This window comes from Peromyscus eremicus, chromosome 10 (genome assembly GCF_949786415.1).
Source record: "Peromyscus eremicus chromosome 10, PerEre_H2_v1, whole genome shotgun sequence".
NCBI lineage: Eukaryota > Metazoa > Chordata > Mammalia > Rodentia > Cricetidae > Peromyscus > Peromyscus eremicus.
Genome location: NC_081426.1, coordinates 71,806,871 through 71,878,959, shown reverse-complemented (window position 1 = coordinate 71,878,959; position 72,089 = coordinate 71,806,871). Strand labels below are relative to the sequence as shown.

Genomic DNA, 72,089 nt, shown 5'->3' with positions numbered 1-72,089 from the left:
GACTTTATGCCATGACTTCACTCTGAGCCCCAGTGTTCTTATCTGTAAAAAAATGTAAGGAAGTTATTTATACATTTCTTCATGTATTACTATCAGTGCTAAGCCAGTCAATAACTTATAGAACACATAGTTTCTAAAGATACTTATTTATTAAAAAGATTTGTTCAAAACCAGAAACACGAAAGATGAATTAGTGTAATTTATTTTTTAATGGTGCTTTGTCCTATAAATGAATTCCTCTTTCATTTGCTTCATGTTATGTGGTCCAACATGTACTGCTGAGTAGGGAGGAAATCTTTTATAGCTGCATTAACATCATATGGCAAGTAAGGGTTATTTTGTTCACCCTGGAGTCATAATTTATTACTCTGGATTTTTTATTAGTTTGAAGGAGTCAATGCTAACATTCCCTGTGCACTAATATGGTCAGACTTATTGCTGGGAAACTGCTATGGAGTTCTCAGTGAATTATATTCTATAAACATAATATGATGATGTTTTAATAGCAGAGGGTAGATAATAACTGTGCTTTCCAGTGTGCTGAGGAGTAAAGCTCCTTTAATGCTTTGTGCTATTGAGGTCTTAACTCTGCAAGATGACTCCAGCTAAGTCTCTAGCAGAAAGTTACCATCAGGTATTTAACTTTATCCTCCATGTTTGTGCGTGTGCGAAACTTCCTAAGAACGAGCGTTGTGTCTTATTTCTAGTTGCTGCATGGGTGACACTACCTAATTACAAGCTTTATCAGGAATCAAGACCACAACAACTGCAATAGACACAGTGCAGTGTGCAATTTCCAACAGCTTTCTACCTGCCTTTAAAACAGAATCCATCTAAAAATTACATTGGAATGAATTCATTGATCTTTCATTTCTTTAATGAGCAAAGGAAAGATGTCCAATATGACTACTTTAAAATATCATATTGTATTTTTTAAATTTATCTAAATACTTTTTCTGTTTACCTTAATACTACCTTCCCTTTGCTTATTCTCTAGCATTATAGAATAATATTATGAACCCAAGATGGTAGTAAACTCACATTTTAGCATTAGTTAGTGTGGTAAGTTGTCTGACACAAATTTGAAAATGAATGGAAAAACACATTAAGTTTTAATAGACTCATATTAATTATTGAAGCATTTTATAAGGCAAATTTGGAATATTTGAACCAAGGTAAATTTCCATGACTCTAGGAAATAATGTAGTATTCTTAAGATAAGATGTTGTTATTTCTCCTTGTCCATTTTAAAATGATGGGGGAAAGTTTAATCACACATTTTTATATGATTATATGTATCATATGTACATATAACTACATACATCATATACACATACACATATACATATACATACATATATATGGCTTTTACTAAGGATGGGTCCTAAGGCCTTTTGGATGTTACACAAGCACTCTGCAACCAAGATGCATGCCTACATGCCTAAATTTATTTTTGGTTGCCTCACGAAATAAAAAAAAAAGTAGCTTACCAAATTACTTTGTTCTGTAAAAATTAGATCTCACATTCTTATTCCCAATGAATTGTATGTTTTCTTATATTGCTTACTGAAGAAATTAGAAGTTCATACTTTTCTACATTAAGTTTTATTTAAATATAATGAAAACCTGGAAGATAATACAAATATAGTAAGTGAGAGAAATCTTAGCCTGTATTCTTGAAATTAGCAAGCACTAGATTGTATTCATGTCATATTTAGGCTTCTAGAATAATCTTTATTTTTAAATTAATATTATTTACTTACTTTACATCCCAACCTCAGTTGCCAAACCCTCCTCACTTCCCATTCCCTGCCCCATACCTCCCCTCCAATTTCCCCAATCTATTCCTTCTCTGTTTCTGTTAAAAAAAAAAAGGCAGGCTTCCCATGGGTATTAAAAAATCATGGCATATCAATTTGAGTTAGAACCAAGCATCTCATCTTGGATTAAGGCTGAGTAAGGCAGTCCAGTATGAGGGATAGGTTCTTAAAAGTCAGTCAAGGCATTTGGGGCAGACCCTACTCCCACTCTCAGGAGTCCCACAAGTAGACCCAGCTACATAGCTATTACATATATACATATATAGAGGGTGTAGGTCAATCCCATGTAGGGTCCCCAGTTGTTGGCTCAGACTCTTTGAGTTCCTATGAGCCAGGTTAGTTGTTTCTGTGGGTTTTCTTGTGATGTCCTTGATCCCTCTGGCTCCTACAATCCTTCCTCTCTCTCTTCAACAGAATTCTCCAAGTTCAGGCTAATGTTTGACTGTGAGTCTCTGCATCTGTTTCTATCAATTACTGTATGAAGGCTCTCTAATAACAATTGGGGCAGTCATCAATTTGATTACAGGAGATGGACAGCTCAGGTTATGTATCCACTATTGTTAGGAGTCTTAGCTGGAGTCATCCTTGTAGATTTCTGGGAGTTCATATTTTACCAGGTTTCTAGCTGATTCTGAAATGCCTCCCCTTCCAGTCACCTCTTTCAGTACTCTCCCCATCCATCTACCCCTGAACTCAATCCCTCATGTAAATATCCCCGCATGGCTATGGTCTACCCATGAGATCTCTTCTACTCATGAGATCTCTTCTTGTTCCCTTACCTAGGGAGATAGTGCTGGCATAACTGTTAAGTTAGCATGCAGAAGAATTCAAATAGATCCTTACCTATCACCATATCTAGGACAAAACTCAAGTCTAAGTGAATCAAAGACCTCAACATAAATCCAGTTACGCTGAACATGACAGAAAAGAAAGTGGGAAATAGCCTTGAAAATATTGGCACAGGAGATAACTTCCTGAATTGTACACCAGTAGCACAGATGCTAACATTGATAATTAATAAATGGGACCTCATGAAACTGAAGAGCTTCTATAATACAACCTAGATACTAACATACCCACAGTATCTTCTTATAAAATGGTATATTCAATAAACCTGGGTTCTTAAAAAATCCTCTATCAGTAACTTTTCTGTTTTTGTGATAAACACCACAAAAAAGAAGGCATTTTGAAGGAAAGTTTATTGAGGTTTACACTTCCAGATGGATAAAAGTCCACCATGATGGTAAGGCTTGGCATGGTGGCATGAGTATGAAGCTGAGAGTTCACATTCTCAACTGCAAGCAGTAAGCAGAATTTGAAAACAGGAAGTATATTGAAACTATAGAAATTCAAATATTACCCTTGTGTGATCCTTCCTCCAGCAAGGCCTAAACTTAATGTTCTCCAAACTCCCTAAAATAGCTCCACCAACAATGTGCAGATATCCCAGTCTATAGGAGACATTTCTCACTTAAATAACCATGAAGCCCTAGCATTTAAAATTTTGTTCCTATATCTGTATCTACACATATTTAATTAAGGTATTAATTAACTAATTAATTAACATACACCTGAGTAGTTTCATAAACATGCCTATTTATAATTTGTTTATGTTCTTGTTTTAATTCACCACACATTATCTATTTAATTCCTCATAATTTATTCTAGCAAATATTGTAAGAGGTTGAGAGACTGATGTATACAGAAGGTGTAAATATTCCATTTTTTGAAGGGAAAAATAAAAATAAATCTTTTACATTTTTTTTTAGCCAATAAATGAGTAATCATAGAAACACTCTTGGCAACGTCAGTGTTCTCATGTGGTATTTTGAATAGGAATGTCCCTCTTAGGCTCATAGTTTTAAATATTTGGTTCTCAGTTGGTGGAACTAGTTGGGAAGGATTGAAGGTGTGGCTTTATAGGAGGTGGGTGTGTCACTGGAAACAGGCTTTGAGGATGCAAAAGACAACACTTTCCCAGCTAGCTCTCTGCTTCGTGCTCGTAGATCAAGACATAAGCTCTCAGCTACTATTTGCTACGGCTAGTTTTCCCAGAACTTGACCTTAAGGTCTCCTAAAGATACTATGACCCCTCAGACAACAGGAAGTAATTTTAAGAACCTGACACATTGCCAAGAGTTGAAGTGGGTGGGTTTTGGTTATTTGGTGGGTTATGGATGTTTGTCATCATTTAGTGGGGGTTGGTTGCAAATTGTTATTGGTTAAGGGAAGAAACTAAGGAAGAGAGGTTATATTCAAAGATCTTTTCCTGAAAAGAAATAGGGGGCTATGGGAATGATAGGGATAAAAGGTAGATTACTGAGTCTACTTTAAACTAAAAATCAACTATTGATCTTAAATATTTTACATGGTTAGTTTTTTTATATTGATACAAATTTAAAGTTATCTTTGTTTACTATGTATATTTTTCTACTCTTGTTTGTGCTTCTGTACCTATGCAGCTCATTTAAAAATGTGGTGCGACGTTCTAGTCCTTGAAAATTGTTATTACAAACTATTTAGGATAATTAAGAAATGCAGGTTAGTAGTTAGTCATCTATAACACTCAAACTTGTACGATGCTATAAATGTTAAGTATGTTTTCAAGGTTAAACATATATTTTAGATAGATAGATGATCTTCAAATGCTTCAGAGACCTACAAAATATGGCACTCAAGATGTTTAATAACAAGGCTTTTCATGACAGTGAGACATGTTTGCTTCTGGTAGCACTAATACCCTTCAGAAAGGATGATGGGCATCAAAGAATCTCCATATGGAGTTTGCTTTCTTTGTGGCAAAGCTAGAAATTTGGGCAAGAAACTGTCCTTGTCTTGACTGCTGACACTATGCTGTGCAAACTGGACAAGCAGGACACACAGGAAAAAGACTACCAAACTTTGCCAAGACAAGGTGGGACAGTCCTTCAAAGTTCCTGCTTCATAGAAATGTCTGCTAGATATTCTTGGCCTGTATGCAGAAGACGGATGCCTCAATGATACAGAGGAATCTTGGGTGACTATCCAGGCAGCCTGATGTATCTATCAGTTTGAAAGTGGCTTGCACTGTGCTTCCTGTTTACACAGGTAATATTACATCCTTCTGGGGTCTTTGATGGAGTTGAAGACTAGCTAGTTATACTTAAAATTTTCCTTAGTTATGATAGAAGGTAATGAGGCATAAAACTTTGGACTCACCAAGATAGGATAGATAATAGAGTATTTTCTCAATACAATTGGATTGGATATTATAAACCTATTTTTACTTGATAATTGTTCTTATTGTATAGTCTTACTATGTTCAAGTTAAATTCTTTCTTTTTATTTAGATAAAAAGGGGAAAATGTTGAGGAATATTAATTTAACTATGTAAAGATGTGTAACCTCTGTTTATGTTGTGAAATATTACATTAACTATGTAAAGGTGTGTTACATTTGTTTATGCTGCATTTGTTTAACAATAAAAATGTGTTGCTTTGCCTGTCTAAGGCATCTGATTGGTCTAATAAAAAGTTGAATGGCCAATAGCTAGACAGTAGAGGGATAGGTGGGCTGGCAGGAAGAGAGAATAAGTAGGAGGAGGAATCAAGGCTCTAGAGAACGAAAGAGAATGAGAGAGAACAAAAGAGAGACACCTGGGGCCAGCCAGCCAGGTAGTAGCCAGCCAGACATGGAAGAAGCTGGAACAGTAGGACATACAGAATGAAAGAAAGGTAAAAGCCCCAAGGCAAAACATAGATGAAGAGAAACAGGTTAAATTAAGTTATAAGAGTTAGTGGGACAATCATAAGCTAAATGCCAAGCTTTCATATTTAATAAGTCTCCATGTCATGATTTGAGGGCTGGTGGTCCTAGAAAGCCTCCTATAACTATTCTAGAACCGTGTCTGCTTGCCTGCTGCCGTATTCCCCTTTATGATGGTCATTGACTCTAACCCTTTGGAATCACGAGCTCCAAATTAAATAATTTTGTTTTTGTTTTTGTTTTTGTTTTTGGAGACAGGGTTTGTCTGTGTAGCTTTGTGCCTTTCCTGGAACTCACTTTTGAGACCAGGCTGGCCTCGAATTCACAGAGATCCACCTGCCTCTGCCTCCTGAGTGCTGGGATTGAAGACATGTGCCACCACCGCCCAGCATTAAATAGATGGCTCAGCCATTAAAGGCTAGGCTCACAACCAAAAATATAAATGCTCTTTTTTAAAGGATACTCTCACCATGGTGTTTTGTCATGGTAATAGAAAAGTAGCTGAGACAGAAGTTATTAGCAGGGAGTTGGCTATTGCTGTGACAGGCTTGACCATGTCTTGTTTTGGGAGAATGTGGAAGACACTGGAAATTTAGATCAGGAAAGTAATTGAATGGTATGTATATGAATTAATGGACCACCTAAAAGGGACTTGGAAGTTTGTAGTGCTGATAGCAATGTGGACTATGGAAGCCTGGGTCCATAGGTTTCAGAGGGTTCACAAAATTAACAACTTGGCTAGAAAACATTCTTGTGATATTTTAGCAAATAATGTGGCTGTGCTGTGACTTTGTCCTAAGAATCTGCTTGTGCTATATTGAAAAGTTTTGGATTCATGCTTTTGGCAGATGAGACTTCAATATAGCCTAATACTGACTCTATTGTTTGGTTATTGGTAACCACTCTTATGTGTATCTACAGTGAAAAGAGGAAAGCAGGGAAAAATAAGAAATATAAAAATGTACCATTTGAGGAGAAAAAGAGTGCCAAGTAATTTAATGTTGGAGCCAAGGCTTGTGCTTAAAAAGATAAAAGGAGGCCAAATTTGCAATGAAATAAGAAGAGTGATGCCCTCTGGACAAGACTTAAACAGCAACTCTTTCAATTTGTGAAAGGAAAAGGCCCTAGGGATTTCTAGACCTAAAAAGGAATACCAAGTCCAACTATATGCAAATCCAAATGAAGGAGCATGCTAGGCTTCAACCCAAGACGGCAACCAACTCTAGCTGTGTTGGCAAATATTGTTCTGGTTTTAAAGTCATTAAGCATACACAGTAAAGGGTTTGTGGTATGTTCCTCTACAGTATAAGAGATCAGTTTAGGCTAGGCATGTGGCTTGGGTCGCTGCCTAGAGGCTTGGATATGTCATTGCATAAAGCTTTGAAAAAGAAGCCTGGATTACAATGGAGTCCCCAAGAATTTGAAGATGCCAGAGCCATGGTATACATGCCATGAGAACTTCACACCAACACTAAATGAATTTTGTTTCCGGATGTTGCCACAGGTCTATGGGGCCCAGGGAGTTGAATATGGATGTTTGAATGAGTATGACCTTAATAGCCTTGTTTGTGTGAATACTTTGTTTCAAGCTGGTGAAACTGAAAGGTGGAAAGATGAAGATGTATGGCCTTGTTGCATTAGGTATGTCCCTGAGAGTGAGTTGTCAGAATTCAAAAGCTTTAACTGTCAGTTAAAAGGACCGTGAAGTTAGTTGGAAATGGAGGTGGAGAAGATCTGTGGGAAACTAGGAGAAGAGAAAAATTGTGATCAAAATACATTGTATAGTTGTTTAAAATAAAACTTTTAAAAATGTAAGACAGTATTTTATATTTAAACAATAGCTCTTAAGCATTCTTATTTATAATTAAAATTATTTTGATTTTGCTCATATTATTAAATTGAATGGGAAATAATATTTTATATGCACTAAAATTAAAAAAAAATTCCACATAACAAACTTACAGTGAACATTCTGAATTCTCTGTGTGGGTTTTGGTTTGTGTGTTTTGTTTTTTGCCTTTTGTTTTTATGTGTATATGTGCATCTATTACCTTTTAAATTAGCTGTTTCTGTTAGTGAAAAAATACGCAGTTTCTAATATCGCATCATGTAACTATTTGCTTAAGCATTGTCCTTGCCTTCTTTTGTAAACTGAATATCTTAATTTCAGTAATTGTTAGAATGTACATCATTGATTTTTCACATCAGAAGCTATAGCACCGCCCTACATGTGATGTACACTCAGCAACATTAAGGAGATGAAGAAATAAATGGAAGGAAGGTGTAAATGAATGGAAGCTGGCAGTAAGCAAAGATGGAGCTCAGTTTCCTTTTAGTGTGAACTACATGGTGAAAAGTAACCAGATCTCTAAGCACAATTTTTAAGGAGCCTTAGAGGTGTCACATACATATTCAAGATGGAAGTGGAGAACCACCTAAAATCAGAAACTCCTAAAGTTAGGAGACCACTGAAGATGTAAGACAAAGTTAAATATTATTTCTATATTAAATAATTCTATATTAAATAAAATAATATTTCTATATTAAAATATAGAAAGCAAAGCAGATGTGTCAGCTGAGATCTTACCTGGAGCACAAGCTACGGGACACGTAATTTGTTACAAATATTTAAATCATAATTTTAATAAATACTTGTACTCTGAGTACAGAATAAAAAGGAGAAAGTAATACTGGAATACAAGTTTTAAAAGTGACTCTACTATTCATTCATTCATTTATTTATTTAGACAGAGAGTTTCACTGTGTAGCTCTGGCTGGCTTTGGAGCTCACTATGTAGAACAGGCTGGTCAGCGTTACACACAGATCCATTTGCCTCTGCCTCCCAGGGGCTGGGATTAATGCGAAACAACTAGCCTACTCTCCTCTTTTAGATTTTATGTCGAAGAACCTCATTACGTTCTTCAGATGATTAACCAAATAAAATATACCTTTGCTTTTGTCATGAGGAGAAGAAAATTAACCACTTGAAATATACCCAGAATTATAATAAATGATCATTCCTAACAGAAATGGCTTTATCTAAAATTGTATCCCTCTTTGTAGGACATATTCTTGTTGCAGGGTATTTGATCACACTGTGTACCTCAAGTTTGCATTTGTGTTAATTAAGTAAAATCAACCTTGATTTGGAGGCGGGGCTAGAAACTAGTCAGAAAGTAATTATGGTCAAGGGAAGTCTGGAAGAGGGATAAAAAGACACACAAGAAGAAGTAGAGAGGGACATTGAGTGTGGGCATCTTTTTTTGCTTTGGCAGAGAGGATGGATGCTTTCTTTCTGAGATACCCATGAAGAGGGAAGGTCAACTAGTTGCCCCTCAACCTCTCTAAGCTAGCAGATTTTCACCCCAGCCTCTGACCCCCCATGTCTTATTGATAAATAGAATGATAAAGATTTAGTTAAAAACTCTAATTGTTGACAGCCGGAGGAGGAGGCAGATGTGGTCCCACCCAGCTGCTGCCTGAGAAGTGGGCAAGTAGTTGGGGAGCCACAGTTACTGGCTGAAACAGTAGTAAATTCAAGTTCAACTGTCAGCACTACGTGCTAAATAGAGCTGCAAAAGGAGCCTGCAGACACAAAGAAGGGCTTTGCAACATTTTTGCAACATTTTCCCAGAGCCATGGCACACAGAAAGCCAGGTCTAGACCCACAAAACCTCCAAATAGATGGAGCATGCTTGAAAATCTTCTTAGATGCTGAAGAAAGAAAGAAAATAGGTATAGAAAGTCATAGAAAACAATGAGTGGTTTGAAAATAATAAAGTCTTTAAAGAGAAAGTAAAGGAACATAAAAAGAATAAGCCATGTAAGGATGGGAAATATAACATAGGCTGTTTGGACCCTGTATAGTACTTCATTAACTTTACTTTTTTATGTGCTATTGTACAAAAAAATGACAGCTTCTGAGAGACATTGGATTTTGGGGAAAAAACCTGTTATATTAAACCAGTCTATATATTTTAAAGATATCTTAATTTTAGAATGGAAGTCAGGAAATGTGTTGCATTGGGGAGAGGTTATACCTCTGTTTCCTGTAGAAAAAAAAAGCTATGGATTCCCTCAAAATTATTAAAGATCAGATTTCATCAGGGGAGATATCCTGAAAAATCTTGGCTGCTGACATGAAGGAATAAACAAGAAAAAATACAAGACAAGTGACTTACATGCTGATCCCTTGACAATGGAACAGCTTTGAGACTGGATGAGACATAATGTATCTTTTTGGCTACAAAGTCCATGTTACAGTTTGGTAATACAGTCTGAACAGACACATAAAGTTGACAAGATGCCTTCTACCTGTTCAAATATAGAACAGATAATTATCTTTATCTGATTTGTGCAAACTACACATTCCATACTTACGTTAGTGCAAATATGTATGCTACCTATAAAAGCTTGTGGGTTTTAAGAAAAAAAAAGATCTGACACCAACGAAGACAAGTAGTCCAGGTGATCCAGTCACTCAGAATACCTCCTTTACAGTATCCTCAGAAATCTGCATCCAGAACATCTTCAAAGCAGCTAGCTATGATGGTCCAGCCTCACAACTACTCCAACCAGGACTTCAGTTAAGCCCTAGACTTTCCTATCACACACAGAGACAACAAGCAACTTAGCTCTCCTAAGACTTGACCATTATCTTGATTTCTACAGGGTCCCCTAAAGATGCTATCACCCCCAGAAAATGGAATAATTTCAAGAACATGATGTCCACATTGCCAACAGGTAGGTGGATTTTTGTCTTTTGGTGGGTTATGGATGCTTGTCATTGTTTAAGGGGGGGTTAGTTGCAAGTTGTTATTGGTCATGGTCAGGGAGAAAACTAAACAAAGGAGGTTAGATTAAGGGATTTCTCTCTCTCTCTCTCTCTCTCTCTCTCTCTCTCTCTCTCTCTCTCTCTCTCTCCTACTTTCTTTTTATTTCCTTTGTCCTTTTTTCTTTCCTATTTAGTAAAAAAAAAAAACTGAGATATAGAAATGATAGGCTAAAGGGTAAATTATTGAATCTAATGTTAAACTAAAAAGCAACTACTAGTCTCAAATATTTTACATTGGTATGGATTTTAGTAAATTGATACAAATTTAAAGTTATGTTTGCTCTAACATACTTTATATATGTTTCTACTCTTGTTTAAGGTATTGTACTTATGCAGCTCATATAAGAATGTAATGTAAAGTTATAGTCCTTGAAAACTAATATTACAAACTGTTTAGGTTAATTAAGAAATGCTGGTTAGCAGTCACACATAAAAATCAAAGATGTGCTGGGCGGTGGTGGCGCACGCCTTTAATCCCAGCACTCGGGAGGCAAAGTCAGGCGGATCTCTGTGAGTTCGAGGCCAGCCTGGGCTACCAAGTGAGTTCCAGGAAAAGGCGCAAAGCTACACAGAGAAACCCTGTCTCGGAAAAAAAAAAATCAAAGATGTAACAAGGGTTTACATATAGATAGAAATAAGCTTTATTTAGTTTCATATATTTTAGGCGGGTAAGTTGTCTTCAAACACTTCTGGGATCTACATAACATGGCATTTAAGTTATTTTAATAATGTAAAGCTTTCCATGACTATGAGATACATCTGCAACTTGCAGCACCAATCTGCTAAAAAGATGATGGACATCAAAGACCTTCATACGGAGTTTACTTCAAATGTAACAAAGATAGCCACTGGGCAAGATACTGACTTTGCCTTGACTGCTGAAAGTATGCTGTCAAAATTGTATGAACAGAACCCAAAGGAAGTCGACTGCCAAAATTTGCCAGGAGAAGGTAGGCAGAATGTAGATTAATATAATCGGGTTAACTTAAGTTACAAGAGCAAGTTGGGAACAATCGTAATCTAAGACCAAGCTTTCATAATTAATAAAAAATTTCTGTGTTATTATTTGGGAAGTGGAAGACCAAAGAAAGTCCAACTACACATTCCTTTTACCTTGAATACTCTAGCCTTTTGTCTCATGAAAAGAAAGGTAAAAATAAAAAGCCAAATAGTTGGAATGATACCCGTGAAGCAGTACGCCCACTGAAGACCAAGATTTGATAATTAAGTGTAGAATGTTTTTGACTTATACCACCCAGCTATTGTACCAACCAAGGTCCTTGACAGCAACAACAGAGTACCCTTGAAGATGCAGATGTTATCTGAGGAAAATTACTTGAGCTTGGTCAGTGTTGAAAAAAGAAGTAAGGAAGGAAGGGAGAGAGGAGGGGGAGTAAGGAATGGAAGGAGAGAGGGAGGGTGACAAAAAGATGCAAAGCTGCAGACATCTTCATATGGAACAAATACTAATCACAGCACAAGTTTTAAGCATGTTCAATGGTTTTTGGTTCAAACTGTGTAATACAATGTTTCTGTCTTTCATCAAAGAAATAAACAGTGGATTCATATATAGATGGGGCATGGCCAGAGGAAGAATAACTGATAATACTTTTACACAAATAGAAACCTCATAATTTTATATATATATATATATATATATATATATATATATATGAAGAAAGATTTTCTTTCCCTTTACATACCAACCCATTGCCCCTCCCTCCTCTTCTCCTGTTCCCTCCACCTACACCCATCCCACCCCCATCCTCTCCTCATAGAGAGTAAGGCCTCCCTTGGGTAGTCCACACAGGCAACAGCCCCTCTCTTCCGCATCAAGGTGGAGACCATAGGGAATGTCGTCTAAAAAAAACCAGTTTGTGTACCAAGGGTAAGTCCTGGTCCCATTGCCAGGGGACCCACAAACACATCAAGCCATGCAACTTTCTTCCACATTCAGAGGGCCTAGTTCAGTCCCATGCTGGCTGCCCAGCTGTCAATCTAGAGTCCATGAACTACCACCAGCTGCGGTCAGCTATTTCTGTGGTTTTTCTCATCATGATTCTGACCCTCCTTGCTCTTATAATCCTTCCTCCCTCTCTTCAACTGAACTCCAGGATCTTGGCCAAGTGCTTGGCTGTGGGTCTCTGCATCTGAAATTTAAATGAAAAAGAAAAAAAAAGAAGTAAGAGTATTAATATAAATCAGAACATCAAAAAAAAGTCAGACTATTTGAAGAATTGTGACAGGGCAAAGCAGTGAAGAGGTTCTGCCATCTTGTATTCTTTGAGGCTACTTCTGGTTTAACTAGAATTTGATCTCCTTGATGGGAAATCCTCTGGAAAATTATCCAACTCTATATAGGAATCTGAGGTCAAAATGCCTCAGCTAACTTTTCTGAGCCTCCGTTAAACTCCCCGCTTGTACAGAACCTACTCTAGCTGACCAGTCATCTTAGCTTCTAGCAAGTCCCTTGCTTAAGCAAACCCTCAACACTCTCCCCGCCACACACACACACAGCTGCCTAGGGAGATGTAGGACATGATTTCTCCCTTTAAAATCCCTGTGGTCTGGCACTCAGTGCTGCTTAGGACCCTGATACCCCTGTGTAGTCCCAAGGGCTGAAACAAATACTTTCAATTGGCTAAAAGTTGTGACTGAGTTGTCTTATCTGGAGGGGTCCCTGCAGCAAAACTGTGACATATGACGTTGTTTATCAGAGACAGCCAAGAAAGAGGAGAAATAATTGCAGTAATAATGTCCAAAATTCTTCCGAAATAAACAACAGATGCAAAACAGACACGGGAAGCTCAGGCTGTATCAAGAAGGATAATAAGTGAAACAAAAATAAACAAAAAGGAAAAATAAAAAAATATGAAATATGTAGGTACACTAATTTTAATTTTCAAAAACAAGAGATTAGAGTAGCATATTACTAAGAGCTACATGTGTGTATTGGGAAATAACTCCTTATCTATGAGGAACAATTTCACTGAATGAAGAATTCTCTGTCGGTACGCTTTTGTTTTCAAAATGTTGAAATGCACTGGGCTGCTGTTGAGGGTTCCCATGGCCCTGGATAAGAAGTCTGCTGCATTGCTAATTCCTATTGTTTTCACCGTTTCCCAATGCACACAGTATCACATTCGATTTTTGTTGGTTTAACAATGTAGTGGATATTAGATTTACCTTTCATTCTTGGATTCTGTGATTAAGTTGCACTAGTCATTAAAAATCATTTAAAATATTGGCGAACATAATTAAAAATGTTTTCCTTAGAGGACACACATGTTTGGAAGTAAATTTAACTTACAGTTTTATTTTATAATTCACATCTGCTCTTGAAGCCAAAGTTTTTAAATACTTTGGAATTTCCTGTCGCAGTTATTTCAAAGTTTTCTATCCACGTGCTATCTATATGTGGAGTTACAAACCAAAACACATAGACATATACGTACACAAACACAGTTTCTTATTTTGTTCTATAACTAGCTCATTTTTAACCTTTTCTGAAAGTATAACTTTAAAAATACCTTTGTTTAAAAGCACACTGCATATAGAAACCAATTTCTATAAAATTGGCTAGTTTGTCTTAGATGACTATGGAATTTTTCCATGGCCGTATACATAATTCATTTATATATTTTTTAAATTTTAGGTTAGCATGTAAAATAATAGAGTTCAATGTGGTATTTTTATACATATGTGTTGATAACCTTTGTTTTCCTTTATTCACCCCTCCCCATTCACTTCTCCAGTTTTTCATGCTCAGGTGATTGCCTTCTCCCTCAGATAATCTCCCTAGGGGCCTTGTTTTAGCATATTTCAAAGAACATCTAAATAGATGCTTTCATTAACTATAACCATATCACCATGAATCTTTAACTGGGAACACTAATTCACTTTTCAATTTTCGTAAATTATCTTTTTTCCTTGATCTGATATTTATCAATTCTTCTCACATTTCTGCAGTTATTAAAAAAAAACAGAAGAGATATATGCTAAAATCTCTCGCTCCATATATTTTTTTATTTTTTATTTGTCATGTGCAGTTTCCAGTCAATGATATCATCTCAATCTCTTTAGCAGTTGATCTTAATCCTTAGCAATTGGATCATATAAATATAATTGTATCACTAAAGCCATTTATTAAAAGTTCTGATATTTAAATAACAACTTTTATTTTTATTTATTTACCCTATGCGTATACGGATTGCCTAACTGTAAGAGTTTGCACCTCATGCGAGAAGTGCCTCTGGAAGCTGGAAGAGGGTGTTGAATCAGCTGAAAGTTGAATGACAAGCAGTTGTGAACCACTGTATTGGTGCTGGAAACCAAAGGCGGGACCTGTGGAAATGCAGCAAGTAATCTTGACTGTTCATTCACTTCTTTAGACCTTTATCTCTTAAAAGACTCTAATTAAAAAAAAAGTCCTCTTTTTTTCCCTTCTAATTACTTATGGGAAGGTTTAAATTGAATGTGTGACTCGTATCACACACATGCAATTGCTATGCCTATGTATATCTGTAAAGTGGAATTTTTATAGTATGATAAGTTAATTTTTATTATTTGTGAATTTCACACATTCATATAATGTGTTTTGGTCAAATTCACCCTCAGCACCCAAACATCCCCAATTTCTCCCTTCTATCATCCCAACCACTTTTCCCTCCAAACTTCATGTATTCTGCTTTTAAAGCCATCATGTACAGTAAATGCTGTCTGAATGTGCAGGAGTAGCCTCTCAAGGGCTCCAAAGAAAATATACTCTTTCTTCCCCAGTAGCTATCAATTGCTCTTAGCTCTTCAGCTAGGGGTAAGACCTCAAGAGAGCCTCACCCATTCGTGCTAGGATTTTGGCTTCTTTGATCTTTGTACAGGTCTTGGTGATGCAGTCATGGTGTCTGTGAGTTCATGTGCGCAATAGCCCTCTGTCTCATCCTGAAAACAATGTTTCACTGTAGATAGCTACAACCTCTTACTCTTACAACCCCTCTTGCATGATAATCCTTGATCTTTCTAGGAAAAGTATATGATATAAAAGTTAATTAGTGTTCCCAGTTAAAGATACATACATATATATATATATATATATATATATATATATATATATATAAACATTTAGAGCTGAGTACTTCACAATTTCTTATTCTCTGCACATTTTCAGTTGTGAGTATCTATACTAACTTCCATCTACTGGAGAAAGAAGATTCTCTGATGAGATCTGAGGAATGCACCAATCTATGTGTGTAAAGATAAGGACAAAGAGGACAGCTTATTGCAATGTCCATTTCGCATAACAGTAGCATTAGGTTCTCCGCTAGTGCCTAGGGCCTAACCAGCCACATGTTCTTGCATAACAGCACACGGTTTAAGTTGTGTTTTCTAATCAGAAAGTGGATAATTACACCCAGATGACTAGAGCCATTATTGCTTCAGTGGAACTATCATGCTAGGCCAGTAGCCATTGCAGTTTACAGGGCTCTGAGATGTGCAGGGCTTGTGGATGAGTTTTCTCCTCCAGCAGCATACATAAACCCTCCCAGTGGCATGAAAGCTGGCTAAGAGGGACAGAGCTCCTAGTCCATATGAGCTTGATTTTTCTGTGGATTGAGATTCAATTTTGTGTTATCTTCAGCAATAGGGTTCATCAAGTTCTGGAATCAATCAAGAACAATGGCAATAATCTGTAATATTAGGGTGAGAGAGTATATGATGCCCCTCTGACCAACAACTCAATGAGAAATAATCTATACCTGACACCTGGATTTTTTAAACATATTTTTATTAGAAAAATTTTAAAATTCATTTTGATACCAAACATAGATCTGCTTCTCTTCCCTCCTCCAACTCCCAGCTTCCCTCGGCAACATACCCCCTATTCCTACCTCAGACAAGGTAAGGCCTCCCATGGGGAGTCAGCAGAGCCTGATACATTCAGTTTAGTCAGGTCCAATCCCCTCTCCCTGCATCAAGGCTGTACAAGGTGTTCTACCATAGGTAATGGGTTCCAAAAAGTCAGTTGATGCACCAGGGATGGATCCTGATCCTACTGCCTGGGGGCCCCTTAAGTAGATCAAACTATACAAGTGTCTTGCTTATATAGAGGGCCTAGTCTATAGGGCTAGAGCTCATACCTCTATAGCGGCTTCACAGCTCATGGTCTAACATCAACATGTAGAATATTGCAAGTAGATCCATATCTATCACCATGCACAAAACTCAAGTCCAAGTGGATCAAAGACCTCAACATAAATCCAGTTACTCTGAACCTGGTAGAAGAGAAAGTAGGAAGTAGTTTTGAATGCATTGGCACCAGAGATCACTTCCTAAATATAACACCAGTAGCACCGACACTGAGAGCAACAATTAATAAATAAATGGGACCTCCTGAAACTGAGAAGCTTTTGTAAGGCAAAGGACACTGTAAATAAGACAAAACAACAGCCTATAGAATGGGAAAAGTTCCTTAGCAACCCCACATCTAACAGAGGGTTGATATCCAAAGACATAAAGAATTCAAGAAACTAGATATCAAAATATTGAATAATCCAATTAAAAAAATGAGCTACAGAGCTAAACAGAGAATTTTCAACAGAAGAATCTCAAATGGTTGAAAGATATTTAGGGAATTTCTCAACTTCTTTAGTGATCAGGGAAATGCAAATCAAAACAACTCTGAGATACCATCTTACACCTGTCAAAATGGCTATGACCAAAAACACTGATGACAGCTTATGTTGGAGAGGATGCAGAGCAAGGGGAACACTCCTCTACTGTTTGTGGGAGTGCAAACTTGTACAGCCACTTTGGTATGGTGGTTTCTCAGAAATTTGAGAATCAATCTACCTCAAGACCCAATGGTATATGGGCATATACCAAAGGAATGCTCAATCATGTCATAAGTACACTTGCTCAACTGTGTTCATAGTACCGTTATGTGTAATAGCCAGAACCTGGAAACAACCTAGATGCCCCTCAACTGAAGAATGGATAAAGAAAATGTGGTACACATACACAATAGAGTACTACTCAGCAGTAAAAAACCAATGATATTGTGAAATTTACAGCCATATGGGTGGAACTAGAAAATATTATCTTGAGTGAGGTAACTCAGACTCAGAAAGACAAACACTCATGTATGTACTCATTCATAAGTGGACACTAAATGTAAAGCAAAGGATAACTAGACTACAACCCACACAGCTCCAGAGAAGCTAGCTAACAAGGAGGACCTTAAGAGGGATATATGGATTGCCCTGGGAAGGGGAAAGAGATGAGATCTCCATGAGTAAACTGGGCATGAGTTGGGGGTGGGTGAGCAATGGAGGGTAGAAAATGGGGGATTAGAAAATAAGGGAAGGGGATGGTCAAGCTGGAACAGGGACAGAGTGGGAGAGCAATGATTAGATACCATGATAAAGGGAGACCTGGTGCTAGGGAAGATTCCAGAAACCCACAAGGATGAACCCAGCTTAGACTACCAGCAATAGTGGAGAGGTTGCCTGAACTGGCTTACTCCAGTAATCAGATTGGTGAATACCCTAACTGTCATCATAGAGCCTTCATCCAGTACTGATGGAAGCAGATACAGAGATCCATAGCCAAGCATCAGGCCGAGCTTCAGGAGTCCAGCCAAAGAGAGAGAAGAGGGATTCTATGAACAAGGGACATTGAGATCATGACGGGGAAACCTACAGAGACAACCAAGCCAAATTAGTGAGAACTCATGAACTTTAGACTGACACTTGTTGTTTTATGTGATCACAGATGGTATCTGGAGAGGCATTGCTCCCTCATTATAAGGTAGCTTCATTTAAGCTTGAGATATATATATATATATATCTCAAGCTTCAATAATAGTAGGTTTAGATATTTTCAAAGCTCTTCAGCATTAGTTATTCCTCACTATCCTCCCCTGCTACTCTGCCCTTTAATCCCCATATCATTTAATCCTCCCAAAAATCCACATTATTTTTATCGTCTTAATTCCAATATGTATTTGAGAAAACATATAAGTATAAGAATAGTTTGTCAAGTATTTGCTAGCAAGAAGACCTAATGAACATAGTGATGGGTTATAATATATATATATATATATATATATATATATATTATGTTATGTGAACAATATTAAAATTGAAAAGTCAAATCATAATCTACACTGTTAAATATGTCCACTGTTAAATATTGTACAGAGAAACAAAATTTATTAAACTATTTTATGAAGGAAGCAACATTTGTTATTAACAACACACACACACATATATTATATATATATATATATATATATATATATATATATATACATGTTAATGGGTGTATACTATTATTTGCATGTACCCTGACAGATTTTTAATTAACAAATATCAAATAATAATAAAAAATAACAAATAACAAATATCAAATAAAAAACACACATTATTACTAGACAAATATAGTAAGACTCAACGTTCTTCTTGCCATACAAACATAAAATTTAAATTAGGGTACTAATTATCATGATTTTGTTTCAGCTCTTTAAAGGAGGAAAATATGTTTATCATAGCTACACACATAACTGACTTTTGAGATGGATTTAAAAATTCACAATAACTTATAAAGAAAGTCAATTTTATCAGCCTAACCGCACAATCTAAGTAACCAGCAAGTTTAGTTATTGCTATAGTTATTCTTTGAAAATGTGACGGTATTCATCACCAAGCAGGAAATTGGTAGGGACACTACAGTTGTGTCCATGAGGATCTTTCTGGCTGCAGTCCTAAGTAGAATCCACCGGAAAAAGGGGAAAGACCTGTGAGCACTGACATTTTTCTTCTCTGGTTCTTGTCCTTCAACAAACGATGAACCTGTAATGGCACATGTTCCAGTTGGCAGGGTGTTTTAGACAAGCGTAGGCACCGGAGACTAAACCTTGTGAAAGCACAGGCCCTAATACATTCTTCATTCCTTAAGCCGTACACGTCTGGTCACATTGATGATAAAAGCTGATGCACAGAGTCAATATCATTATGCTGGAGCAAATTTTAATAGATACAGATTTGATTCTGACTTTTCCCAGCTTTAGCATGTTGCAAATCATTTGACACTAAGTCTCAATTAATAGAGATGCGATGCACATAACACAGTTATATCAATGGCATACCACAGCATCCTTAAGTATCAGCTGCTGTTTCCAATATTATTGTGACTTCCAAAGCCAAGGATCTGTCAGAGATGTCTGTGGCCAATGCTTTCGTTTAACATCATTCTGAACATTGTTACTAATGCAGTTGGCGGAAGAAGAGGACATAGTGAAAACACGAACATAGCTGAAGACGTGTTACTACTAGTAATAGATGTCTATATGTTGGTTATTATCTTAGTAAATATAAAACAGGTTTAGTCAGTTAAAAATGAAAACAAATATATTTCTTTAGTAAAAGAAGTAATGATTATTTTATTTCAATATACAAGTATACAAGATATATCCAGGAGCTAAAAAACAAACAAACAAACAAAAAACCATTGCAGATATGTAAAATATAACTTAAGAAAACTAATTTTGTATATGAGATAATTAATTTTTTTTGAAGTTTGGTTTTACTAATTGAACACACATCGTTAGAGCAAGTCATGTCAGATGTTCAAGTTAAGATTCACAAAAGCCTGCTTACAAAGTTCTCTGGCTAAAATAAATATGGGGTAAACTAAGAATGCTTTAAACTCTGAGGAGAATGATGGAGTGAATCCGGCTGTATCACAATAAATAATGAACATCTAAGGCCAACAGCAATAGAGTAAATCATACTGCTTTAACAAGGAGAGTTGCAGAGAGTTGTGAGTATCCTTAGAATCATTCTCATGTTCTACTAGGCAAGTATTCAAAAACCATTGGCAAGACTTGAGTATTGTGTTGACAGGCCTGGACGTTTAGATTAATAAATCATTCTTCAAAACATGGAGTCAGTCCTGCAGGGTCAGAATTCTCGGGTGTGTCAGGCTTCAGAATCCCTGAATGAATTAAATGCACAGGATGATCCTTAGGTCTCCTGACAAAGAATTTTCTAGACTGGAATGCTGTAGTATACTTTCTAATGAACCCTCCAGGTAATAACACGGAACAGAGTTTTCAACAGGAATGTTAGCTCTCAGTGGTTATCAATTCCAGTACTTAAACAGTTGGTAGAAAATGTGAAGTTAAGGCTCCTTGTTCCAAGGTTCTCCTTCAACATGTCTCACAGGGAAGGAAAGAAATGTAATGACTCAATATTTGAAAATACACATTGAAATTAAAGGCTCAAATCCTAAGAGAAACATGATTTATGTCGTCATTTGACAGTCATTTAATTGTAAATTTTGTCTCCAGGCAAACATAATTGCTGTGGGTACACAGGGTCATTTCGGCGAAAGTCTTTAGGTGCAGTGAGGTGGCAATTCTAGTAATGTGAATTTAAGATTATTTGGAACGTGTGGTTTCATACATATTTCCTTTTGATGGTATTATTTGCATAGAATGTAAAACATCTGTAGCTACACTAATTAGTGTGACTACTGACAGTAGGAGTCAAGTGTTACCACTGATAATGAACTCAGAAGTACATCATATAAAGATATATTTATGTTAGATGTGTAAGCTTTCTCAGTGTTTGGAAATGAGTGAATCTGGAGAATAAAGTGAAAAGCTGTCTTTTAATGACCAGAAATAGCAAATGAAAGACAAAGTAAAAACGAATGAAATTCTTGGAATATAAAACTTACAAGGAGTAAATGTTGACCCTGATAAATTTCCAAAATCAATGAAAATGAGAAGTATTTGAATATTAACTAAATATGCATCACCTCAATATCCTGAAGCAAAGTGAATGTCCTAGGCCTCTAAAATAATATTTTCCTCACATAAACACAAAAGCAATGCCTATTGACCAAACCTGCAGCTGTAACTCAAACCTCTGTACTCTTTAACTCTGTAAGCTCAACACTCCCAAAGTGTTTTTTTCCTCACATTGAATATTTTCTAAACCAAATATAGCTTGAAAGCACTTGAATAACCAGCATTTAATCAAAGATAGGTATTAAATTATATATGTCAAATAGCAATCAAATTTAGCTCCTTGAAATGTTCTGTCATTGCTACCGTCTTTCTTTTGGACCTCTTTTCATTTGTGTTTTTTAAGAAAAGATCTTAAACGTGCAGGAAAATGTTACCTGAAATAAGCGTGTTCCCACAGAGCGGACCAGAAGTCTCATTTCATATCTTAAATGTTAAGAGAATACTCATAGAAACATGCCATTGATTCAAGCTGTAGGCAAGTTTTGTCATCTACACTTTCATGTGTTCTTATGCTCTTCTTTTTCATACTGCGATCTTTCCCACATCACTGAGGCATAAAATCAGACTGCTTCGTCCAACCTCTTGTGCAAACACAAGATTCTGTAAATTGAGCAAATTTTTGTAGATTCTGATTCTCGCGTGACTGCCTGTTTTATACTTTGATCATGATATTTGTCTCTAATAAATTAATTTAGTTTAGCCTTTGTTAATACAAATTAGTATTGATTTTACCACAACCAAAGTGTGTGGTAAGCAGGTACAAGAGAGTTCTAATAAGTGTGAGGCCAGTTTTGTTTACCTAGAAAATTCCAGGCTAGCCAGAATTATGTAGGAAGATGCCTGGTATAGAAAATACAAAAAAAAAAAAAATGTACTTAAACAATTTTTCTCTTCCATGTATGTTCCCAAAGGACCTGAGTGAGCCTTTTATAGTGATTCCTGCACATATCTGTTTATTGCTGCACTGTTCACAATAGCCTAGATATGGAATGATCCGTGGTACCCATAAACCGATGAGTGGATGAAGAAACTATCATTTAGGTGCAACAACATTGAGCTTTACTGAGAATTAAAGAAGGATTAAATCATGATTTTCAGGAAAAAAGGTAGAGGTGGAGGTCATTATAGAAAATGAAATATGGTTATCCTCACAGAGATAATCATTGAGTGTTTATTTTTTTCTATCACCTGTGGAATATATGGGATAAACACATAAAAATGAAGGTAAGGCGGGTATTAAGGACAGAGAAAAGAAAAGGTAAAAATTGTGGTGGTTAAAACAAAGTTTTGTCTGTGATCAAATTATGTATCTAGGTTTGTAAAGGTAATATTGAAATCCCTTTCTTGATGAAATTAATATACCCTAATCAAAAAGTTATTTTAAATTCTTAAAAGTTGCATTTTGTTCTGAGATAGAGGTTATTATTCACATTTCTTCCACATCATTTTGTTAAAGCAATTTTAACATTCTGTTTATCTCCTTTCAAAAAAAAAGATTCATAGGAAACCAAAAATTCCAAATTTTCCTACTTTTTTCAACATTTTCCTACTTAAGACTAGTTTTTAGTGTTTGCTCAGTACACTGGTAATATCAAACAACTCAAAAGATAATTTTGCTTCTATGTTTCTGAATACTATATTGGTAAATAAGGTAAGATAATTGGCATTTATATGGCTTATATCTGGGCTGCCCACACACTTAGATTTTACTAGTTGCTGGAACCCTATAGTTCTCATTTTGGGGTCACTCTGTATCAAAGGCAGGTTTTAGAGGATATACCCACCCCACTAAGTTATTACCCACAGGAGGTGCTTTATTAGCTCTGTATATCAGAGTATGCCTTACAAATGATTCTTCATGACAGCAATAAATATGTATTCCCACGTATGACAGAATCTTTTCGTGATTGATGACAGAGACATTCACAAGTGTTTGACATGTTGCACTAAAAATAATTTTAAACAAGTATTCTTATTCACAGCTTAGCCTATGTTGGCCAAAAGGTCAATAACATTGAGCACTAATGTTATTTCTGGGTTTCTCTCTTCATCCTATTAATGTTGAGTTTAGTCTCTGCAAGATTGTGTGAGAATATTCCACATATAAAACTTGCTAGGAGAGGTATACAACACTTCTCAATACCTTCTTCCATAGGTTACAGTTTTTAATGTTACTTCACCTGAAAATGGATCATGGTAGAAGTTCTTTGTCTGTACTGACAATTATTCTACTACATTAAATTTGCCTAATAATGAACATTCCCTACAACAAGACAAACTCATGATCTCAGTCAATTTTGTGCTGGATTACTTATTCCTCAAGATAAATATGACACCCACATTAAGGGTTTAAATGCTACTCTAGGTCTAGCATTTCTGTTTATTGGATGTCCATTATGTACATTATCAGCATGGTTTGAACTTTTCAGTCTTAAAATCATTCACCTTTTCTAATACTTTACAATGGAATGGGAGATAAATTAACCTCTATCATTTTTACTTGGATTTTTAAGTCTTTAGCTTAGATGACAAAGCTAAATCAGGTCAGACAGATTTTGTTTTTGACATTTAAAAAAATTCCCTTTGTACTTAGCATCTTTGAACATTCAGAAGCCATTTTTAGAGGAATAACTTCATTTAGTTGTTTTATTGACTTATTATCAAACTCACCAATTTCAAATATGAAATTCAATTATTTTTAGTAACTACCAAATAGTTCACCATCACAGTACATTAGTTCTAAAGCATTTTCATCCTCTTAATTAAACATATCTTGCCAATTTAAACTTATGTCTTTTTCTAAGTCCTGTTTCCAGGTATAATTTACTTTCCTAGTATAAATTTGTTTTCTGGAATTTTAAAAGAAGTGGAATTTCAAATCATGGAGTCTTTTTCTGATTTCTGGATATTGAAGCCTATATAAGATAAAACATATGACAGGGGATGGTTTCTTTTATTCTTCAGTAATATTCCACTGTATAGCTAAATACTACATTTTATCAATAATCACAAATTGAAGAATGTTTAAGTCGATTAAATTTTTCCCCCCACTGATTAAGTTTCCTGTCAATATTCCTATGCAAGTGTCTATGCTGAAATATGCTTTTAAATTTCTGTATATAAATACTTGCAATAAAGTCTGTAGCTTGATATTGAATATATTGTAAAGCAGTGTGCTTGGTGTTTCCAGGCCTTTCAGCAAGGTATTCAGTTCTTGCTTTTAAACATTCTGCCACTAGTTATTATTATTGTCTATTATTAGCCATTTTAGACTTGAGAATAACAATTCTTGTGGATTTGGTTTGCACTTACCTAATAACCAATGTCCACTGTAATATTACATGCCTATGAGGTATATTTATCTTATACTATGAAATACCTATTTGTTCTTTTCCAATTTGTAAATAGGTTGTTCTTTTTGTTATTAAGTTATATATAGTTGTCTATTTTGTATTAACATGTTTTCCAAGTAACTACTCTCAATATTTTTCTTTGCTCAGCTGTTACTTTAAACTTTCTGTGATACAGTTATGTCAATTTATGACATGGATCCATTCCAAGAAACATATAGTTGGGTGGTTTCATCATAGTACAAACAACGAGGGAGCCTATTTATACCAATATAGGAGGAAGATAGTGTCTACTGGATGCTTTTATTGTCCTTAGCACTTTTAAATTTGTTTCCAGATTCACCACCCAAATTGGCTACTTACTGACATTGTTAGTAATAAATTTTGCACATAGAAAGGCACACTAAACAAAACAAGAGATTATAGCTAGCATAAGAAAAAAATAATTCAGTGGGGAGGCATTGAAAACATACAGGGAATAAGGCTACTGCTGAAGTAAGATAACAGATAAAATCCACTTTTTTAAATATACAAAAGTAGAGGCAGTACATTCTACAACAGTAGTTAAAATACTTAGTAAACACACATTTTAGTAAGATAGTCCTTTAATATTGTCATCAGGTACTTTGGTACAGAGTGCTTTGTGCTTCCCTTCATCCAATAGCTCAGTAAGTGTTTCTGCACCAAAATGAATGGAAATACTTATTCTTTAAAAAATGAAAGAAAACATTGTCTACTTGATAATTTTCAGCATTCTTTGTTGTGAAACCTTATACAACTAAAGCCATTTATATTTTGCTTCATAATAAAATTTCTTATATCATTTTTGCATGATGTCACCAGTTACATTTTTCCTTTTATTTTAAACTTGATTCTTCTAATTCAACCATAATACTTAAGTGTCGCTCAAGCCATTTTGTTAATCAAAATAATGAATTCATTTCAGTTTGGTGATTGACCACATATATTTTGACTACCAATATTCATGGAAATGTCAGCCTATTTCAATGGTATAATTAATAAGTGGCAAAAAAAAGCCCCTGGAAATAAGAAACTTACAATACTTGGACTTCAAATAAGTCAATCATTATATACACTATATCTTTTTAATTATATGTTTGAAAAATATATCTATCTATCATCTATCTATCTGTCTATCTATCTGTCTATCTATCTATCTATCTATCTATCTATCTATCTATCTATCTATCTACCTACCTATCTCTCTATCTATCTAGGGTAGCCATACATTCTGAACCATTGATGTTGAGGTCAGAATACACCTTGCAGGAGTTCGTTCTCTCTTCCATCATGCATATTACAAGGATCAAACTCAGGTGATCAGGTTTGGAAGCAAGTGCCATTAACTACTGAGACATCTCAGCAGCCTGAAGTCAGTATTTTTTAATATTCCCTGTCATTCTTTAATTTTATCTACCACAGATGTAATTGCAACTGTATGTCTATGAGAGTTGCCAAAAATGTCAGCCAGCAAAGTGAAAAGGCATATCAATTATTCTGGCATTTACATGTTGCTATATATTTGTCATGGATATCATTAATAAGAAAATAATTATAGCTATTGCATTTTTGCATGTTTTTGATATTATGTAGTTCCATAAATACCTTTAGTAACTGTGTGATAAGCACTCAATTCAGTTGTGACAAGAAAACAGTTCTTAATGTGAGAAAAATTAGCATGAGATATTTAATCTGTTACAATCTTTCATCTATTTCAGTGATAGCTATAATACATTATAATCAAACTGCTTATAATAGTCTATTTAATTTGTATTTTGTGCCTTGTTACTCACATATTCAATTATAAGTCTTATCTTTTTTTTCTGGATGCTAAGATTCAAATGCTCTGTGAACAAAGGAAATGATAAAGTTTCTAAGAACACTGGCTAACAATATACACATTTATTGCTGAATTGCTTATCAAATATGGAAGGATTTAGTACAATTATCTATTTGACCTAAAACAATTCTTATTGAATTTAATTCATGAGTTGCTCATTCTATAAAAGTTATAAAAGAAAGAACAGAGAAAGAATATCATGTTTTCAAAGGAAATAATTGGATGAATTCTCAAGAGAAATTTACTGAGTTATCTACTTTCTGGAATAATTGAAGCACTGCTTATAGATAAATTCTTCTATTAAAAAATATGAACTGTACCTTCACAGAACTATAAACATATAGACAGAAATAATTACAGTGTTCCTTTGAAACCCTTAACACACCAAAAAGTGACCTAAATATTCTATAGAATAATTAATATATTGCTTTTGTATTCTTTTTTTGCTACACACATAATATTTACCTAGTCTCATTTCTCCATTTATATGAACAAATTTCATCTTCATAAAAATTATGTCTATATCATAATATTGCAAATTTAAATCTAAATGTTTAAAGTATTAAGTCAACTGCACACAACTTGTCATTAAAGATGTATGCCAGCAATTTCTTCAAAAATATTAATCTGATTCAGCTATATTTGTCAACTCCATGTAAGGCTAAGCAAAAGGGGACAGAATAACTGAAAGAGCTAGAGGATAGAGGGAAGGGCTGCAGATTGCCATCCTTTGGACTAAGTATGGCTATTGCATTCATTATGCCATAGAAGCTATAGCTAACTGCATAAGATCTGCAAGATACCAACCTGGTCAACATTCAAGCAGGGACTTGGGAGGAGTTCATATGGCCCCAACTCCATCATATGTCCCCAAGCTCATTCATAAATAAGAGATCCATATTAACACTGCAGTATCAAGGAAGTCTCTGGGAACCTTGCAGAAGAGGAAGTAAAATAATTTAAGAGACAGAGAATAGGCTGAAGAGCTTTGACATGGTGTCTTCTGGACATGGCAGGGATATTGCAATCATGATGCCACAGTGTCTGTAGTTATCTGCACAATACCTACCTAAGATCAATACAACCCAATTTCCTGCACTGGTCTGGTAGATGATCAATGTCTCATCTTGTAAAGTGTTGGTAAAGGATAACCAGACAAAACCCATAGCTCCAGAGAAGCTAGCTAACAAGGGAGATCCTAAGAGGATAGATTGCCCAGCGAAAGAGAAATAGATGAGATCCACATAAGCAAACTGGGGGTGAGTGAGGCAATGGAGAGCAAGGGATGGGGAATGAGATCATAAGGTAACCGGAGGTTCAAGCTGCCACAGGGGCAGAGTGGTAGAGCAAAAGAAAGAGATATCATGATAAATGAAGGCATAATGGGAACAGGGAGAAACAGGATGCTAGGGAAGTTCCCAGGAATCCACAAGGATGACCCTACCTTAGACTACTAACAATAGTTGAGAGTGTGCCTGAACTGGCCTACTCTGGTAATCAGATTAGTAAATACCTTAACTATCATAGAGCCTTCACCCAGTAATGGATGGAAGCAGATGAAGAGATCTACAGCCATGGGCCAGGCCAAGCTCCAGGAGTCCAATCGATGAGAGGAGGGAGTCTGTGAGCAAGGGACATTGAGATCATGATGGGAAAACGTACAGAGATGGCCAGCCAAACTAGTGGAAACTCATGAACTATGGACCAGTAGCTGTGGAGCCCCCATGGAACTAGACTAGGTCATCTGGATAGGCAAGTCAGTTGTTTAGCTTGAACTGTTTAAGGGACCCTGGCAGTGGAATTAGTATCCATCCCTAGGACATGAGCAGGCTTTTTGGAGCCCAGTGCCTATGGTGGTACACCTTGTGCAGCCTTGGTGCAGGAGGAGGAACTTGGACCTGCCTCAACTGAGTGTACCAGGCTCGGTTGACTCCCCATGGGAGACCTTACCTTGGAGAAAGTGGGAATGAGGGATGGGTTGTGGAGGAAGGCTAGGGGGCAGGAGGAGTGAGGAGAGGAGGATCTGTGGTTGGTATTAAAATGAATAGAAAATTTCTTAATAATAAAAATAAAAAAGTGATCAATCAAATACTGAATATGGAAAAAGTTATAAATACATTCACAATAGAAAAATGAAACTATATGATACAATTATGTAAATATTCAGTCCTCTTCACAATTAATAACTGGACTTAGAATGTTCATTTTTAAGAAATCCTTTAAAACCTGGTTCTGAAAATTAGCTTTGTTTAAAGATCCAATCCTGGAATTGGACTTCTTAGGCTATATCAACTTTTTCTGACCTGTCGAGACTGAATATTGGTAATCTATTCTCTATGAAAGGTAAGACCATGGGTAGTTCTTTCCTTAATATTTCTAGTACCTTAATGATCAAGAATACACAAAAAAAAGAAAATAAAAAGAGGTAGGGGAAGCGTGCATTTATCATCCCAAAGGCCAATTTATTAAATCTACTTTATAATCCCTAAGAAATTAAATAATGTATTCTATGCTATCTTAGGGTTTTTAATGTTCTATTTTTAAAGTATATTTCAAAGTAAAATTTTACTTGTTAATATCTTCCAAAATACACCACTAAATTTGGCAAGTATCAGTCAAGTAGATACTGTTAATGAATATATGAATTTCACAGATTGTGCAGTACACATGAACATGAAACAAAACTGCTTTCAACCATGCAAGATAGTATCAATTAATTTAAAAGGCATCCCAATGATGTTTCATTGTAATATGTAACACATACATGCATATGCATGCACACTGATTGCTTTGGAAACCATGATGTGTCTAAAACTGGAGAGACTTCTGCACTGAATCCGTTAGATGACAAGGACTGAACGAAATGTTTTCATTCTGTAAAACTTCAAAAGAAATGATATGAATCAGATAAAAATAAACGTAACAGATGAGACTCCTTCTCACTGGAGTTAGTTATTCACCTCAGGTATTTGTTCCATGTCATTTTGGCAACGATTGAGAATTATATTAAGGGGGAGAAAAGTAAGACAGCACCAATTATTCTGAGGGCATGCAGTTAGGTACACAGCAACTAACCTGAAGCTTCGTGGATTCCAGATGGGACCAGTAATCAGATTACTTGTGGGTGCTTTAATAGTACCCAGAGGGTATCATAAAATCACCCTCCATATGGTTAATACCCAGACAGACCTGTTTCTTTGAACTGCTTCTTTAATCTTACTTTTTATTGTCATGCACATAAGTTGACGTCTTTTAAAATCTACAGATAAACTTACAGGCAATATGTGGATACTCATGCACATCTCTTATCTCTCATTTTCTACTTATTTCATTGATGTTTTATTTATTTATTTATTTTTTGCCCTTTAACGTGGCTGCCGCTTGTATTTTATAATTGAAAATTTCTATCCCCTTCTTTCTTTTCTGAAGTAACTTTGGACTTAATGGTTAGATATATGAAAGCCAGAAAACAAGCTGTCAAATATTGAAATTAAAAACATCATAGTAATATGGAAATTGAGTATACATTGTATGGAGACCTATCAAGAATATTTTAAATTATTCTCATTCACCTTCATGTGCTGAAGAATTATTTTTAATGAATTGTTGCTGTTTCTTTGTTTGCATAGCTATTTTATAGTTGTTACCATTTTTCTCCTGATAAACTGGGAGTTGGTTTTTCAAATCTAACTGGGAGAGGGGAAGGATCATCAAGCTCTGTAAGGAACCTGGTTTAGATCAACAAGCAGCAGCCTGAGAATCACAGCAGAAAGAATAAAGAGTATTCAGTATAAAGACAGTGGAAGAAGCTACAAGATTACACACATTTACTTTGGAAATATCTTGAGCATGTACCGAGAAATTGCAAAGCTCTTATTGTGAAAAGAGCTATGAAGTTACTGCTATCCATTCCAGTTTATTGTATAAGCAATTTACTGTGTTTTAATTGTAGCTTTCCAGTTCTGCAATGCACTCCCAGACTCACCTGCATCTGTGTAGGTAAGTAGGTAGGGCCATTGCCAAGTTTAAAAGAGAAAAATGTGGGCAATAGAGAAATTGACAAATTAAGTTATTTTTTGGAATGAGACATTTGTTTTTGTCATGTCATTCTTTCACTGACTTTGGCTGGGAAATGATGGATGAGAGAAAGACACGGTGGTCAGACAATGAGGATGGTAGAGAGGTCCCAGGAGCTCTCTACTGTAGTTAGCTTACGTTTTGATTGTTACAAGGGCAATAGGTTTATTTAAGCCAACTAATTTAAATTCCCATATTCTAAGAGCTGTCATCTTGGCAATTTTATTTGTATTCTGACTAATGCTTCACTAATCAGAAGTTCAGCACAGACAAAAGCTTCCAGTAGTTATTGACAGGGAGTCTATGGTTAGGCCACAACAAGTTGTGCTGTCCATTCATGTCTGTTGTGCATATCTCTTAGCCAGAGCATGTAAGTCAATTACCTAGTTGAAAGGGGACTATATACTTAGTTCTTTGCTGTTCTGAAAAATTTAACGAAGTGCTTTTAATGTTGAGTAGGTTGGTTCAGAGGTACTCATACAAGGTAAGTATGATTCAGAGATAAGTAACTCAAAGTTTTAAAGAGACTTAATAATTTTGGGGATTCACAAAATTTTTTATGAGAGCTGAGTTTTTTTAAAAAAATCAATTTTGTGCTTTGATTGACTTTAAACATGTCATTTTCATTGGAATTTCTTAAACTTGGTTTTAAAACCAATCATGCCTACATAATAATTTACAAATATTAAATTATTATTCTCTAATTCTAAAACTTCAATAAAGTTCGCTTTTTTTGTCTTTCTTTCATGCACATGTTATTTGCTGTTCTTCCTTGCTCCATGACCCAAATTTTGAAGGGGAAGGAATATCAAGTATGCATTTTATACATATATGAAATTGCCAAAGAACTAACAGTAATTGAAAAATGATGTGTAATCTTAAGAAACATCCCATATTTGGGGTTGGTTATTAAACTTTAGATTGTATTAAGTTTCAAGTTTCTCAGAGCTATCAGAATTTTACATGCCGAGATGCAGTGTTTCATATAAGCTATTTCTTGGTTTGCATTAAAAGTAGCAAGTTGTATAAGGAGATAGATGCCTTTGAATGTGTAAGCATGACTTTCTCCATAGCTATTCTAGATTTCAAAAGTTCTTAACAAGAGTATAATGTCCAAAATGTCTAATGCTTATTAGTCGATGAAGCCAAATACTAATATAGATGGTGACTTCCAAGGAACACAAGTTATGGATCTGAGAATACATGGCGGTACTTGACCAACATACAGACAAGTCCTATTTTATTTAAAAACAAATCCATCTTATAACAACAACAACAACAATAACAGCAACAACACCCCACAAAATCTCTTATTGAGATAAATAGGATACTGCATGAACTCAAAATTCTGATATCGCACCAATTTGAGATAACTTTCACCCCAACTTTGACTCAAGCTGTGTTTGAGTTGTAGAATTAAGAGAGATTTAAAGACATTTATTATGTTAAAAAAAACTATACTGAGAATGTGTCTTGATGAATGTTTTAGTTACAGTATTGTAATAAATAAAGCTTCAGCATACATACAGATTTTTTTTTTCCTTTTTGGCATTTAGCAAGTTTCACACAGGAAGATTTTCAAAGGCATAAAGAAGCTATGTTTCTCATTTTACATATTACTGAGGGGAGTACATTTATGCCTTTGACATCAATAGCCTTATTCAAGATAGATATGGACATGTGGACTAATGATTAAACCATTTCCTTCCGGCTCTTTAACTATTGAAAGTGGAGCTGGGCTCATTAACATTTCTTCTTTGTCATGTAGTACCCTGGTGGGTATCCTAAAGTACAATTACAGGAAAGATGCTGTAAGCAGAAGGTTCTGGTCCAGATTTGGGACACTTAATATGCTGAGCATGGGGCTGACAGCTTTGGCCCCTTGACCTCACCAGTGTCCTTGCTAGCACTGGATTTTCGTACAGCAAAATACAAAAGACTCAGTGGTCACTTAAAACCTTTTGGAGGGGGAAGAGGGCTCCTAGGTAAGTAAATTTCTCACAATTTTTGCTAACATCATTATAGACATATTTATAGCAACATTTGCCAAAATTACAGCAGAAAATTTCTTCCTGGGGTTCACAGACATCCTAACATTTTCACTATATATACTGATGGTGACTGTTGAACAGGTATCTGCTTACCACATGTAGTCTGTGGACCCCCAGACAAATCTGCCATCCTTAGCCACTGATGTCTTAGTGAAATCTGAATTCAATGCTGGGGTGAAGGAGTTGACCCTGAGTTTGTTCTCTTATTGGAAATAATGTTTTACAATAAGTTATAGATGACTGCTAGAGATGCTATCTCAGGACTAGATTATTTATTATAAAAAGTAATAATTAATATTAAACAACTGGTAACTCTCTTCATTGGAACCTGATCAATGTTGCATATTGTGGTTTTTGAGTTCTTTTCTATGGCCTTGGAAAACTCTTACAGGGACTTATCCTAAGAAATTATTCTGTGTTTCCTCAAGCTTATGACATTGAATTATACTTGCCTGTGTAAAACAGGGGAATTGGATAGGGAGGATCTTTATTATCTTTGCAGTTTTCACATCTGATTCATGGAATAAGGAGCTGGGTCCGTGGTTAAAAACAATGGCTGCTCTTCCAGACAACTAGGATTTGATTGTCAGCTCTTAGCTAGCAGTTTAGAGCCATCTGTAACTCCAGCTCCAACAATCTGATTTCCTCTTCTGGCCTCGGTGAACATCAGGCTCGCACGTGGTACACAGACAAAATTCACACGCACAAAAAAAACCCAAAACCTAAACAATATCTTAAAAAAATGCATGCTAATCAAATAAAGATTTAAATCAAATGAAAACCAATGAACACGCCACAAAGCCTCAACTCTCCTGAACTCTGTAGAAAAATGAGGAAATCTGGGAGCAAGAAAAATGGTCTTCTCCAAGGAAGAATATAACAACTGGTGGTACAATGAGAAATGGTCAGCCACCAAACCATACATAAAATTATATTATATAGACTTAACAGGTTATATTTAGGAATACATACATATATTCATATATACATATATTTGGATATACAAATGCAATAACAATTAGTGAGAAAAAATGGACCTCAATTTGAAGGAGAGTGTAGACAGGTATACTGAGGGGATTGGAGGGAGGAAAGAGAAGGGATAAATGTTATTTTATATTATAATATCAAAAATTGAAAAAGGGAATGAATGCTAGATGATTTCAGAACTACTCAAGAGCAGGTAATAGTGTGAGACTTGCATTCCCAAGGGTAGGAGAGAAATAGAAAAAGACTCTGCTTGGTCGAAACAGTGCCTGAAGTGAAATTCCTCGTTCTGTTTTGCATTCCTGAAGTAAGAAAGCTCAAAAATAAATAATATATTATGTTCCACTACAAACAAACAGAAACAAAACAAAACAAAACAAAAAACCCTCACAAACATTGTTCTGTTCTGTTTCAAGGAATTGGGGTATTCAATTTTGTTGAATTGCATGTGTTTACTTTTAATCAGTCTTCTCTATGATTATTTTGAATTCTTTGTCAGTCAATCCACAGATCTTCATGGATTAGATACTGAAGGCTTGTTTTATTCCTGTGGTCATGTAATATTTCTTATGTTTTTCATTGGTGTTTTGCTTTAGAAGTAAGTCTTCTCTTCCAGTTTTTTACTGGTAAGCAACAGAGGAATACTATCTGCAACCTATTTGGCTAGAAATTATGGAGGAGTTTCAAATCTTTTCAGTAAATATATATCCTATAGACGTGTGTGAAAGCTGTTTTATTGGTGTCTTTCTTCTCTTGCATTTCATCTTCTCTTCACTCCCTTTCCTCTCCTCTCCCCTTTCTCCAATATGCCCTCCTTTCATCCAGTTCCTTCTGTCTGCTCCTCTTTTATGCTTGTGTCAGCAAACCTGTAATCTCTTGCTCTACCTAGAGGGTGACTCTTCTACCTTGAGCTGAAACTTTGAAGGGAGGCTCTTTCTCTCTGTCTTTGTTCGGAATCCCAAAGTTTGCTGTTTTTTGTCTTTCTTTCATGCACATGTTATTTGCTGTTCTTCCTTGCCCCATGATTCAAATTTTGAATGTTCTCTTAGTGTGCTCTGGATGAATCAAGACAAAAACCAGCCACTTCCCCTCTGCCCTCACCACCATCCCCATGGCAGCACATTGGAAGGGGTAGGACACTGGCATTTCACTTTGTTTCCTTCTGTAGAAGAGAGTTAAGTTTCCCACCATTTTTTATTTATTTATTTATTTATTTATTTATTTATTTATTTATTTATTTATTTATTTATTTGTGTTAGCTAGTTCAGTCAGAACTCCATGTGAGAAAGCTGAGTCTTCTTGCAGTATAGTAGAAAGTCTGGAAAGGGGGATGTTTGCTCTATACTTTTGTTTTGTATCAAGAGAACATCCACTTCCTGTACCTAAAGTGACATTATTCTTATTCATTCCTATGCAGTCTTTTTGATTTTGTGCTAGTTTTCATTATTCACAATCTTATGTAGAACCTGGCCTTCTCTTAGACTTTAGTCCATAGACTGATAACTCGGGGTCTGCTGTGGGATGGTCTGTATGTCAAATCTGTCGCTCTGATTGGTCAATAAATAAAACACTGATTGGCCAGTGGCCAGGCAGGAAGTATAGGCAGGACAAGGAGGAGAATAGAGCTAGGAAGTGGAAGGCTGAGTCAGAGAGACACTGCCAGCTGCCATGATAACAAACAGCATGTGAAGATGCCGGTAAGCCACGAGCCATGAGGCAAGGTATAGATTTATAGAAACGGATTAATTTAAGCTGTAAAAACAGTTAGCAAGAAGCCTTCCACAGCCATACAGTTTGTAACCAATATAAGTCTCTGTGTTAACTTGTTTGGGTCTGACGGCTGTGGGACTGGCAGGTGAAAGAGATTTGTCCTGACTGTGGGCCAGGCAGGAAAACTCTAGCTACAGGGGTCACTGAGAATGACCAAGGGTTGAGATCGTCTATTGCAGTAATTCTTAACCTTCCTAATGCTGCCACCCTTTAATATAGCTCATGTTATGGTGACCCTCAACCATAAAATTATTTTTGTTGCTACTTCATAACTAATTTTGTTACTGTTACAAATCATAATGTAAATATTTTTGGAGATAGAAGTTACAGGTTGAGAACTGCTATTCTATTGAACCATCTGGATTATGTTCATTATTGTTTTTCTCTAATCCATGTGTTTTTTCTGTTAATTGATCTTGGATTTTGATTGCACATAAACTTTTCATCAAATGGCTCACTATACAATTTTCCTAACTTTGGAAAATTTTTGTTATTAGGAGCTTTTATTTCAGTTATAGACTTTCATTGTAAGAGCAGTGCACTTGCACTGAAAGCAAAATTTATAAACATGATGTAATTGAACTTGAATCTTAGTGATTACTTAATAAAACTTTAAAAATCAGGTCATAGGTATAGGCTAGTAAAGCACAACGAGGCTTCCTAGTAGGGAGAAGGCAGCTAGGATACAAATATGAAGCACTGAATGACTGCATCTGATACTGTATGAACATCATGATTACAATATAATTTTGGGTTCTCATTATTTAGTAGCCAACTTGAAATTTTTAGAGACTATGGGGCCAAGTTACTTGATACTTTCAAACAATGTGACCTCTTTTTTCTTTTTTTTTTTTTTAAAGCTTTATTTATTTATTATGTATACAATGTTCTGTTTGCATGTATCCCTGCAGGCCAGAAGAGGGAGCCAGATCTCATTACAGATGGTTGTGAGCCAACATGTGGGTGCTGGGAATTGAACTCAGGACCTCTGGAAGAACAGCCAGTGTTCTTAACCTCTGAGCCATCTCTCCAGCCCCTCTTTTTCTCTTTTTTAATTTTTCAATATTACATTTATATTTTTTGCATAAAATCTCACCAGAGTGGCCTTTACCAACCATATTCTGGCTTACTTAAAAATATTATAGTTAATAATTTGATTTTCTAGGAGTGGACATGGTTATGCCAGCAAGCACAACCTATAATATTCCTTGGATTTTTCCACATGCCTCAGTTACTTTTGATGTCACTGTTTATAAATTCCTGGTGTCTTTCATGACAGACATAACTTCACAAGCAGAATTTCTTTGTGACTGTAAAAGCAATATATTTTCCCCTGATTTGCATTTAAGGTCGGGATGTGTGAATTTTTATCCCCTGAAGATCTTAAGGGCAACTTATCTATGGGGGCTCATTATTCCTCTCTCTGTTGAAATTCATGCATATTCTTTAGATTTCCATATACCAAGAGGTAGTGTCTCAGATAATATGTCTGCAGCATAAGGCATTATATAAAAATTGGCAAAATAACTATTCACATCTCAAAGAATTTATGAAATCACTCAAAGTTTGTGTATTATTTTTGTCAATGCCATCTACAGAGGTAATAATTGTTTTAAAATGTTTTACTGGTTACTTTACATACATTTGTTGAAATATATTTATTATGTTTAGGTAACAAATTTTTATTTTCATTGGCTCATATTCACAAAGTTGTATTTCTAGTCATGAATTCACTACATTATGCCCTTTGTTTTTATAAAGTTCTACAGGATTTATAGTCGTAGCATAAAACAAAAACAAAATAAATAAAAATTTGGTAAACATTTGTGGTAACTACTGTCACATCATATTTAAATAATAATATTTATATATTAATAAAATGTGACTACTATCACATCATATTTAAAGTATGTTTTAGAAAAGAAGTATAAAACTTAAAATGTCCTAGACTTCTAATATAGTCTTCATAGACTATGTATACGGGTTGTTCCTAAAAGGAGAGATTATTAGTGGCATTCAATAGAGAGGTAACTTTTTTTTCTCAAAGCATCAATGGAAACTTACAATTTGACTTCCTAATTAAAAAAAAAGATAGAGAGTTTGATGAGATGCCTTGGTGCCTAATGTGTTTGCTTCCTTAATATGAGGACCTGATTTTGCACCTCCAGAACACACATACAGTGAGCATCAGTGGTGAATATAGTTCTGGAGCTTCTATGGCAAGATTCAAGACAGAGACAAAAGAATCCTTTGAAGCTCACAGATATGACAGTTGTCATATATTGTGACAAACAATAGAACATACCCTCTTAAATAAAATGGGAGTCCAAGATCTGTATCCAAAGATATCCACTAACTGCCATATCTGCTCCATGGGCTGTAGGCACACATTCACATGTACACACACAAATACACACAGAGAAACACAGACAGACAGACAGACAGACAGACACACACACACACACACACACACACAGATTAAACGGAGGGAATGTTAAGGTTTTGGATGTCTATATTAAATTTAACTGTTAATATGGATATACTTTGAAAATATAGGCTGGATGTTAAGTTGTATGTTATGTTAAAATGATTTATATTAGAATTATAGAAATGCTTGCATTTTTTCCTAGTCTTAATTCTATCAATGCCTGTAAGTAAACAGATGCCAAACTTTCTAATTTTAAATCACTTAAAACTTTGGGATATCTGGTCATGATAGAGGAGGGAATATGGTAAGGGATAACTAAAACTAAAGACCTTTTGAAAAGCCATATATGCAGTTGTACATTAGTGGCATGAATATTATGGGAGTAATTAATCACTTCTTGATTGAATTTAAGGTCTATTCCATGAGATGGAACCCTTAACTGATACTGTTAGTGAGGCCAAGAACCTGAGATTAGATAGGTCATGAGGGCTAGGAGAGAATATTTTACATATTTGTTAAAATTTAAAAAAAAAAAAAGGATTTTAAAAAGGAGCTAAAAGCAGCTTCTTACTGTGTTTCTCTGGCCAGCCACAGTCTGTGGGCTTGAGCTACATTATGGCAGGTTTGTGGAGTATGGACATGAGGTCAGCATGGCGTATTCCCGCCACAGTACTTGCGGTATACAGTGGTATCTCCAAGCCACACAGTGCACAGTGTGGCAGAGTTAGGTTTTTGCTAATACAGGAAAAAAAAAAATGTTTCCGGGCTACACGCTGCTTTAATGGAAGCATAGACCCACTGCTTCTGAGAGTTAGCGGTACACATGGCTCAGAGCTGGTGGTAAATCTACCACAGTCATGTTGAAAACCTGAGATGAGTGGAGTCAGCAGTCAAGGCTGCAGCTTCTGTCCTAAACACTCTGCAGTTTAAAGCAATAGATTCACAATAAAACATATTCAGATGAAATAAACCTCTAAACGGTTCACAATGTGTATAAAAGTATACGTAGGCTTGGAAGAGAGAGGAGACACTCCAAGCTGCCACCAGCAAAAGCAAGATGTAAAGTACCCGTAAGACACAAGCCGTGTAGCAAAGTATAGATTTATAAAAATGGGTTAATTTAAGATGTAAGAGTTAGCTATCCAGATGCCTGAGCCATTAGGCCTTACAGTTCATAATTAATATAAGCTTCTGTGTCTTTATTTGGGACCAAGTAGCTGCGAGGTGCGGGTGGGAGAGATTCCGCAGGACCGAAGAAAACTTCTGGCTACACATATTTTTGCTTATTAAGAATAGCAACATAATGACTCCTGACGACATATTCCCATACTCAGATCAGTCTCCTATTCAGCCTGCATCAGAGAAACTTCTTCATGCACGAGATGGTAATCAACACAGTGAACAACAACTGGATAATGTACAGAGTGTGAAAAACTTTGCAATATTCAGCCATGAATGGGAAGTCTTTATCACACACCTCCCCTCAGGAATCTTTATGGAAGAAGGGGAAGAAAGATTATAGAAGCCAGTTGTGGTAGATGGATCCAAGAAAAGAACATTTTCCAGACCTAAAAAGGCTGATATGGACATTAACTCGGATTTTTTTTTTTCAGTATGCACAAGCTCAAAAATCTTAGCATGAAGGAGGGACATGGGGGCACAAAGTCACAGCCCTAGCCAAGAGGGTATTTGGAATAGTTGTTGGGAGAGAGAAAATCTTTTTTCTGAATGGAGTGAGACTGGATGACATGAGCACACTCCAGGGTAGGAGACCCATGGTCAGGGGTAGCTGGCCAATGCAATGTGTTATTTTTGTTGTGTTGTTTGTTTTCTTTGGGTTTTGTCTTTAGTTTATTTTAAGAGAGAAAAAAGAACATGAAGTTGAGTGGATACAGAGTTGTGGGAGGACGTAGAATGCATTGGGGGAGGAAAAGAATATGATCAAAATATATTGTGTGAAAATCTCAAAGAGTTAGTAAAAAAAAAAAAACCAAAAACTTTGGAAATTGATGCTCATTATGAAATATTGCATTATATATTCATGGACAAACAGGATAAAACCAGTAGATAGACCAAAATGGACAGGGAAAATCCATGAATACATAACCCTACACAAATTACCATGGATGAGTAAGGACTGCTGAGTGGGGGAAGATCGTCTTCTCCAGAGAACAGCACTCCAATTGCTTATCCACTAAGAAGTGGCCCTGAAAACACATATGAGTAACATTGTACAGACTGAACAGGCTATATTTAGGAATGCATATACATGTGTCACAGTAATTAATGACAGAAGAGGCCATGTATTGTAAAATGACCAAGGAGAAGTATATGGGAGTTTTGGGAGGGAGGAAAGGGAAGAAGGAAGTTGTCTAAAATAATCTCAAAATAAAATAAAATGATTTCAAAAAATGGAGAAAAATGTCTAAATTTCCATATGACATGTTAGTAAAAGAAGAATTCAAATTAATGTATAAGCAATACTTGACTTTTGCCAAAGAAATTGTAATTCAAATATGAATTCATTTATGTATATACATGTATGTGTATAGAACTCTGTATTAGTACTCTATAATTCCATTCATTCTTTCATTTTAGAATAGTTTTCTGCTTTTTACTCTCAGATTTTGTTCTATGACATCAGAAAAGTAACAAATTACATTAAAACATGTTTATCTAACCATAGATGTATATTATCTTAAAGGTATACATTTTTATCTAATGTTTCTGGAAAAGATGAATAGTTTTTTCCTTTAATCTTGTAAAATCATATAAAAAACTAGGATACACTGTACTCTTTCATATATAATCGCAGACTATACTTCTGAGAAATTTGGCTGCATAGATTGTGATTATATAACCCTGTCTTTTCTTTGGAGTGAATGAATGGTCTGCTGCTTATACATTATCTCTGTCTCATTGGATGTTTGCCATTCTTATGTGTATAGAGAAGAATAAGAATGAAAACAGAGGTCAGGCATGGTAGTGCATGTCTGTAATCCTAAATCAATAGAGGGTGGGCTGAAAGTCATCAAAGTTTGATGCCAGCCCAGGTTCTGCAATATAGAGAACTCTATCATTTAAGAAAAAAAGAATGATTATTGTTCTCTTTCTTATTAAATACTTGGTGAAGGACTGAAACCAAGAAATATGTGTGATCTTTCTTGATAAGTTTACAAAACAAGAAAAAAAAACTCACAGAAACCATCTCTTTCACTGAGTTAGCTTGACAGTCCCAGAATTACAAGATAAACTGTCAGGATTTAGAGTCAAGACAAATGACAATTAGATCTTTGACAATGAAGCATATATCACAACGTAGACATAGGCATAATTTTTCTGTCTTCTATTTTCTTCAATTTTCCTTTCACAGTTTCAATCAACTTTTGGTGATTTTATAGTTTTTAGAGTTATCCATTCTCTGAATGGATGTGAGGCCTACTCTATGAAATAGAGCTCATGCCTGTCACTGCAGGGGAGTCCATGAATCATAGACTCGATTGACTTTAGGCCTAAAGGTAAACCAAATGCTTTTGTTCTGATAAAGCAAAGTAGCAACAAAATGACTTCTAACAGTATTCTGTTATACCAGTAGATCAGTGACTGGCTCAGCCATCATCAGAGAAGCTTTGTCTTACAGCTTGGGAGCAAATACAGAGACCCACAACTAGAAACTGTCCAGAGAGTGAGAGATTTTGAAACATTAAGTCCTAAGTGAGATGTCTTCATCAATTCTCTCCAATCAGGCATTAGGGAACTATGAAGAAGAGGAGCCAGAAAGATTGTAAGAGCCAGAGGGGATGAATGATTCCAAGGAAGCCATGACTTCCAGAAACAGCAGGACTGATGTACATATGAACTCATTGAGACTATGGTAACATGCAGAGGGACTGCATAGGTTCAAGCCAGACATGGTATTTGCATTGAGAAGGGAATATACCTGAATCCCCATCCTTAACCAGGAGGCTACCTGTGATTAAGATCAGCTTGCAAATGAAAAATTAGTTTTTCCAATGGAGTCTCACTGGGGACATTAACCATACTTATGAGTAGGCCTTATGCCCAGCAATAGATGACCCCTCCCCTCCAAAAATGAATTCAGTGGTATTTTTGTTGACTTTTTTGTTTCATATTACTTTGTTTGGACATTCTTTGTCCCAGTAGTCCTTTGGTTATATAATATAGTTTCAGGTTTTTGTGTTTTTGAATTTTGTGTGTGTTTCATTGTGTTTTCTTATCTTTTTTTTTATTATTTTTGTTGGTGTTGTTTGATTTCTAAAGAGAGAGAGAAAGAAACGGCATGAGGTCGGGTGACTCGGGAGGTGGGAAGGATCTGGGAAAAGTTGTAGGAGAGGAAACTGTGATCAGAATATGTTGTAGAAATTGTTTTTTCAGTTAAGAAAAGGAAAAACCACCAAATAATCTTAACCTATAATGAAGAATTATAAATTATATGACATCTGATTATTTCTGTGTCTTCACTTGCACCTCAAGATGCCAAATTCTCAGGTCTCTGGATTTTCCATTCCTTTCCTTCGATTCCCGGTGACTCAGTCTGTAACCCAGGCAGCCTTTGTCTGTCAAACACTGACTGATTACAAGTACTATGCTAAAGTTACCCCCTCGATGAAAACATATTGGTATTCTGGGCTATGTTAGAAGTGTCTGCTAGGTCTCAGTGAAGCATCCTGTACATGGATTCTCCGCTATTGGCAATTGTCAGTCTCAAAGAGTCTGAACCAAGCAGAAGGAAGAGGAGAGTAAATGGGACTACTGAGTCCTGTGCCAGTCAGGAAATTTTCCATTACTGCATTTATGTTCCAGCAAGAACCTAATCATTAGATTACATGGTATGTGATCTTTCCTTGAGGGTGTCGCTTTTATATTCCACTTGCCTTGTAGTTTCTTAAAACTCTAATATATTTATCCCAGTGACACAAGAAGGCAAAATCCCATTTTAAAACTAAATCAAAATAAACCATCCTCACAAGACATAAAATATAATTTTTTTCCACAGGCCAACCATCATACATTGTTAAATATAATAATAAATGGTCAAAGTTAGAGGTTGTGGCTGTACTTAAACTGACCAAATCTGGTGTTAAATAAGAAAAATAAGAAAGCAAAAGACTTTGATCTAAATGATTAAGAATAGTCAAGATGGTAATCTGTCCACCTAAATAATGTCTGACTGAAGCACTGATTTCAGCTTCTAGTTATCTAAAGTCTCAGGAAGCAAACTCCTGGTCTTGGGTGCTGTGTATTTAGATATAGTTAGGGATGCATTAGAGACTATTTGGGTACACATTACATGTATTTGTTCAAAGTAATTAATTTGTGAGTATATATTCAAAGATAGTCTTTTTGCAATGTAAGAGCCATGAAGTCAGACTCTGCATATTTTAACATACTTATAGAAATTCTCTGTGGACAGTGTTTGTATAAAATATTATGGTAGAATGAATGACATAAGGGAAGACATGCATATAAAATAAGTGTACAGCATTCATTATATGATATTTTTATTGTTGATTTCTGTCATCATTTTGGATGAGGCTATTTTCTTTCTAGTAGAGACATTTTAGTATGAAAAAAGTTATTTCTGAACATATTTTCTAGTTTTCATTTCTTTAACAAGCATGAATTATGTTGAAGACAGTCATCAAATAAATCAGTGGAAAGAATTGTGCCTTACTCATTTTTTTTCTTACTGGCTAACTGGAATGTATTTCGAATAATACTGTCAATATTTACTAAACACTTATTTATATAAGTCCATAAAATAATTTAAACAAATACATTTTCAGAAGCTATATTGAATGGGGTTATGGATTAATTGAGGAATCATTTTACATGTTAATGCAATGTTAGCCTGCAATTATCAAGAATAAAAGTGTATTGGATTTTGTATTTCATTCCTTTAAATATATAAACTAATTTACAATTCCCACTGTGTCCTAATAATTTACAAATCTCTAAGTACACACAGCTATGCATGTAATAATCAGTAATGTTAAAAGAAGGGATGAATTTGATGGAGAGCAAATAGAGGTATAAAGGTAAATTTGGGGAAAGGAAAAAAGGGGGAATAATGTAATTATAGTATAAGCTCATAAACTGAGTGAAATGATTTTTAAGAATGCAAGAGTGAATATACACAGATATTCAGAATACAAGCTGTATTAAAGAATATGTTTTATGAGGCTAAAAGGATAAATGTTAACAGTAGAAATAAGTAGGAGGAAGGGATGCTCCATGATCCTATGAGTGATGAATCTATTATAACATATTTGGTTTCAGAAATAAAAGAGGAAAAATATACATGTCTATAATAAACTCCAAAAAATGCATAAGTCATCAATATCCAGTTCAATACTCAAGCAGTCTTTTAAACTGTTGGATCACCAAATCTACTTAAATATTATATAGCATATGGAAAGGAAATCAAAGAGATCCTAACAACATTACTCATAAATTTTGTTTAATAGAGCATGCTAAGCTATTAGAATTTATATTGGGAGCACAGAAACTTTTCTCATGTTTCCTTTATTCAAAATGCTTTCAAATATAAACTCACCCCTGATGTCTATCTAATATAGGGTATGTGGAGGCCCAAATTACTCAGGGCCAGAGAATCTCAGCTTGCTTTACCCAGAAGGGCTGCAGAAAGAGTTGATTTGACCATGGGCATGTTTACCAGGTGTTTAGAAGAGTGTACACTTGGGTGTACAGTGTGTTTGATCTAGCAAGGGGGGAATTCTTTTGTCCACTCCTCAGAATGTTATAAAAAGCTTTTTGAATAAATGGAAGAGGCCATTGGGTTTTGTTCCAGGTCCTCCCAAAGCTATCCTGTGTTTCTATCTTTCTCCTCTTTGCTATCTGTCTATCTACTATTTTCTTATCCCTCTCTCCTCCTCATAAGAACCCTGGAAAAGATGGGAGCTGGCCTCCCGCAAGAGTGAAAGGGACAGTCAAGGAAACCAGAGCCAAAGAAATAAAGCCTGCCCTTGACAGATTCAGCATGAAAACCAATCCCTGAGCATAAAATCCAGCTAATCTTTGAGTTTGCCCAAACTCAGGGATTGAAATCTGACCAATTCTCACCCTGAAAATCTTCACCTTAGAGAAACTCTGCCCCGAAGAAACTCTATATAATCCCCATACCTGTTCAGTTTGGAGCTATGTTTTCCAGGCCTGCAGAGGTAGCCACACTCCTGGATTTCTCCCTCCCAATAAATCCCTTGAATGAGATTTGGGTAACAACCTTTTTCATTGGAGTAAAGCAGGGCAGAGAAAGAACAACTTTCACCAGAGCAGAGCAGAGCAGAGCTGTAATAGCTCTCACTGGAGAGGAGCAGGTCTGGTACATCTCTGTGGGAAAATTCCCTTAGCAGAGCAGAGCTGGAAAGGGTCTAGCCAGAGAGGAGCATAACTGCTACATTTCTGTGTGGAAACCATCCTCCATCAGAATAGAGCTGTAGGTATCGCCTGGCTTCCAAAAGCCAGGATAGCTTTCCCTCCAGAGCTGTAACACTTTTACACCTAAGACATAATTCCTCACGTATTGAATACATAGTTTGTATTTATTTTGTCTGTGTCACTAACATTATCATTTTGTTTGTTTGTTTATTTGCTTGCTTGTTTGAGACAGAGTTTCTCTGTGTTTCTCTAGCTGTCTTGGAACTCATTCTGTAGACCTTGCTGGCCTCGAACTCACAGAGATCCACCTGACTTTGCTTCCTGAGTTCTGGGTAAGGCACGTGCCACCACTGCCCACTAGCATTAACATTATCATTAAAGAAATATCCATATTATTACTTTATATTATTTTGTTTATTCTTATTGCAGTTATAGAATTTCAATTTTATCATATCAGAAACAATTATGACATGATACTATTGGTATTAATGCTTCTCTTAAATATATTACTTTGAGAATATCAAGAAATACAAATATACAGAACATTTTGTTAACAAACCTGGCATGAGTTTGGATTTAAGTCTATATCCAAGTATTCTGATGTTCAAAGGGTGAACATTTCTGCTTGACTCTAATTTTTATTCAATGTGGAGACATGAAAATATGCTTTCCTTCAAAACTACATTTAATGAAATTAAGGGCTGTTATGGTTTACATATATTTACATCATTTAAATAATAAATTGTTATATTTTGTAATTAGTTCATCACTGTTAGTTAAGCTCAACTGAGTATTATAAGCAAGATACTTTCCATTTCTGTGGGTCACATTGAACTTTATGAAAATGAGGTTATAATATAATTAGTTTATAATCTATAAAACTTGTACTTTCTAATTCAGAGAAATATAAATAAAAATAAACACTAGAGTTTTACTAGGTCTTTACTTTACTTACAGATCAAGGAATTGCCTTTCTTCCCTGTTCTCATGAAATCTGTCTATGATATGGCTGTTATTGTTATTAAAATCACACACACATTTATATACATATATTATTACATTACTTTAAAGAGGTGAAATAAATGGATACAATAATATGTTTAGTATCAATAATCAGCACAATGTCAATTCAATAGAAATCAGCTTCTAATTACAAGTAATTTTGTGGGCATTTGGGGATTCACAGCTGTCATATGAAGAGCTTTGAAGTCATCTGTCCATATTTACAACAAAGAGTGTCAGGCAAAATTTAAAAATCAAATAAATTCTTAGCACAATCTAATAATTGAAAGTGCAGAGCCACTTTCTTTTCCGAAATCTGAAGAGACAGAAGAATTTACAGCTCCAGAGCCAAAATACATACTACAGAAGCACCCAAAAGCATAAGAGACAGGATAATTTGCAGCATAGTCATGATCAGTGGTTGGAGTCTGTGGACAGAGCATCATGAACAAGAAGATTATAGTTTTAGGGGTTGGACATACATTTCTGTAAGTCTCCTTTGTCTCCAGGAACTTCACCTGATTCTTTTGAAAAGAATGAAAACATGTAATGTTCTCCTGGCCATGGGAAAAATGATTCGTGCTACAGAAAAAAGAACAATATTAAACTGTCCAGCTCTTCATCAGGATGCTGACAGTAGAATTCTAAAACCTCACCCCATGATGGAAATACTAATTGGCCTTCTCTGTTTATATTTTCATTTTCAACCCAATAGAAGAAACAAATAATAAAAGCAAACCATAATCAATTGAGATCATGGCTTCAACAAATGGGGAAAATGGAATCCAGGACAAAGAGCAGGGGACACAGGAAAAAAATAAAACAGCTGCACTACTAGGGGAGACACAGAAAGTTCAGAGAAAGCTTGATTCCCAAGAGATGGGCACAGTGAATAATTGAAACTTTATCAGTGGATTACATGGCTGACTTTGGCTCCCTGCCTTCGAGCCTACCACCACCGCAGCAACCCTCCAGGGTGATTACAATACTGGAGCTAGACAAGATGCACAGGTTCTTGCAGAGGGGATCTCCCTGCAGAAATACCCAAGCCAAGTGAATGGAAAAAGGAAATAAAAGACATAAGGGAAATGGCATGCCTCTAGCTACAATTATAGGAAACAGAATAGAGCCTAATTTCTAGCTAGTTTAACATAAATCCTTAAAGATTTATTGACCCTAACTTGTATTTCCTAGTGTCTGGTTTTTAAAAATATATTCCAGTACATCTCAAAACAACAGCAGCAGCAACAACAATAAACTGCACAGTCTGAAGAGACAAAATATTCAATGCAGCCTCTGATAATTTAGATGTTGGAACTAGCTAATAAGAATTATGAAATAAGTATGATAAATACACGAAGGGCTTTCAAGGAAGCATTAGAGAATATGAACATAAGAACAGAAGTGGGCCAGGCGGTAGTGGCCCATGCCTTTAATCCCAGCACTCGGGAGGCAGAGGCAGGCGGAATTCTGTGAGTTCGAGGCCAGCCTGGGCTACCAAGTGAGTTCCAGGAGAGGTGCAAAGCTACACAGAGAAACCCTGTCTCGAAACCCACCCCCCCAAAAAAAAGAAAGAACAGAAGTGGAGTGGGAACAGAGGGATGGGAACCCTAAGGAAAAAAAAAAGTAAAAGAAAATTCTTAGAATGGCTAGGTCCCGGGTGGAGCTCTGGGAGTCCAATTAGTGAGAAAGAGGAAGGTTTATATGAGCAAGAATTGTTGAGACCAAGGTTGGATAAAGCACAGGGACAAATAGCCAAATGAATGGAAACACATGAACTATGAACCAATGGCTGAGGGGTCACCAACTGGATCAGGCCCTCTGAATGGGTGAGACAGTTGATTGGCTTGACCTGTTTGGGAGGCATCCAGGCAGTGGGACCAGGTCCTGTGCTCATTGCATGAGTTGGCTGTTTGAAACCTGGGGCTTATGCAGGGTCGCTTGGCTCGGCCTGGGATTGGACCTGCCTGGACTGAGTCTACCAGGTTGATCTCAGTCCGCGGGGGAGGCTTTGCCCTGGAGGAGGTGGAAATAGGGGATGGGCTGGGGGGAAGGTGAGGGGGGGCGGGAGGGGGGAGAACAAGGGAATCCGTGGCTGATATGTAGAACTGATCTGTATTGCAAACTTTAAAAAAAAAAAAAAGAGCTCATGAAGTTGGGAGGGGAGAGTAGTGGTGGTAGCAAAGGATTAGGAAGGACTGGAAAGGGAGGGAATGGGGGATGGATTTAACCATTTAATCATTATTATGCATGTATGAAAAATCTCTAACGAAAATTAAAAAAATGAATAAATAAAAAAATGCTACAATAGAAATAATTAATTCTTTAATGGGTCCATTACTAAATTTCACATTGCAATGGGAAGGATCAATGGCCTTTAATAATTCATAGGAACAAAAGCTAATTATATTGGAACATTGAAAACATATAGGATAATATGAAAATATAGAATTTCTCATATAAAAGTTCAGAAAGAGGAAAAAGAACAGTGTATAAGTAATGTTTGAATAATGGCAGAGCAAGTTATAAAACATATAACATCCAATACCATATTTTAGATTGAAGAGTAACAAGTAAGACTTTTCTTTTAGAAATAGGGAAGTTCAGGTAGAACAAAAACCGATACAGGTGAGAAATTCCTAACTTTATCGTATTTGCAGCATCCAGTGACTTCCTTCCCAAGGGAACAGTGTAGGTAAAGAAACAGTAATTTTTGAATGAAAACCTGAAAAAACAGTACCACCACGGGGACAGTATAGGTAAAGAAACATAGTAATTTTCGAATGAAAACCTGAAAAAATAGTGCCACCACCACTATGTGATAAAGGCTCCTATTGTCAAGGGTACATTGTGTTGACAGCTGTACCCTGCTAGCATAGGACAAGAATAATATCAAGTATCTGCTGTACCTAATTCCAAAACTTCACATACCGAAGATAATAGCAAGAAAACCCAAAATAAACCACAAGAGAGCCAGAGTCTAGAAAATAACTAAGAACAACTCCAATTATTATAGTTAAGAACATGGGGGAAATTTGAGAGGCTCTTAGAGTCTAGGTCTACCTAGTATAATAACAAAGGTGACATGATTACTAAATGAAATATAGGACTGAGTTGAATCCAAGAACATAATAAATTATAAACATAATGTATAAGCACAAAATACAATATATGTATAAGACAAATACAAAACAAAAGAATTTCAAATGTTTGGTTTTACAAGTTTATACAATTTTACATTTGGCATTAGGGAAAATAACAACAGGTATTGCGTTAGAAAAATCTTTCCAATACATAGGAGGGACCCAGCTGGAAGTACCCCAGAAGCTTCTCCCTGAGCATTAGTTCTTGTAGTGTCTGAAGACCACTTGGAAGCTGCCAAGGAAGAAAAGTAATCAAGTCCTAACAAGTTGTATAGTCTATAAACCACAACCATAACAATAACTATCAAGGCAAATTACCCCAAGGTTACAACAGTGGGATTTATATCTTGGGGTAACCATCGGGGTTCTAATTAGACTTAAGGGCTCTCAATACAAAGGAATCCACACCTGGTAGTGTATAACTAAGAAACTACTTTTGGCTAGTGAGGTCAGGGAACCTAGAGGAGAATCTACCACTACCACTTTCTGTAGCTGGAGAATTTTTCTCCAGCTCCCACCGCCAAGTCCCGCCAGTTCCAGAGCACACTTATAAAATAAACATACAGACTCTTACATTATTTAAACGGCTTGGCCATTAGCTCAGGCCTATCATTATCTAGCTCTCACTCTTATATTTAGCCCATTTTTATTAATCTTTACTTTGCCACGTGGCTCGTGGCTTACTGGTACTTTACATCTTCCTTGTCTTTGCAGTCGCTCCAGCCAGTCTCTCCTTCCTTCCTCCTTTCTCAATTCTCCTCTTTCCTTGTCCCACCTATACTTCCTGCCTGGTCACTGGCCAATCAGTGCTTTATTTATATAGAGTGATATTTTTTATATTAATTTTACTGTCTCTTTAAAGACTTTATTTTTTAAAACTATGTATTTGTTTATATAACTGTATATATCACCTTTTTTGCTCTTTTAAGCCTACGTATATTTTACACACATTTTAAACTATTACATCTGAATCTGTCTTATTGTGAATCTCTTGTTTTAAACTGTAGCAGCTGTGACTGCTGGCTCCACCCACCTCAGCTTCCCAACATGGCGGTGGTTTACCGCCAGCTCTGGGAGCTATCGTGGGTCTATGTTTTTATCTAAGCAGCATGTAGCCCAGAAACCTCTTTTTTTGTTTTGTACTAGCAAAGTCTAAATCCACCATGTAGCTTAATGTGTCACTTGTAGAGGCCTCATTCCTGCCATACTGTAGGTCGAGTGCATAGCTAGGAACCCGCCATAGTAGCTCAAACCCGCAGCTGTTGTTCATTTGAGAGAGACAATTAGGAAGCTGTTTTTAGCTCCATTTTATAATCTTTTTTTTTCAGTTTTTAGGTGAAAACTCTTGCCGCACGTTGGGCGCCATTTGTAGCTAGATTTTTCCTGCCTGGCCCACAGTCAGGACAAATCTCTCTCACCTGCCAGTTCCACAGCCGCTCAGACCCAACCAAGTAAACACAGAGACTTATATTGGTTACAAACTATATGGCCGTGGCAGGCTTCTTGCTAACTGTTCTTACAGCTTAAATTAATCCATTTCCATTAATCTATACCTTGTCACATGGCTCGTGGCTTACCGGCATCTTCACATGCTGTTTTTCATCATGGCGGTGGCTGGCAGTGTCTCTCTGACTCAGCCTTCTACTTCCCAGCTTTATTCTCCTCCTTGTCCTGCCTATACTTCCTGCCTAGCCAATGGCCAATCAGTGTTTTATTGACCAATCAGCAACACATTTGCCATACAGAACATCCCACAGCAACTTTCATAAATCAGTATAATTCCTAGCTGCATTTTCAACACTTATTCTTATGCTCACCGAGAAGTATAGTTGATCATCCCTCATCAAAGAAGGTACTTTTTGTAGCAGACTGAAGTCATTCTAGAAATTCACAAGTGGTTAAAACATGGAGATCAACTCACAGTGGGTGCCCAGCCCAAATTGATACATCTACAGTATGGCCTTCACACCTAATGCTTCCCTAAATGCTCAGAGAACATTTTAGAAAATGGGGTAGAAATATTTTAAGAAGCAAAGCACAAGGAAGTCTTCTGTAACTGTATCATTTTATATATGATAAGGAAACAGCACTCAAGAAATCTAAAAATATGTTTGCCTAAACAAAATTTGAACAATGACAAGACCACTTGGCATGCCAATGTGAATTGGGGAAAATCTCATAAGGCCTTAACCCTAAATGCAGAGCCACAGGCAAATAATGGCTCCTGAGAAAGGGATAATCAGTCTATTCTCAGGTCAAGGTCATATTGTGTGTGTGTGTGTGTGTGTGTGTGTGTGTGTGTGTGTACAATCCTCCCCCACACGTATAAACTATCACACAGATACCTACAAAATACAAATTCACACAGGTCCATAGCACATAAACACACAGAGACACATACACACATATTCACACACCATACAAAGAGAATGTTTTATTCCTTTATATATAAGTTGATAATTTCATCTAATGGCATAGATGAAGCATTGGATCGTCAATATCAGAATTTGGTTTTAAACAAAGTAATTATAGAACATGGACATGCTGTATTATTTTATATATCAGAACATAATTAATGAATAAACTCTGTGGATTTTGCCTCAAAATTTCCTAGGAAAAGTTGATACTACATTTTCTTTTTTCATTCTAAAAAAAAGGATAAGCTATTTTGACACTATTTTGAAGGATTTAAGCATGTTTCAGTTTATCTGAAGTTGCTTTAATTTGGAGATTCTTACAAAATTACTCAACATCAGAACCATATTTTCAAAAAGGAGATAAAGAACTTCGTTTACATGCATCTGGAGAGATTTCTAATGAACAAGATGGGAGGTTAATTTGGTCCCTTGATTAGAAAACCTGTGTTACGTTTCATCCATATGTACGCCAGCTGACTTTGCTTCATAAGTGAAGACTATTCTTGCTGTACTGATTAGCAGGGTATTTTTGAGGTTGGACTTCCAAAAGCATCAGTCTGTTAATTCTCACGACTTTTGGAGTGTCTTATTTTTGACAGATGAGACAACTTTGAGAGGCCAGTGACATGCCACAGGATGCTTAGCCTTCTGCACAAGGAGCCCACAAGGCCTGTTTTGAAATCTCAGTTAGCTGTCTCCATACACTTTCTAATTTAGTGTATTGCAAATAATACTGTTAAGAGCTAAATTACACTACTTGGTCCTCAAAGTATGCTGATGTACTGGCCCTCACTATCTCAGAATGCATACTGCTATAGCAAGAGTATCTTTCTGGATATAATCAAGTTCAACTGGGGTAATAAGAATGGATTGCAAGTCTGATATAACTGCTTCTTACCCATTTTTTTCTTTCACAATTAAGTTAGATGTAATAAAAGCAGCTTACCTTACAATTTATTGCAATAAACATCCCAACCAGTAAATAATCTAATACGCTCATGAAGTAAGATTAATTACTTTGCTTTATGATGTGTATATATAGTTTAAATGGTAATATTTTATTTGAATATGTTGCATAATATTTTCTAAAGTAATGTTACCTATCTTTTAAGTGTCTGTGATTTCTTAAGATCATTTTTTAAAGTTTTTGTAACCATTGAGTCATCTCTCCAGCCCCAGGAATGTTTTGTATTTTGCATTTCTTTTTTTAATTGATTCCTCTCTCATATATTACATCCTGGACTGCAGTCTCTCCTCCCTCCTTCCTCCCTACCTCCCTTTTCCCCAGAGGCATTCCTCCTTTGTTTCCCTCTAGAAAAGGGCAGACCTCCCAGTGATATCAACCAAATGTGGCATATCTTGTTGCAGAAAGACAAAGCACATCTACTCATATTAAGACTGGACAAGGCAAATAAAAAAAATAAATAAAAAGACTAGACAAGGCAACTAACTGACAGAGACTAAAACAATTGTTAAAGATGAGTCACTCTATAGCATTTTTTTAAAACTAAAAATCATTTAAATACATATATCATCACAAAAGAGTCTTTTCTACTTTATCAAAGCCAGTTCATGTAATTTCATTTTTACTCATACACAAAAATACTTATGTGCAAGTACTTTATCCATTAATAAACATAATTTGGCACTTGTGCAGTGCATCGCTCTAATTGCAACCTTTTATTTCATGCTAAAGACAGCGTCAAACTACGGCAAGAGGAGGAATATTTTCTGTCATGAAAGGGTTTAATTATGTCGTCTCACGGTTGTCTTTGTTGCTTAGTGTTCGCCTCCCATTCAAAACACAATATTCCAATTTATCAAGGAATCATTCTACCTGTTCTTTTATCTCCAATTTAACATATTCATCCAAATGCTTTCGACATAATTATTTTTGATGTGTCTACATTTGTCTTAGTTTCAAGTGAAATGGTTTATTTCTAGATGCTTTTAGTCCTAACTGCTACCATTAGCAAGAAGTATGCTATTCCAAAACATGCAAAAAGGGAATGTAAAACATATGAACACTTATATAAGACAAAGATTTGGAAGTCCTTAGATGAGGGGATGAAGAAAGAAATCTGTATTCTGTATCTGATAGCAGTTTGAATGGGGCCATCTGTATCCAGATTCGTTTATGTGAGTTAGACACTATATGAAATCCATGTTTAGTATTCTGTGGAGCATAAATCAGGTAAAGAAAAAGCAATATACTATGTTCATCCTTTAAAATTATTTTGAACAATTTAAACTTCTTTAATCAGTACCTGTTAGCAATTGGAATTGCAGCTTTTGCAGATTTTTTAAATGTTTGTGTCTGACTTCCCTTATAGGAGAATAAGCTTTGAATTGTACAAAGTATGCAGGGATCTCCTTCAAATGCACTGTTAACTAAGAAGCATCATACACATACTGGAGAGCTGTAACTCAAGCCTTCCAATATTCTGTACGATGATACTTGTCTAACTGATGTTTCAGTTTTATTTATCCACTTTAAGGATTTTAAAAGTACATAATATCTACATTTTAAAAGATAACAATCATTAAATTTTCATAAATACTTGATAGGCAGAGTTACTGTTAGTCGAGTATCAACTCATGAGAATCACAGTCTCCTCATCCATCAAGTGATAATTGTAATAGTTTGTAACTAAGCAAGATAATTGAGTAAAAAAAATGAATGTTAAGGACTTTTTGTCTTTTATGAGCCTTTCTTGTACTCATAAATATATAGTATGCATATTGCATGTGTATAATAATGGCAGTTTGTAAGCTCAGTAGTGGAGAATAAACAGGGCAAGCAGCTGAGCTTGTTAGGGGAAGCTATTTAAATTAAGCATACTTTGCACAGACCATTTTCCTGTGGTAAAGTTTTTGAGCAGATTGTGAAATTAAGTGAATGGTTTCTAAAAGTATCCAAGGGAAGTGCAAAGTGTTTGAATCCTGAATACAGCATGTTTGCTATCTTGCAAGTCACACTGAAGGGTGAATGATAGAAATTTAGAATGAATGTAATAGAGACTAAGCCCGGAGGTGTGACTGATCTGAGCACTGGGAGACTGGGCAGATGCTGCTCACTGTAGTACAGGGATGGTGCTTGCCTGGGTGAGGATAGCAGTTACTAAGAACTCCAGCTGGAAGTCTGCTTGTGTCTGAAGAGAGCCACTTGGCTGTTGATGAAGAATGGGATGGTGAAAGCAGTGTGGAGGCACAGAGTGCATGGGGGACTTTTGCATATCTCTGACTTCCTTAGGTCTCTTGGGCAGCTAGCCCTGCCCTGGATGCCTTCTAACCATTTTCTTGGAGCTGAATTTCTGTTAATAAAGTCTTATTCAAATATTATGTTAAAAATCTGTCCCCGATTATTGTTTCTAAGGTCTTTCCACAAGTACTCCTGCTACATTTACCATTTGTGTTTTCTTCAAAAACTTATCATAAATTTGTTTATGATATTGTCACTTCTTTACTTATTCTTTCATTCACTAGCACAAGAATGAGGCTGCATCTTTTATTTTTCAGTTACTCTTGTCTTCATTGCAAAAAATGCAACGAGAACATGGCATGTATTTATTTAAGTTATATTAAAATCACAGACAGACAGAATTACTAAAAAACACATGACTTATAGAACTTTAGTACACTAGAGACAGAGAATGTTTTGTTTATTTTGTGTGTATGTGTGCAAACTTACACATGAGTGCCATAATATGCATATGTAATGTAGTGCATGTAAAGGTTCAAAGGAGAACTTGCAGTAGGTAGTTTTCTCATTCCACCATGCAGGTCATTGTAATCACTCTCAGATCATCAGGGTTGCATGGCAATAGCCATTAGGCCATCCCTAGAGACTGTTTCATTGAGTATAATATAGTTGAGCTTCTCTGTCCCTCTTTATCAACTTGTCTTCAAACTCATGCCCTTGTCCTTACCCACCAGGCTTGGATAACTACTCACAATTACTCTCAAAGACTAATCAAGCCCATTTTGCTTCTTTGATACAAGTTAGAGTTATTATTTTATTGCTGTTGTTGTGACAAAATACCTGAAAATGTAACTCCTGGAAAGAAATAATTATATTGGTTGATGGTTTGAATGTACAGTCCACCCTGAAATATAGTGCTCTGTGCATGATGTGCCTGATCACATTGAATCAACATTCAGGAAGTGGGAAGAGATGAAAACGCTCCTGTGATATTCCACTCACTCTCTCTTGTACTCAACTTGGGACCCCAGACCATGAGGTGATAGACATTCATGGTAGGTTTTTCCACCTCAGTTAAACAACTCAGGAAATGCTTTCACAAACATATGCAGAAGTTTATGTTTCACTGAATCTAAATCACAAGAATTTGACAAGAATAGTTATCATGCAGCATCTTTCCTTAGCTCAGGATAACCTCAAAATCATATAGTTCAAGAAGCCCTTTGACTTTTAAGATTCTCATCGTTCTTCTTCCTAGAATAATAGGATTGGGGGCACACATTGCCATGGCTAGCTCTGATTAGATTGTTTTCTCCATAGCTGTCTGGTCATTTTTGTCTTGATTTCAGCTGAAGTCATGTAATTATCCCATTACTACTTTCCACCTAGTAATTTTCCAAATCCTGGCCTACACCCATTGTCTCATCCTGGCTAGACGTATTAGTCAGGGTAATGTAGATTGACAGGATTTATAAAATAAAGCTCTCTCTCTCTCTCTCTTTCTGTATATGATATATATGTATGTATAAGTATATATACATATAGAACACATCCCCTTTGTATATATTATATAAATATATATAATATATATATATTTTATATAATATATATATATTAATATATATATATATTATATATAAAGGCTCTATTAGAATGACTTACAGGCTGTGTTCCAGCTAATTTATAAACAGGTACCAATGCACAGAAGACCCAAAAATCCAATAATTATTCAGTTCATGAGACTGGATGTCTCAACTGGTCTTCCATAAAGGCTAGAATCCTAAAGAAGTAGGCTTTAATACCATTGAAAAAATGGACTTGCCAACAAGGCAGGCGTAAGTAGGTAGAAAGAAAGAGAGGTTGCCTCTTCCATGCTCTTTATATAGCCTTCCAGCAGAAAGGGTGGCCCAGATTAGGTGTGGCCCTTCCCACCTAAAAAGGTCTGGATTAAAGGTATATCTTTCCACCTAAAAAAGATACAGATTAGAGGTGGCCCTTCTCATCTAAAAAGGTTTGGATTAAAGGTGAATTTTTCCACCTCAAAGATACAGATTAGAGGTGGAACTTCCTACTTCAAATGATCCAATTAGGCAAAAAAAATCCCTCACATGTGCCCCCAGATATTCTGGTGTTTTAGTTAATTCCAGATGTAGTCAGATTGACAACCAAGTATAGCCATCACACTAGAAATCTTCATTTCTCACTGTACTTGTAGTTGAGTATAATTGATTATTTACTGATGTTATACTTCAATTTTAATAATCCTGGATACAATCTTCCCTAGCATTTTAACAAGTGTCAAAGTAGTGTTATCTTCAACACCAGTATATATAAGCATTAAAATCATTAAATTAATTATTAAAAATTATTACTCTTGCTGCATATTTATAGTCTTTTTTCTTCATAATTATTCAAATTTATAAATTTGCCTATATCACAAAAGTCCTAAAATATTTAGTATACATTATTGATTCTGTTATATTTATGGCAAGTTATTTATTCAAAGTAGTTATTCCTCAAATGAGTGTAAACAGATGAAAATGTAATGCTTACTTCATTATTAAAACCAACAAAAATTCACCGAAAACTGAAAACATTGCCGAAAAGCACGGTCTATTCGATAGTGAATTGCCTGGAACTTCTCTTTTATTCTTCCTCACATGGGCCTATCCATTAGACACATTTTTTAAAAACTTGAAATCCTATATATTAGTGTTTCATTTATTTAGTTTATACTTTATGTGTTTTGTTCTAATGAGGCTTCAGGTATTAGTAAATATTGCATACATACAATATTTCTAAAAACTTTATAGCGCAGATTTTATACTGAGGTTCCTGATTGCGTGTTTACAATGTTATCTTTTCTTTTTAAAAATATGTTTACTAGCTCTTTGAGATTTTCACACAATGGTGTTTGTCATAGTCACCCTCCCTCCTCTGTCTTCCAGTTTCTGACTCCCTTACCCTTTCCATCCATCTTTGCATCTTTCTCCCACCTCCATCAAGGCCAGTAGTTGCTAGTCAAGTGCTATTGAATGTGTGGCCTTCCACTGGAGTATGGCTGACTCATCAGGGGCTATGCTCTTAGAAGAAAACTTACCCTTCCTCTCCCAGCAGGTAGTAATTGGCAGTAGCTAATCGACTAATGGTGAACTTTGTGCCCATCTACCCTATCAGTCCTAGAATTCATGTGGTTTGTGCTCTCCCAGATCTTATGTGTGCAGTTTTAACCTCTAAGAATTCCTATATGCAGTTTCCTAGCTATGCCTAGAACACACAGTTTCCTTATAGTCATCTACCATGCCTGGTTCTTATGGGCTTTGTGCCACCTCTTTCACAATGATGCCTGAACCTTTGTATAAAGGTATGCAGTATATATGTTCCATTTAGGTCTGAACATCCTATAGTTTCTTATTCTCTAGACCTGTTTTGTTGTGGGTCTCTGTGTGCATCATTTCATACAAACAGATATTTCTATGATGAGGGTGAAAAGATATCTTACTGGTGGATATAACAATACCATAATCAAATCTGGATTAATACTCTTCATTTAACAGAATAATAGTGTCAGGGTCTCTTCAATGTCAATTATCTATCTAGATTATTGGTGAGACTTATTAGGTTCACAGTTCATTATACTTAGAAATACAAACATTACATGGTTTCTTTTTATGAAGTTATTAACTTCTATACTTTAAATATGTGTGTTTCATTTAGAATATCCACAGATGTTCTCTATCTACTAAGTGACTGGGGGTTATAGAGGAGATTTTTCAAGGAAGAAGAAATAGACTATCATGTTATGAAGATATAAAGGAAAACTAGGTAAGGAAGTGGGGAAGATCCTGGAGGACTTGGGGGAGAGGAAGAATAAATTAAACTATTATATGAAAAAAATTAAAAAATAATAAACAAAAATAATTTCTAAGCATAGTTCTTATCTATGTTGATAGACCTAGGAAATGTTTCCATTTAAAAGAATATCATGTGGCTTTTCAGTGGTGAAGATCATTTTTCTTGCCCTTGGCATTCCTTACTTACCTATAGTTCTTTGTGTAGTATTGAGGCCCTGTTAGATTTCCACCTTCTTTGTTAGTATGTTTATTGGTGTCATCTTTGCTGAGGTCCTGTTTAGAGAGACGTATCAAATGATCAGCCCTTAAATCAAATACATACAAGTGACAGTATATGGACTGATCATGTTACATTTATATATTTATATCAACTCCACATATATATGTGTATATATATGGAGTTAATATATATATTATATATATATGTATATGTATAAATATAAACACTTTATATATTTAGGAAGGTTTGGAAGGAAGAAAGGCAAAGGGTAAGTGATGGAATTATACTTTAATTTCAAAAATTTAGAAACTCGCAAATTTAATGTGAGAGACGTGGTGGGTTACACCGGTAATCTCTCACTTGGTAAATGAGGCAGAGGTGTTTCTCTGAGTAGGAGGTATGCCTGAAATATACGGTATCTCAGTGGCAATTCAGCCTACAAAATGAGATTCTTCCTCAATCAAACAAACTAGCTAGCTTGCTAACTAAGTAACTAAATAAGTAACTAACTACCTAAGATCCAAAGAAAACAAGTATATGGTTTATGCCATTCAACAATGTGTTTTTGCCACCATGATTATTGTTGTTATTTTTTGTGGTGATATTTTATTTGTGCTGAAATGTGGTGATATTTTATTTGTGCTTTGATAAATAAAGCTTGCCTGGAGATCAGAGGGAAAGGGGTAGCCATTTTAAGTAAATATAGTCAGGCAGCACACGCCCTTAATCCCATCACTTAGCAGGCAGGGTCTCTGTGTGTTCATGGCCACACTAGGGAACACAGCCAAGTGTGGTGACACACACCTTTAATCCTAGTACCAACCATAGAGACCTGGAGGTCTGTACAGACAGGCAGTGACAAGGAAGTGAGGTGGCTGGGCTAAGAGCCAATGAGAGGGCAGAAAAGCAAGGCACATAAAGGTGTGCATAGACAGGAAGTAGCTCGCATTTGGAAGCTGCAGAGTTGGTGAGATAAGGTTGGCTGGTGGCTTTTTCTGATCTCTCTAAGGCTTTCACCCCTACACTTGTCTTCATGTTTTTTTTGTTTGTTTGTTTTATTTTGTTTTTAATTTAATAAGACTAGTTAGAAATTTGTCTATAATTTTTATCCCTATTTTGATCATTCTCTTTACTATTTTATCTCAACCTCACAAATAAGTAAACATAATCCCGAAATTATCAATTGTTTGGGTTTTAAAGAAGAAAGTTAATTGTGTAAAAAGATCCTTTCTTCAAATACTGTCAGGATTAGTCTTATATATACCCAAGTGTTATCCTTAATTATCTTTTTATTAGTGAACTTATTTTGTGTAGGTATTGAATGGAACTCAAAGTCTTGTACATGTTATGCAAGCATTATATCATTAAAAAAGAGTAACCATTCTCAACTCTAGTGTTTTTAGACTCTAGTTATTTTTTAAATTAAAGGTTATTAACCTGATATACTTTGAAGTGTACAAGCTATGTGATTTGGTTCTAGAAATAATCTTGGGAAACAAACAATGTATTTTAAAAAGTAATTATGGTAATAAAATTAAATATGATGCAAATTATGTTAACAAAAGTTTGCTTTCATTAAATAATTTACAAAGTTCTTATATATTATCTCATGTTTCTTATATTAATAAACACTTTTTAGAGTATGCATTTTGCAAAGTATATGATCAATTTGTTTCGAATATTAGTAAATAGCTTCAGGAGATTTTTAGTCTAATCCAATGAAATTTCTCTTTTCAATTTTCACCTTTATTGCAAATTTTTTTTAAGATGAATACTAATAACACTCTGACAAAACTCTCTCTCTGCAGGGCAATTTTTGTTTATGTATTTAAGAATGTAATTTCAGTTCTCACTACTCTGTACTGCTACTGAAACATGATTTCTAAATACAACAAATTGCCTTTCTCTAATGATCTCACCTTGGAGGTAAAATTGAAGTAGTTTCACTGTGTCACTGTAGCACAAATCTTTAAAGTTCTTATTAGTGAAAACAAACCTGGAGCCAGTTATTGGGGTGAATGCTAGAAGATCAGAGAGGCAGAACAAGCCACAACTACCTCAATTGCCAATTCCTCAGCTAATTCTGTTTCCTCTAAGCTGAACTGTGCTGCTCAAAAGCCTAAAAGCTTAACCAGGCTCTAGTTCCTCAACCTTATGCCTTAAATACTTTTCTGCATCCTGCCATTACTTTCTGGGATTAAAGGTGTGAGTCACCATGCTTGGCTGTTTCCAGTGTGGCTTTGAACTCACAGAGATTCAGGCAGATCTCTGCCTCTGGAATGCTAGGATTAAAGGCATGTACTACCACTGCCTAACCTCTATGTTTAATATTGTGGCTGTTCTGTTCTCTGACCCCAGAAAGTTTTTTAGAGTGTACAATATTTCGGGGAACACAATACCACCACATGTCACTATTATCTATTCTTCATCCTATTTTTATTTCAAAAATGAAAACTGCTTTGTAGAATGTTTTCTCCTTGTGAACAAAAAAGTACAGGGGATATTTCAATATACTGCTGATATTACCTGTATTGGAATGATAATGTCTAAGTTAGTTCTTTCATAGATGAAAGCATATATCAAATGAACTTTGAAATTTTTCTTTTAAAATTTGAGATTATAATATAATTACATGATTTACTCCTTCTTTTTATACTTTTTAATCCCACTATATAATCATCTCTGCTTTCTTTCAAATTCTTGGGCTTGTTTTCATTGTTTGTATATACATGTATGCACATGCATATAATATATTCCTATGTATATAATTACAATGCTTTGAGGGATGACCATTGGGTATTAGATAATTAATTGGTGTGCTATTTCATCCCTTAGTTTTCTGTAGTTCTTTGAGGATGTTCTCCAGTTCATATTAGCATGTCTATAATTGTTCTTCTTTAGCTCATGTTTAGTATTTATTCATTTTTGTTCATGCATGGTTAGAGTAGGAAGTACTTGAGGTTCGGGGAATCCTGTTAGTGATATGAGTTTTGAAAAGTTAAATATAATTTGCTTCATCATGTACACAAGGCTATTTTGCAATTATTTCACTGAAATCTTACTTTAACAGTGCTATTTTTTTTAAACAATTCAATGTCAATTTTTCATTTCTTGGTGTTACTCATCAAGTTACTTTACTTTTATAAACATTGAGTAAAATAAATTTAAACTAAAGCTCTAAAGTTTACATAGAATAATACTTATGGAATTATGTGGTATGATTTAAATAAACATTTTTTTAGAATATCTCTCCCATCACAATCAAAGTTGTTCCATGTTAAAACATGATTATGAAGAATTTTGAAATGTACTGAATATTACATTAATCTTTGAGGAAACAGAGAACCATAGGCATAACACACATTAAAACTTGTATATATTTTCCATATTACTTGAGCATTGGAATTTTTCATGTATTATTTATTAATGTAAATAATGTTTATTGGGATTTCTGAGAACAATGGGAAATTTTTATATTCTACTATCTAGGATATTAACTTTCATGAGAACAATATTCATTGACTAAAGTGGTAACCAAATCTCTGTTTTCCTGGGATCTTAAAATAATGAGTCAAGAGTAATGAAGTGTGGGAATTAAAAGAAAAATATCTGGACAGTGAAATGTTATAAAAGTTCAGGTTTATCCAATGAGACCACTGCAAAAATTCTTGCCCTGTTTTTCACTCAATGTATACACTGTTAGATGCACATATCACCAGAGTATAACAAGCAAAATATTATGTTCAATTTATTTTCTGAAATTGTATATTTGTACTTACACGTTTATAAACTAATTTCCCATGTTTTTCTGACATCTCAGGTGTAGCTTGTCAGGGACACTGAGTTCATATTTCATTTCTGTTATTTTCAACTTCTCCATTAATGCCACCAATGAGCCATACCTAATCCCATAGACAAAACAAAATCACCAAAGAGCATTTACTCAATCAGTGTCAAAAACATTCTCATTTGAAACCTGTTCTGCTACAACAGGCAGGTGAGACGGCCCTAAGACAATACTAAATGACAGGTTAATGTGGATAAATGGGAGGCAAAAATGAATTGAAAAAAAATTGTCAAAGTGTAAGAATAAAATTAAGCTAAGCTGTGTCTTATCAAGTATAATTTCCCTGATTTAAACACCCTTGCAGAGCTCTCTGTTGCAATTCCATTCTTCCTTGAAAACTGTGCTCAGGCTCTATCTCTTTCAAGATTTGTTTTTCAAACATCTGTTACTGCAATGAAGTTTCTTCCATAATGAGCTTACTCAAGATTTTATTGAGTACCTACTATACGAGAGATATTGTTACTGCTATCAATGCAGAACTGGGAAAAAAAACTGCTACACTCACTCTTGTTTCCTTGGAATTCTTCCTGGGTGGTCTCATTCTCAATCTGTGCTGCCCCTTCTGTGCTGGCTCTGGAATCTCCGTCATAATGCATTTTTATCATCAGTCCCCAACTCTGGCCTGGCTGGCTTTATCTTTTCCTTTGTCTGGATACTCAAAATAATACTCACCACCCTACTTATCTGTGGCTTCTCTTCTTCCACTGGAGTGACTCTATCTCCATATATAGAAACATGTGTGATTATTATATAAAGCAGTTCTTTCCATTTGTTATGGAAGTATTTGCTTTGTTAATTTTAGGGAAGCACTCTTCCCTTGATGCTGACTATGAAACAAGAACTTGAAGACTAGCAAAATAGTTACAAAATATTTGGGAGTGAAATACTTAGATTTTGAAACAAAGTACTGTTAACAGGCTGGTGTTTAAAGAATTTCTACTCCTTGGACTACTTTTCTCATTTTTCCCAAGTTGCTATAGAGAATACTTCTATACAGTGTTAGCAATACGTCTAGGTTGGTCACCATATGCCATATAATCATTCACCAGCAGTCTCTCTCTCTCTCTATAGCACTCAGACAAGGTAGGCATTGATAAGGATATATAATGGCCTGCAGTGAATTCCCACCCTGTGAGTCTCAGGGGCCATAATCTCTGATTTCTTTATTTGCTAAGGTTTCTCAACAAGACATCTTATGGAGGTTCACTATACATATAGAGTTTCACTAGATTGGCCTACAGAGAAGTCACACAGACTAAGTGGATGCAGGAAAGCCTAGGAGTCCTCAACACTACACAAAGAACTACAGACAACTGAGCAAGAAAATAGCTAGGAAAGAGCACAATTGTTCATCCAATACCAAATGACCAGCCCTATAAACAAGTAACAAGACACAGACTGAGCAGGTTGTATTTATATATTCAGAAATGTAAAAGTGTATGTGTGTGTGTGTGTGTGTGTGTGTGTGTGTGTGTGTGTATTACAACAATTAATAAAAAGTAGAGGCCAAGAATTTAAAAAAAAGAGGGTCAAAAGGTTCAAGATGAGAAGGTTTAGAGGAGGCAAAGGGAAGGTAGAAATAATGTAATTATATTATAGTATAATAAAATAAAAAATAATATAATTTAAAAGCTGATATAACAGATTAATTTTAATTGCATTTATTCACCACTATATGAAGCCCTGTTCTCCCATAAGCTCAGGTTTTTCATTTTAAAAGTGGAAGATGAGTAAATAACTTACTGATGAGCCTGTAAACTCAGGTTAATAATATTTATCCACCTTATGATTATTCTTGAAGTGTTTGTCCTATGAGCATCTGTCCTGTAAGATTGCATGGCATTGCTTCTTACAAAAAAATCCTCCTTTAGGATATAGCAACATCCATCTAGATGGCATTACCATTGCAGAAAGCTCACACCCATGTCGTCCTGCCTTCTACTACAGGACAGCACATGCCACTCTGACCTGTTGTTGCAAATTAGCTATAGCCTCTATTCTTTGCAAAATAGTAGATACAGGTCTCTGCCAAAGGCATAGTAAGTCTCATTGGATCATATGTAAACCCATACTTCTCCCTAAGATGGTTTATAAAAAAAGGACTAATTTTCTGGACTTGTAAAATACCTGGGGTGTCAGGTACTTCTTGTTCCACCCCCAAAATAATCATAGGCTCAACATAAATTCAGTTTTTAAAAAATTTCACTAAATATACAGCTGTAATCTTTCAATTGACTTTTCTTTTCTTTTTAATTAATTAATTTATTTATTTTGAGGTTCTCTCTGTAGCCCTTGCTGCTGACCCTGTAGGCCAGGCTGGCCATGAGCTTATTAATTTGAATTTTGTTGTGAAGTTTGTAAAACGAACAGATTATAGTCAATTTAAATTACTAGTATGTAATGCAATATTGAAAATAATTATAAACTTACTCTGTATTTTAAATTAAGGAAAGAAGAGTAAATTAACAAACAAATCATCAATATTCTTTGCAATAATTTGTTTCAGTCAAAGCAAAAGCACTAATCTTAGCTAATGTTTTTCCATAAACTACATGGTTACCTTTTAGTTAAGAACATTCTAAACACATCTGTGCTAGGAAAGGACTGGGCATTCTGAGATATAAGAAAAATTCATTTAAATCTTTAAAGTATTTTATTCATTTTTTAATGCTAGAACAAATTACTTATAATGAATTTTACAATGAATTTAAGGAAACGGGAATTTAGAGGTAATCGTTGATTTTGAGATTTTTCCCATTTATCATTGAAACTGTGCACACCTGTATACAATGTTACTTGTATGTAATTTTTCAGGGCAACCATTTGGAATGGATAACAACTTTATGTGCTCTTCCCTGGGGAAGACTATTTCTCCTGCTTTCCACACTCCTTAGTTGCCTGTAGTTCTTTGTGTATTGTAGAGTTTAGGCTTCATGTGCTTTCACCTATATTAGAGGTTGTAGTTAGGTGTTTAAAAAAGTGTGTGTGTGTGTGTGGGGGGGGTAATACCAAATAAAATAAAATGATATAACATTAATGAAAACAGGGGGCATGAATTTGGAAAAAGTGGAAAGAGGGTTTGGAGGGAGGAGAAGGAAGGGATAAATGATATAAGTAAATTACAACTTAAAAAAGAAAAGAAACTGAATGTACCACACACACCATCCCCGATAACCCTATGTTTTAGAGAGCTTGGCTGAATTAACATCATTGATATAACCACACATTTACCTTGTAACTTATCAAGCTTGTTTATAAACAATTTATGTTTTTTGTTATAATCTTTTCAACATGTATAATTTTTTTGTGACTTTTCCACACCCCCTTTCCAAGGAATTGGTTTTTAAATCTTAGCACTTGAAATGTCAAATGGGTTTTAGTTCAAATATTTCATATAAGAAATCAAAAAGAAAATATCAAATAACAGAAAACAATGAATTTTTTATGCAGTATAATTATATCAAACAATGTATGTGAAGAAATAACTCAAAACCAAAATTGTCCTTGTGGTTGGAGCTGAGCATTTCAGTTTTTCTAATAGGTTGTGCTATTTTATTACTAGTTCTACTTAATAGACTATAAAAGTTTTTACATTCAACATATATTTTAAATTCTGTTGCATAAAACTTTTACAGTTTTGGTATATTTACTAAATATAAATTTAATGCAACTCTGAGATAAGGTAGAGTTCTTTAAAAAGTATCTTATTAAGATGAGTGGGAAGAAGCTGGAATACTCTTCTGTCTGCAAATGGACCATTAGAATTGTGCCAAGGTAGCACAATACGAATCTTACCCATTGCAAATACGCTACATGGAACTTGTAATAAAAACGTTAAGTGAGGTGAAAGAACATGAATCTAATTTTACACTTCTAAAAGTGCATACTAGTGTAGAGCTAATGAGCAAATTAATACCTTTTTCATGGAATAATTTCCAATGTTATATCTTTAACCTTTCTAATTCTATTATTTTAATAGAAAATAATTACTTGAATAAGATATATGACTACTAGTATTTAAATAAGAATCAAATTTTCACAAAATCTTTAAATTAATTGTGTCAATTTCATGGCAATAGCCTAAGTGTGGTTATAATTTTTCCTATGGATTCTCATATTTAAGGCATATAAGATACTGCAAATTTAGAAATTATGGTTTTAATTAGAGATAACTTATAAAGCATTAAAATGTATTTTATAATTTGATAACTCTTATTAGCCTTTTTACTTAGTATTGGTTGTTGATTGCTTATAAGAAGTTTGTATATATATATATATATATATATATATATATATATATATATGAAGTCTAGAATCCCCAGTAGTCTGAAGGGACTTTGTGGGAGTTTTCAAACAAGGTAAAATTCTAAAATATAACTCTGCAGGACTGTTGTACCAAACTATATAGACTGAGTGCTTTAATATAGAATCTGTTTCTGTATAATTCTGGAACACCAAATTAAAAAAATAGATGACTATTTATCTTCAGGAGGCCAAGAGAGAGAGAGAGAGACAGAGAGAGACAGAGACAGAGACAGAGAGACAGAGACAGAGACAGACAGACAGAGACAGAGACAGACAGACACAGACAGAGACAGACAGACACAGAAACAGATACTGGGAGGCTAGGCCTGTCATGGGCTTTTGGAACCTCAAAGCCTGCAACACACCTCCTACAACAAGGCCATACCTACTCTAACAAGGCCACAGTTCCTAATCTTTCCAAACAGTTCACCAACTGGGGATTAAGCATGCAAACATGTGAGCGTAAGGGGGCCACTTTCATTAAACCATGTTACCCTAACACAGAAGTCAAGTTGGCTTACTTACTGTACACAAATATTGTCTACTTTATCAATGAAATTTTATTAACAAGGATTGAAAATGAAGAGCACATCAAAGTTTAGGATCGCACTCAATTTTGGATCCCCAATCACTTCTAACCTATCATTTATAAATATATATTTTGCATTTTTAGTGGTCCTTTTATTTGGGGGATTTTTATAGTTCTCAGATGCCTAATTTTATTATGACAGTTTTTGTAATATTAGATAACTTCTACTTTGATGATAAATCCAATATGTCTAAAATGGATGCTGTGCTTGTTCATGTTACATTTGTATTTGTACCATCATGGTAATAAATCATTTTACTTGCAAACAAATATTTTCTCTCTTCTTTTTTGAAAAAAACTTATGTGCTTTTTTTGGGAAATAGAAACTTTTACAAAGCAGAATTTGTGGGCTTGATTCATTAATTAAAAAGATAAAAAAGATGCCGGGTGGTGGTGGCACACGCCTTTAATCCCAGTACTCGGGAGGCAGAGCCAGGAGGATCTCTGTGAGTTCGAGGCCAGCCTGGACTACAGAGTGAGTTCCAGGAAAGGCGAAAGCTACACAGAGAAACCCTGTCTCGAAAAACCAAAAAAAAAAAAAAAAAAAAGATAAAAAAGAAATTTCCTTTATTGTCTTTAGTATATAACCTTTATTATGTTTGAGTTGATACTAGTGATGAGTCAAAAATATGACTTACTTTTTGGCAGAATTTTGCTTCCTTTTTCGTTAGGATATGTGTGGTTATATATAATTGTATGTGATAAATCTTCAGTAATTATTTTTTATTTTTATTGAAAATTGATTCTTCTCTCATATAATACATCCCAACCACAGTTTCCCCACCCTCCATTTAATGTATCCCTTGTAGGTATAGTTTCACTAAAGCATTGTTATCACAAATATTGTAAGTAAAAGAGCTCATAGAGTGGAAATAACTTTATATACAGGGAAAACAGTCAATTTAGCTTTTTAATGACATTTTCTTTTTTTGTTACCTTCATTCCATGAACCTAATGTTCTTGATTATTTTACTTTTATGTATATTAATCCTATCATGTGTCACATGTAAGTGTTATGTCAGAAACAAAGGAGGGATAAAAGAAAAGGAAATGTCAGCTCTGCATTATGCTGGCTAGTAGTTTTGACAAAATACAGGAATTTAGCTTTTTGTTTTGTTTGCTTTTTTGTTTTTGCTTTTTTGTTGTTGTTATTTTTTTGTTTTTTCAACAAGGGTTTCTCAAAGTAACAGCTTTAACTGTCCTGGAAAACTCACTTTGTAGGCCAGGCTGGCCTGGAACTCAAAGAGATCCAGGTGCCTCTGCCTCCTGAGTGTTGGGATTAAAGTGCTGGGATTAAAAGCCACCACTGCCCAGCAGGAGACTGTTTCTTAATGTCTTTTACCAGCCACTCCTCTATCCTGAAGACCTCTGTCTTACCCACTACTCAGTTTCATCTATATCAGATCCTAGGAATAATCATTCTAGCTACGAGGAACCTTGCAACATTAATAAACAATATGCAGCCTTCCACATGATGCTTGATCAACAGAGGGGACTGTAAATGTGAACTCTGGAAAGAATTATCTGCACTGACTAAGCAACTGATAAAATCTTGCTTGACTATGGAGAGTTTGAGGTTACTGATATGATAGTCAGATTACAATTGCATTAGGCAGTCTTTAGGCTCCTACAAATCCATTCCTGGTCTACCTCTACATTAGAACTGATATCCTCATAAACAGATAAGTGTTTGGAATCCATTAATTCAACAACACCCTATTCTATAATAATTTTATCAAATGATAGCAGAGGCCCATTCTATATATCCCTTTGCCTGCTATAATTGCCTAGTTAACTTTTCTACAAATTTGTTTTTAAAATGCCTTGATTTATAACTTTCTTTGTTCTGTTGCTATAGAATGCTCCATGAAACCACGTCTACATTGGAACATTGTATTTGGTGAGATTTAAATATTTGTTACTGGGATGTGATCAATCAAATTTTGCTTCAGAAAACACTATTTTTATTTAAAAAAAGTAAGAGATGTGTTATGTGCTGAAAACTTCAGACTTTAACTTTTAAAAAAAAGTGATTCCCATTTGGAAAATAGTACCAATGTGGTAGAACAAAATATAGAACTATTATCCAAGTACTGGGAAGTTTTGAGTGATTTGACAACATGAAGAAAAAACAGAAACATCAATTAGTCATATGCAACATATTAGTGAAATTCAGAAAAAAATATTCATAGGTGTTTCCAAATTACTGTGACTGAACATAGCAATTTGTATGTCTTTGAATCCTGCTGATCAAAATAGACAAAAAATGGTTGGAGAAATATGTCTTGCAGATGGCTATTTTCAAAATACTGAAAAATTTGCATGTCTTAAGGTGGCATGTCTGATATGAAGTAAAACGAAGTGAATATTTAGTATACCTAACAAGAAATTAAAATTTGCAAAAGACATTCTTTGATTAAAACCTGACCCATAATATTTTAGATGAAGATATTCATGGCACAGGTAAAACTGCAATACTAGTTAACAGAGGGGTAGATGATGGACAAGCAGGCTAAGTGATTACTGTTTAAGCAGGAGAAATACCATGACATGTTGTTAGAGTGCTATGTGCTGAACTTGGTTAGGATTTTATCCTGTCATACAACTGTCACAATGGACCTGGCCATCACACAGGTATTCTGTTTGATGTTGTTGGTACAAAGAACGAAAAGAAAGGTGGAGGGATGGAAGAGAAAGGAAATAGGGGCAATAGATATAGAAATCTCTTTATATATTTTAAATCCATGTTCATAGCATAAACACCAGTTGAAAAGGGATTTGCAAGTCATATGGAGACAAAAAAAGAATCTGAGATATTCTAATTCTTACACTTACTCCTCTTAACCAAAAGCTATTGAGTGCAACCTGTTAATTATTTTGAAAACCTGTGGTTGATATATTGTGCACCCCAATAAACTGATCTGAGGGTCAGAGAACAGAACAGCCATAATATTAAACATAGAGGTTAGGCAGTGGTAGCACATGCCTTTAATCCTAGCATTTCAGAGGCAGCAATCTGTTTGGATCTCTGTGAGTTCAAAGCCACACTGGAAACAACCACCACGCATGGTGACTCACACCTTTAATCTCAGGAAGTGATGGCAGGAAGCAGAAAGGTATTTAAGGCATGAGGACTAGGAACTAAGCCTTTATTTAATTGAATACACTGGTGTTTAATGATTAAGCTTTTAGGCTTTTGAGCAGCAGTTCAGCTGAGATCTATGTGGATGAGGACTCAGAGGCTTCCAGTCTGAGGAAACAGGATCAGCTGAGGAATTGGCAAGGTGAGGTGGCTGTGGCTTGTTCTGCTTCTCTGAGCTTCCAGTATTTACCCCAATAACTGGCACTGGGTTTGTTTTTATTAATAAGACCTTTTAAGATTCCTGCTACAAAAACCTTTTGATGCTTTGTACATAGTACTGATGAAGATCACACAAAACGTCAGTATTAATCTATAGTGCACATTCCTTCATAGTTTAACATGCCATAACATTTTGAAAAGGGTACTTTTTAAAAACATTTAAGAAACTTAACGTGAGTTTTCATTTCGTCTGTCAATATAACACATATTTCAACAACACATTAGGAGATTCTATTTCTGCAAATTATCCCTAGAGATTAAAAATAAAAATATGGTGGTGGAGAAGAGCTGCCAGATGACATTATATGACTGTTCTTGGCTCCTACTGTATTTTTTCAATCCAAAGGAAACATCTTTCTGCCAAAATGATACAGGTGTGAAAGCAGATCTTCCAGCCTGTGAACTCTTGGGTTTCCATCTGAGGGACCTGTCTTATTTTAGAATGTGTACTGATTCTTTTAAGTAGAAATGGGATGGGCTCCTGAACACATAAGAGAGAAGTGATGCCGTCTTCATTATATCATACAAAATATCAGTGGGATGCATGTGGAATGGAAGTACTCAGCTTGTTTCGGTATTTCTGATGCACGATTGGATACAGGGATTTAGATGCATATGTTATATGTTGAAAACCATTGATCTTAATTACTCACTTAAAACTCTACAATATTACACAAGTTCCTTGAGCTTTTAGGGAAAAAAATCAGTGCTTCTGAGTGACTTGTGTTTTATGTTTTTCCAAATATAATAAGTGGAATGTTATGATATTTTTGAAGAATCACTTACAACATTTGATTTCAATGAATAGAGGCGATGATTGCATTACATCTTGTCATGAGAAAATGTTCATGTCAAATATCAAGATCATTTTGGATAAAGTTCAAAATATGTTTTCAGGTTTTTTTTTTAAAGATTAACAACTCAGTTGTTAAATAGCCAGTACTCAGAATCATTAAACACCAGTGTATTCAATTAAATAACTCTTTGTAATTAATTGCTC

At 35.4% G+C, this 72,089-nt stretch overlaps 1 long non-coding RNA gene across 1 annotated transcript; it reads right to left on the bottom strand.

Moving 5' to 3' along the window:
* Window positions 1-12,272: 12,272 nt before the first annotated feature.
* Window positions 12,273-62,877, bottom strand: LOC131920554 (uncharacterized). Its single transcript, XR_009381701.1, has 3 exons — window positions 62,767-62,877; window positions 58,955-59,040; window positions 12,273-12,549 (listed from the first exon to the last, which is right to left on the bottom strand). It is a non-coding gene; the product is annotated as an uncharacterized LOC131920554 (long non-coding RNA).
* Between the last annotated feature and the right edge of the window lie 9,212 nt (window positions 62,878-72,089).